At 43.1% G+C, this 60,792-nt stretch overlaps 1 protein-coding gene across 4 annotated transcripts; it reads right to left on the bottom strand.

Moving 5' to 3' along the window:
• Positions 1-13,139: 13,139 nt before the first annotated feature.
• On the bottom strand, positions 13,140-55,436 carry CRBN (cereblon). 4 transcript variants are annotated; one of them, XM_029051860.1, is made up of 11 exons: positions 55,345-55,436; positions 45,447-45,559; positions 44,606-44,808; positions 42,481-42,630; positions 38,509-38,668; positions 27,305-27,367; positions 25,698-25,782; positions 23,481-23,596; positions 22,068-22,132; positions 19,634-19,765; positions 13,140-16,489 (listed from the first exon to the last, which is right to left on the bottom strand). In XM_029051860.1, exons 1-11 carry the CDS (start codon positions 55,409-55,411, stop codon positions 16,306-16,308), a joined length of 1,338 nt encoding a protein of 445 aa, XP_028907693.1. In that variant the 5' UTR covers positions 55,412-55,436; the 3' UTR covers positions 13,140-16,305. The 4 variants fall into 4 exon arrangements, with proteins under 4 accessions (XP_028907693.1, XP_039766114.1, XP_028907694.1 ...); XM_039910180.1 differs by having other exon boundaries at positions 42,481-42,615; XM_029051861.1 differs by having other exon boundaries at positions 45,447-45,556.
• Positions 55,437-60,792: the final 5,356 nt, after the last annotated feature.

Genomic DNA, 60,792 nt, shown 5'->3' with positions numbered 1-60,792 from the left:
TGAGGAGCGTGTGGTCTGAGAGTGGAATTTTAGAGTTGGTATGGGTAGAGATTGTATAGTGAGACAGTGGGCAAGGTAGGGTGGAGCAGGAAGTCGGTGGAGTTGAAGGGTGAGGAAGCCAGCAGTGAGAAAGTTGTCAGGAACATCCACCTGGATATTAAAGTCCCGAGTATCATTTTAGGGACAGCGGAGAGAAGGAATGTGAGAAAGGGATCAAAATGGTTCAGAAAATTGGAGGTGGGGCCTGGGGAGGGGGCCAGTGAATAACTATGGGTAGAGAACGTGTCTTTTTACTGTTATATAACAATAAGAATAATGGTATTTATTAAGCACTTACTGAGTGCCAAGCACTGTTCTAAGCCCTGAGGTAGATACAAGGTAATAAGGTTGTCCCCCGTGGGGCTCACAGTCTTAATCCCCATTTTCCAGATGAGGGAACTGGGACACAGAGTAGTTAAGTGACTTGCCCAAGGTCACACAGCAGACAGTGGCGGAGTGGGATTAGAAGCCATGACTTCTGACTCCCAAGCCTGGGCTCTTTCCACCAAGCCACGCTGCTTCTCCTATCGTATTATATTGTAGTTCTTCATTCAATCGTATTAAGTGCTTACTGTGTGTGGACCACCACGCTAAGTGCTTGGGAAAGTATGATACAACAGTAAAGGGACAATCCCTGCCCACAACGAGCTCACAGTCTCTTGTACTCTCCCAAGTGCTTAGTACAGTGCTTTGCACGCAATAAATACTGTTGAATGAATGGTAGAGGCAGGTGATATGGGCTTCAGTGGATGGGAAAGAGAAAACTGGGGCAGGGCTGATGCAAAGACAGCAACTGTGGGACAAGAAGCAAACCAACTCTCCTTACTTCTTAGGTGATATGTGTAGCTTTCTGGGAGCCCGTTATTGGGCAGGGATTGTCTCTGTTGCCGAATTGTACATTCCAAGCACTTAGTAAAAAAAAAAAAAATGTTTGTATTTGTTAAGCGCTTACTTTGTGCAGAGCACTGTTCTAAGTGCTGGGGTAGATACAGGGTAATCAGGTTGTCCCACTTGAGGCTCACAATTAATCTGTTTTACAGATGAGGTAACTGAGGCACAGAGAAGCTAAGTGACTTGCCCAAAGTCACACAGCTGACAAGTGGCAGAGCCAGAATTCGAACTCATGACCTCTTACTCCCAAGCCCAGGCTCTTTTCACTGAGCCACGCTGCTCTGCACATAGTAAGCGCTCAATAAATACTATTGAATGAATGAAAGACCTCTAGCTTTTTAGTGAGATGCTTCAGGTACGTCTCCTCTAGATTGTAAACTCATTCTGGGGCAGAGAATATGTCTACTGTTGCATTGAACTCTCACAAGCGCTTAGCACAGTGCTCCGCACACAGTAAGTGCTCAATAACTACAATTGACTAAGTATAACAATGAAATCCATTAGGGATTTCCACATTCCTACCTAGCTAGGAATGATGTCAAAGCTATTAGAAAAGGGTCGTATAATAAAAGGCATTTCTTTAAACGTCAGCTTCTAGAAATATAATTTTGGAACACCAGGTGGCAGTAAACTGAGGACTGTACTGAGGTTTATAGAAAGATATTTTGCTCTGATTTTATTTTGATTCCTTTTAGTCCTCAAAGTATTTGGCTGAGTAGATTATGCTTTTAATGCACCCAGTCTAAAAAGTTACTAAGCTGATAAACATACTAAGGACAATAAGGTAAACCATTGACTGGAGTTTAAAACCAATGTAGTTCCTACTGAAATTGAAACTAATCTGAAATTCATTCATTCATTCAGTAGTATTTATTGAGCGCTTACTATGTGCAGAGCACTGTACTAAGCGCTTGGAATGTACAATTCATTCATGCAATTGATTAGCTCTGTCTGGTGCCTGACTATCCTTCACACCTGGTTAATATAAATTTCAGTTAAAAAAATTAAGAGTACGGCAGTTGTAGTATTTCATACTTTTGCTCCAGTGTAAGAAAAAATATTTGCCTTTCCTTGCTGCAGTTATGCTCACGGTCATATTACCTCCACACTCAGAGCAAGGGTTCTTGGGCATTAGCTATTTTCTTGCTCTAGACAGTGGCCCTACTAGAAGGTAGAATTACCTTAGCACACTTTATCCTAGAGGAAATGGACCTTGAGAGCAGGGATTATATCTACCCGGTCCATTTCACTCTCCCAAGGGTTTAGTACGGTGCTCTCCATAATTAGTCCCTCTGGCTTGGAACTCCCTTCCCCTCCATATCTGACAGACCACCACTCACCCTGACTTCAAAACCCTTCTAAAATCCCATCTCTTCCAAGACGCCTTTTCTAACTCATTTCCACTTTCACCCTCTCCTATATACTTGGATCTGCACCCTTTAAGCGTTTAATATATACCCCAGCTTCAGCACTTAATAATAATAATGTTGGTATTTAAGTGCTTACTATGTGCAGAGCACTGTTCCAAGCGCTGGGATAAATACAGGGTAATCAGGTTGTCCCACGTGAGGCTCACAGTCTTAATAATCCTCATTATACAGATGAGGGAACTGAGGCACAGAGAAGCTAAGTGACTTGCTCACAGTCACACAGCTGACAAGGGGCAGAGCCGGAATTCGAACCGGTGACCGGTGACTTACGTACACAGCTGTAATTTCTTTTAAGGTCTGTCTCCCCCTCTAGAGCAGCGTGGCTCAGTGGAAAGAACCCGGGCTTGGGAGTCAGAGGTCATGGGTTTGAATCCTGGCTCCGCCACTTAGCTGTGTGACTGTGGGCAAGTCACTTCACTTCTCTGGGCCTTAGTTCCCTCACCTGTAAAATGGGGATGAAGACTGTGAGCCTCACGTGGGACAACCTGATTACCCTGTATCTATCCCAGTGCTTAGAACAGTGCTCTGCACATAGTAAGCGCTTAACAAATACCAACTTATTACTATTATTGGAGAGTAAGTGCCTCGTGGGCAGGGATCATGTCTGCCAAATATGTTGTAGACTTACCTGAGTGCTTAGTACAGTGCTCTGCACACAGTAGGCACTGACTACCATCGATCAGTTGATTGATATTTTCCCTCCACCAGCTTATGGCTGGGTTTCTAGAAGCTGAAAGTGGGTAAACTTATTTGGGTTTTAAGCACCTAAAACACTTCTGATCTTGAGAAACAACAAACCTACACTTAAGCTGCTTATCTCAAGAGCCATTAACAATAAAATTGATACCAGTGAGCATTAATCAACGAATATCAAATAGGTCGGGGGACTCTGTTTTTAATAACATTTCAAATCAGCTGGAAACATAAATGATGAGCATTCTACATAATGTGCATGAACAGGAGTTAGTTTTTCATCATGCGATTCTAGGAATTATTCCGTGGGACCCTGGGGTATTCATTAAGAGTAATTTTCAGGAAGGAATGAGCTTTAAAGATGCATATCGAAATTCAAGAGATGAAGCCCTGACTGTAATCATACTTTACGATTTTGGTGCCTCTTTTTTTTTTTAACTGATTGATCTGGAATGGGTTCGAGAAGAGCAAAGAAAATTATTAAGGGTTTACCAAATAGGTCCCAGTAGGAAAGAACTGCTTCTACTTAGCCTGAATAATCATCATTTTATTTGTAGCTAAGTGCTTACTCTGTGTCAAGCACTGTTCTAAGCGCTGGGGTAGATACAAGACATCTGAAGAAAAAAATTTACCAGTCCGTCAATATAGGAAGGGGTATTTGTAATAGGACCAGAGCAAAAGATCCGGAACAGAAGTTCTGGAATGTAGTCAGTCTCCTATCATCGAGCTACGCTCACCTTAACGCAGTCCTCTGGGTGGTACATGTGAGGAGAATGAGCACCAGCCAAGACTCACCCACGCTGAAGGGAGAGCTGAAATTGGGAAAGCAAAAGTAAGGCAGGCAGAGGAAGTGCTTTAAAGAAACTGTAAAACAAAGCTTCAGGCGATGTCGCGGCCCAGTGCTCGATCAACTGCTTGCTCATACTTTCCCCTACTTGAAACCCCCTCCCACAAGTAAATCCACCAGACCCCGGCTTTCTGCATCTTCAAAACCGGCCTGTAATCCCACCTACTCCAAGGAGCTTTCCCTGATTAAGGAGCATTGAGGAGTCATTTGCTGAGGACAGACTGCAGGGTGTGCTACCGTCTAGACGGGAGTACTTCTCTTCAAACCAAAGCTTCATAGAGAAAGAGCCAAAAGAGAAAACAGCTCCAGGAGGGAAGACCTCTTGGAGGAAATGTGCCTTCAATAAGGCTTCAATCACATATGGAGGTAAGGAATGGCACTTTTGGAGGCCAAGGAAAAGAGTGGATCAAGCCTGGGCCTGGACATTAGAAGGACCTGGGTTCTAATCCCTGCTCTGACACTTGTCTATGGGACCTTGGGCAAGTCACTTCACTTCTCTGGGCCCCAGTTACCTCATCTGAAAAATGGGGATCGAGACTGTGAGCCCCATGGGGGATATGGGGAATGTCCAACCTGATTACCTCATATCTACCCCGGCACTTAGAACAGTGCCTGGCACATAAGTGCTTAACAGATACCATGAAAAAAAGTATGCAGTGTGACAGCTGAAGGTTGGGAGATAATTGCAGCAGACAAGCCAGACTGATACACCTGCTTGCTCCCACTGTCCCCTACTTGAAACTCCCTCCCTCCCTGTTTACTTGTTTTGATGTCCATCTCCCCGCTTCTAGACTGTGAGCCCACTGTTGGGGAGGGATTGTCTCTATTTGTTGCTCAATTGTACTTTCCAAGCACTTAGTACAGTGTTCTGCACACGGAAAGCGCTCAATAAATACGATTGAATTCCACAAGTAAATCCACCAGACCACGACTTTCTGCACCGTCAAAGCCCGCCTGTAATCCCACCTACTCCAAGAAGCTTTCCCTGATTAAGTAATCTCCAACCTTGCCCTTAGGCACCCTTAGCCTTTATGTGTTCATGCCCATATTTTCTTATGTCTATATCAATACTTAGGTGGTATATATCCATCAATGCAGGCTATTTATTCCCTTATTTGTCTACTTCCTCCTACTATACTTGTGCTACCATCACTTGTATTTTCATTCTTCCTCCTGTTCTCACCATTTGCATTTGTTTGATTCCACTATTAGAGTGAAAGGCTTTTGAAGACATGGAATGTGTATTTTGCTACTGTTGTACTCCCCCGAGCATTTAGTACAGTGTGCTGCATATGGGAATAATTATAATAATAATAATGGTATTTGTTAAGCACTTTCTCTGTACCAAGCACTATACAGCGTGGCTCAGTGGAAAGAGCACAGGCTTGGGAGTCAGAGGTTGTGGGTTCTCCACTTGTCTTCAGTGTGACCTAGGGCAAGTCACTTAACTTCTCTGTGACTCAGTTACCTTATCTGTAAAATGGGGATTATGACTGTGAGCCCCATGTGGGACAACTTGATTAGTTTGTATCTACCCCAGTGCTTAGAACAGTACTTGGCACATAGTAAGCGCTTAACAAATACCACAATTATTATTATTATTATTATACAAAGTGTGGGGTGGATACAAGGTAATTAGATTGGAAACGGTTCCTTTCCCCTCTGGGGCTCACATTCTAAGTAGGAGGGAGACCAGGAGATCAGTAGGTGCAGAGGGGCCTGGTGGAAAGAGCAGGGGTCTGGGAATCAGAGGAACTGGGTTTTAATCCCAGTCCTGCCACTTGTCTGCTGTGTGACCTTGGGCAAGTCTCTTAACTTCTCTGTGCTTCAATCACCTTATTTGTCAAATGGGGATGAAGACTGCGAGCCCTATGTGGGACAGGGACTGTGTCTGACCCGATTATCTTGTTTCTACCCCAGCACTTAATAGAGTGCCTGGCACAAAGTAAGAGCGTAACAAATGCCATTAAGAAAAAAAAAATTCAACTCTGATCTACACTAACCTGCATCAGGGAAGTCCTGCACATGTCCACAGAACCTGTGCTGTCATGAAATTCTCAGTTTTCTGCAATCAATGATATTATTGAGAGCTTATTGTGTGCAGAGCAATGTACTAAGCAAGTAGGAGACTCTAGAAGGCTCTACTGTAGTAATAATAATAATAATTGAAGCAGTATGGCATAGTGGACAGAGCATGGGCCTGGGAGTCAGAAGGTCACGGGTCCTAATCTCAGCTTGGCCACTTGTCTGCTGTGTGACCTTGGGCAAGTCACTTTACTTCTCCATGCCTCAGTTACCTCAGCTGTAAAATGGGGATTGAAACTGGGAGACTGTGAGCCCCACGGGGGAAAGGGACTGTGTGCAACCCGCTTTGACTGTATCTACTCCAGCGCTTAATACAGTTTCCGGCACATAGCAAGCCTTAACAGATACTATAATTATTAATTGTGGTATTCGTTACTATGTGCCAAGCACTGTATTAAGCACTGGGGGGTGGATACAAGCAAATCGGGGTGGATACAGTCCCTGTCCCACGTGGGGCTCACAGTATGCTCCAAAAGTGCTCTGACAGACTAAGAACAGTAGTAGCAATAGCCAAAAGAGCGCTCGTTGAGCATCCTTCGAATGCACTGTACTGCACTTGGGAAGCATAAAACCCAGCATTGACCCATTCCCTGTCCACAGAGAGCTCACACTCTACTGGGGGAAACAGACATTAAAATATTTGCAACTAGAGGGATCAAAACAAATAATCACATTTATAATTGCATAAAAATATATACATAAGTTCTGAAGTTGGCTAGAAATCGGGGCATGAGTGCTAGAGAGTTTGGGTTTATATAATTGATCCACTTATTATTATTGTTTTTAGTTATAATTATGTTATAATGGAAAAATTAGAATTATATGATCGGCCCATTTATTATTAATGAAAATTAGAATTACATCAGTATCTACAAAGATGTTCCTGACAACCCTTCCGCTGCCCCACTTTTCTATCACCCCTCAACTCTACTGACGTCCCGCTCCACTTCAGCTCGCCCACTCATCAACTTGGACACACACTCGATCTCATCATCTTAAGTCACTGTACAATCTCTACCCTCACCAACCTCTTTCCGACCAAAACATCCTCACCTCTCTTCTCTCTCTCACACACCTGTAGAAATGGGACGATAAGTGCGGCTAGATAATGGTGACTAGTAGTGTATGGGGATCAGGTCTATTGCTCTTATTGTACTCTCCCCAAGCACTCAGTAAAATAACCTGTAATGCATCAGGGTTGTTAACTGAGTACTTACCGTGTGCAGAACACCGTACTAAGCACTTGGGAAAGTATGATACAATAGAAATGGCCAACGTGATCCCTGGCTTGTACTAAGTGCTTGGTGACAGCAGGTGGGGAAGATGGCTGTGGTGGGATTCGCTTTGTACAGTGCTCTGCACGCCGTAAGCGCTCAATAAATACGATTTGAACGAATGAATCATTCTAGACTGTGAGCCCGTTGTTGGGTAGAGATTGTCTCTATCTGTTGCTGAATTGTACTTTCCAAGCACCCTCTGCACACAGTAAGCGTTCAATAAATACGATTGAATGAATGAACAAAAAGAGGTGGTGAGAAGGGAGCAAACGAAGCATCAGCAACATTGGAGGATGAGGAGGTTGAATCCTCCCACTTTCCCTGTGAAAAGGGGGAAAGAAGGAGAAAATGAGCCCCCTCCCTACAGAGAGGCAGGGCAACAGGGGAGATAGTCCTTAGGAACAGGTCATGGGTGAAAGGGAATTGTCTCATGATATGGCAAGGATTCCACAGATCACAGGGAATGGAGTTGTGAGAAGGGAGGCGTGTAGTGGGGAGGGGGAATAAAGGGATAGGCGTGTGGTGGCAGATGGTGTTTTGGGGGGTGGGAGGGAAGAACAGGGATATAGAGAAAGGAAGGAAAAGAAAGGGGATGGAGGATAGACAGGTACAAAACTCTCTTTCCCTTGGGCAGTTCTCTCCAGCCACCCCACATTCTAAATTCTAAGAAAGAGAGGTACAGGTGGTGATGGGGAGTAGAAAAGTGAATCAAGGAGACCCGCATGGCAACTAAACTCCACTCTTCAGCAAAGCTATGGTGGTTGTACAGGACCACAACATTTTTTTTTTAGCAATACGCAGGAGTTTTTGTTTTCAAAGATGCGAGCCCCATGTGGGACAGGGGCAATGTCTGACCTGAATATATTCTATCTACCTCAGCGCTTACTACAGTGCTTGGCACATAGAAAGGGTCTAACAAATGCCATTAAAAAATAGGAAATACTTCTAGCTTTCTTTGAAGGTCTTCCAGTTCAACAGGCTACAAGCCTCCTCCAAACCCTTTTATCATTAATCACACAGAGGCTGCCGGATGCGGATGACTGTGCTCTAGTCTAAGGGAAACTAAAGTTATATACCAGCCTGCAGTCAGAAAACTCTAACACATAACCAATAATTTTCATTGTTAACCCAGAGTTTAATATATATTGCTTGTACCCAGGGGTTGACACTACCAGATATGTGAGTTGTGGTTTTTTTTTTTTAACACCTTCCTGTATCAAATTATTTTTCAAAAGGAATGTAAATCCAAGAAGATAATATTTCTCCTAAAGCCCTCGTTGACAATGGTACGTAGAGGTGATTTGCGGGAACATAGACAATTCATTTCTCCCATGGAAAATATTCTCACTTTATCTTTATTTGTGCCTAAATAAGTCTTTTACGACAGAACTGCTTTAAAGAGGATTAGGGCTCTACTCCGGTTGAGCTTCAAGAGCATGTATTAATTTGACATGGAAACACAATTCACAGTAATGGGTTTCTTCAAATTTCCATTTCACCCTTTTCCGGTTCCTGGTTAAAATTGGAACAGCCATAGAAGCAGCGTGGTCTAGAGGAAAGAGACTGGGAGTCTGAGGACCTGGGTTCTAATCCCCGATCCTCCACTTGCCTGCTGTGTGACCTTGGGTGCTAGAGGAGAGGAGTGTGCAAGCTGGGCCATAGTAGGAGAATAGTGAGGTGAGGTAAGATGGGGCAAGCTGATTGAGTGCTTTGAAGTCAGTGGCAAGGAGTTTCTGTTTGATGCGGAAGTGAAAGGGCAGCCACTGGAGGTTCTTGAGGAGTGGCGGGAAATGGATTGAACGTTTTTGTTGCAGCAGAGGGAAGTATGGATTGGAGAGGGGAGAGACAGGAACCTGGGAGGTCAGCGAGGAGGCAGATTCAGTAGTCAAGGCAGGATAGGATAAGTGCTTGGATCATCATGGTAGCAGTTTGGATGGAGAGGAAAGGGTGAATTTAAGCCATGCTGTGAAAGTAGAACCAGCAGGATTTAATAATAATAATAATAATAATGGTATTTGTTAAGCGCTTACTATGTGCAGAGGACTGTACTAAGCGCTGGGGCAGATACAGGGTAATCAGGTTGCCCCACATGAGGCTCACAGTCTTCATTCCCATTTTCCAGATGAGGGAACTGAGGCCCAGAGAAGTTAAGTGACTTGCCCACAGTCACACAGCTGACAAGTGGCAGAGCTGGGATTCAAACCCATGACCTCTGACTCCCCAAGCCTGTGCTCTTTCCACTGAGCTACACTGAGTATGTGGGTGGAATGAGAGATATGACTTGAGGACAAAGCCTTCTAAGTGTCTGCTAACTCTGTTGTACTCTCCCAAGCATTTAGTATGGTGCTCTGCACATAATAAGTGCTCAATAAATACGATTGCTTTGATGAACTTCTAATGACTCCCAGAGTGTTGGAAGGATCCCCACGCAATTGACCACTAAGTACTGTAAGATGAGCGTATCCCATGATATCTGTATGCAAAAGAAGAATGGTTTGAAAATAAATTACACTTAAGGGAACCCAAATCAAAACCAGACTTCATTTTACAGCTTGAAGATTTTTGATTAGAAGCTAACAGAAGTCCAACGATGACTGAAAGTGTCCTCACGATCAAAAACATTTTTTTTTTTTATCTTTTTCAAAGAAAAGGTCATACTTTTATTTTAGTTAATTTTTTATAATAAAGTTTCTTTGTAGTTCCTTTACCTTCCTTATGAACTGAATAAAGCCTTTACTATCTTTTGATATCTGATATTTTATTATTGATTTTATTCAGATGGTTGACCTTTCTTATGAGCTTCAATAAACCAGCAAATCCCTTCCCCTCCCCTCAGCACTGTGCTCATTTGTACATATTTTTATTACCCTATTTATTTTGTTAATGAGGTGTCCATCCCCTTGATTCTATTTACGGTGATTATGTTGTCTAGTTTTTGTCCGTCTGTCTCCCCTGATTAGACTGTAAGCCCGTCATTAGGCAGGGATTGTCTCTGTTGCCGAATTGTACATTCGAAGTGCTTAGTACAGTGCTCTGCACATAGTAAGCGCTCAATAAATACTATTGAATTGAATAGTCTATTGTGAGCTCAACTGGATATGGTCCCATAATTCTTTTCAAAAACCTTGGTTTCTGGCTAGTCAAGATTTTCTCAAAATGAATACTACCAGTTAAAATTTGTATGCGTGTGTGTGGAGAGGGGGAGGGGATGGAGAGGGGTAATAATAATAATAATGGTGGTATTTGTTAAGCGCTTACTATGTGCAAAGCACTGTTCTAAGCGCTGGGGGGGGGGGAATAAAAGGTGATCAGGTTGTCCCACGTGGGGTTCACAGTCCTATTCCCCATTTTACAGATGAGGTAACTGAGGCACAGAGAAGCCTAAGTGGTTTGCCCAAGTTCACACAGCAGACAAGTGGTGGAGCTGGGATTAGAACCCACGTCCTCTGATTTCCAAGCCCATGTTCTTTCCACTAAACCATGCTGCAACTACCTCACTACAAACAATACATGCACAAATCTTCACACAGGACCTATAAAGTCTTCTACCCATACACAGTATAATAGCTGTAATTTTATTGAAAAATCCCGGCGTGAATATAATGCTGCCAAGGGAGGTATAAATCTAAGACAGATCGGTGTCAACCCTAAATGCTCACTGCGACAGAGATCCGGCATGCTAATCAGTACGAACTTATTTATGACCAAATCCCGCTAAGTGTTGTTTTCCAACATTAGATGCCCGTTCTTTGAAGAAACAGAACCGTTGAAACTGCTGAGAGTTGAGGTTCCACCAATCCACTATTCAGTTTAATGGTTAAATCTCCATGGTCAAATGAACGTAGTTAAGAGACAAAGGGTGAAAATTTTCACCTAATTTTCAAGTAGAAGACCATACACCCATTATCTTGAGCTCAGGCACCGGGCCTTCTAGAATTATTTCACGGTCTTTCAGGGGGGTGAGGGAGGGCTATGTGTGTGTAAAATATGAATTACATCATCCTTCCTGTTGTGTCTTTCGCCAAACTTCTTTCCATCGTATTCTTCGACCGAGAGTCCCTGGAGAATCAGGGACCCTATTTGACTATTAACCATGTCTTTACTTCCCCACAACAACTACATGTCCAAAACTGAGCTCCTTATCTTCCCTCCCAAGCCCTGTCCTCTTCCTGATTTCCCTGTCACTGTGGATGGTACGAACATCCTTCCTGTCTCTCAGGCCCACAACCTTGGTGTCATCCTTGACTCAGCTCTCTCATTGAACCCACACATCCCATCCGTCACCAAAACCTGCCGTTCTGACTTTCACAACATCGCCAAGATCCACCCCTTTCTCTCCATCCAAAAGGCTATCATACTGGTACAAGCTCTCATTATATCCTGGCTGGATTATTGTGTCAGCCTTCTCTCTGATCTCCCTTCCTCCTGTCTTTCCCCAATCCAGTCTATTCTTCATTCCGCTGCCCAGCTCATCTTCCTGCAGAAACGCTCTGGGCATGTCACTCCCCTCCTTAAAATCCTCCAGTGGTTGCCTATCAACCTCCGCACGAAACAAAAACTTCTCACTCTGGGCTTCAAGGCTCTCCATCACCTTGCCCCCTCCTACTTCTCCTCCCTTCTCTCTTTCTACTGCCCACCCTACACGCTCCGCTCCTCTGCCGCCCACCTCCTCACCGTCCCCCATTCTCACCTACCCTGCCGTCGACCCCTGGCCCACGTCCTCCCTTTGTCCCGGAATGCCCTCCCTCCTCACCTCTGCCAAAATAACTCTTCCCCTCTTCAAAGCCCTACTGAGAGCTCACCTCCTCCAAGAGGTCTTCCCAGACTGAGCTTCCCCATTTCCCTCTGCTCCCTCTCTGACCCCCTTCACCTCCCCTCAGCTAAGCCCCCTTTCCCCCTGCTCCTCCCCCGCCCAGCACTGGGCTCATTTGTATATATTTTTAGTACCCTATTTATTTTGTTAATGAGGTGTACATCCCCTTGATTCTACTTATTGTGATTAAGTTGTCTTGTTTTTGTCTGTCTCCCCCGATGAGACTGTAAGCCCGTCAATGGGCAGGGATTGTCTCTGTTGCCGAATTGTACATTCCAAGCACTTAGTACAGTGCTCTGCACATAGTAAGTGCTCAATAAATACTACTGAATGAATGAATGATGGGACTTCTTCATCAAAGGTGGGCGAAACTAAGTGCAGAAAGTTAGGAAACCTATCTGTAATCCCCAGGTTTGTGTTGCTGGCCACTTACTAGGCATTTTGGATAACTTAGGCCCTTGTGCATTTTGTTCTAACCCCTTCTTTCTCACCTGAAGCTCATTCTGCGTGCATACCTGTGAAGTGAGCATACGCTTTTCGTGCCTGGGAGACGATCAAGACAGCTTTATATAGGCTCGGACGTGTAGCTCCTGCTCATGGTGCAGAGAGAAGCATAGAGAAGCAGCGTGGCTCAGTGGAAAGAGCATGGGCTTTGGAGTCAGGGCTCATGAGTTCGAATCCCAGCTCTGCCACTTGTCGGCTGTGTGACTGTGGGCAAGTCACTTAACTTCTCTGTGCCTCAGTTCCCTCATCTGTAAAATGGGGATTAAGACTGTGAGCCCCACGTGGGACAACCTAATTCCCCTATGTCTACCCCAGTGCTTAGAACAGTGCTCGGCACATAGTAAGCGCTTAACAAATACCAACATTATTATTATTATTATTATGGTGACAGGTGGCTTATTTCATTTAAACCTTTCTCTATGACCACCCTTCTCTATCTCCCAGTGATGACCCTGGAGAAGCAGGTTAAAGGTGGTAGAGGCAAACAGAGTATTGGCAGATATTGTGTTGAAAGATAGAGAACTTTTCAAAGCAATAAAAATAACTTCACCCCACTTCTGTACATCATAAGTCACAGACGTGATGTTAGGGCTTTATTTAAGAGTTGAAATCGATCTGAAAGAGATATATTCTTTGCAGATGTGTGCAAGCAACAAGACATTCTGAGATTGATTTCAAAAGGCAAAGTTAAATCAGTGTGTTTCCTAACTGCAGCTTTGCAAAGTTTACAGAGCCTGATGAAATCTAGTAACTGAATAAACTTGAAACATTAAATGTATAAAACATCGTTATAAAAAAACCCAAAAGACAATGCAGAATAAAACCACCTAAAAACAAATTCACTACATACTCCAAAAAAACCACACAAGCTTTTCAAGGGTTTTGCCCCGTCACCAAATCTAACAAGAAGACACTTCCAAACTACATAATTCTGTTACTACTACAAAAAGTGAGCTCAGGTTGGGCGGGGATTGGTGGGATACTATTGTACTACTGATAGAAGCATCCAATAAATATCAGTGACTGATCGATTGATAAAATGAAATTTAGAGAGTAAAGGCTCTCAACATCTCCAATTAAAATATTTTCATCTTGCTGAATCTAGTGATGACCGGCCTAGATGACTTTTCAGTGTGAGATGGTTTGTTTTCATTTGACATCGTGGTTTTAATATTCAACTACTTTCCTCTTCCCGATAATTAAAGGCTGCTTTTCAAATCATTAAAAAAAATCATCACAGACAGAAGTACCCCAACGAATTCTATAAAATAATACATACATATTAAGGGTTTTTACAAGTGCAATTCACTTATTCTTGAACCACAAAAGAATTTGCAAATTCATTTCTTTAATTATAGAAAAGTCATGAGCCTTGTATTTGCAAACACACCACAAAAGAGATTTAGACCCATGGGACAGCGCAATTATAATCTTGAACTGATCTCACTTGAATAGACTGTATATACCAACACACAATACCAAAAATATGCATATTTCATGCTCAAAGAATGCCACACATTATGAGCGTGACATTTTAGTTGTGTCGATCCCCTAGAAACCTAACAAAACAACCCACTAAAACCAACACTGTGTTTGGTAAGAACCAAAGACAACATCCATCTTGCAACATCCCTCATCCCAAAAAGGTGACTGTTACAAACTACACTTTTCTCTAAGCCTGGAAAATAAACTTGCCCTTGCTCTCATTCTCACTACGATGCTGAACAACTTTTGATTTTCAAGACTGGTTCTTGAAATAACACCAGAGTTTAGAAAACCTTTTAAGAAAGAACAATTTCATTCTCTATTCGGAATCACTCTTCTAAACTCATTTCTGCCACAGCACAGGTTCGCAATGCTCGCTTTGGCTAACGTGATGAGAGGAAATAGGGAACGTTCTTCCGAAGCGCGAGCCTGTTTGGTCTCGGAGCGCCACACCACGGAGAAACTGCTTGCATGGAGCGACGGGACAGGAGAGCACTAAAGTGCGGGGTTTCTCAAGAACACAACTCGCACTCTATTAGAAAGTTAAAGAGTTGGGACAGTTCGAATGAACTTGTGTGCATGAAAAACAAAACGTTCATAAGCACAGAGGTAGAAGGGGCCAAAAATGAAACCTCTGCCATTATGTCACTAGTATTCTAAAGACTCCTTTACGGGCTGGATGTTCCAAGAATACTTACCTTACTTTCATTTATCAATTTCAAAATATTTCATTTAAAGTCATAATTTCAAAATTACTACTTCACAGTGTTGCCACTAGTGACCTATCATAAATACGTTTTTTTACATTTTATTAGGATAACCTATCAGTAATTAGTTTGTAAGCTCCTTGCGGGCAGGGATCGTGTCTACCAACTCTGTGGTATTATAGCCTCCCAAGCGCTTAGTACAGTGCTCTGTACACAGTGAGCGTTCAATAAATAGCACTGAATTACACTACCTAAACATGATGGATTAAAGGGGGTGCAGAAGACTACAACACTCAATACATTTTTTTCGTTGTTTAAAAATGCCAGGAAATAGATCTAGAGGCATTTTATAAAATACTTGGAATAAAGAGTGAACCACACCGTTCTGAAAGAAGTAATGGACAGCTCCGTCACTTTTGGATTCTACCATCAAAGTGCATTCGAAAAAATCTGATATCTTTTTGGCACCCAAATCTAAGGTCTACTTTCACAGTGTCTCAAAAAAAAAAAAAAAAAAAAAAAGCTGCCTTTGAGGCCTGCTTATTTATAGAACTCATTCCTCTCTCCAAATAATAGAGTAAATGAAGGTAATGTTAAGTATGGAAGGACAAATGAGCAACTGGATTTCTCCTACTCCCCGCCCTTCCCGAAACATCATTAAAAGCGCTAAAATCATTTTACTGAAAACAGTACACATATAAAGCAAATTAACTGAAGATAGAGTTAGAGTTCACCAAATACTAAATGTATTTCATAGTATTCTTCAAAATTCACTAATATATCGTAGAAAACGAGAAAAGTTATTGTGGATGGGGGTGTGGGGTGGGTGTATGGGCAGGGGGGCGAGGGGGGAGAGAGCGATTCCGAGCTGTACATTCAGCATTAATACTTAAAAATGCAAGAGATTTATAAATCAACATGTTCAATAACTGAAATGTAGACTGCAAAGGGAAAAAGGCCTTTTCCTTTATATGATCCAATCTCCCTGGCGAGGGGAACACTGTACCATACTCGTTTCAGCGGCCAGAACCATACATAGGTGATTCGTTTCTGCCACTTCAGCACTGCAACTACAATACCGTTGCCACCATCCGAAACAACAACGTGATCTCACATTGTTAAGCGAGATGGGAATTCAGTAGTCGTTCACATACTCGGAAACATCAGTGACACCTGCGAGATGTCTTTACCAGGCATCGCTGGCAAGCATCCAGCATCTCCTTACCCTAACTGGGCAAAACGGATTTTTTTTAAACTATACAGAGCAGTAGCAGGTTTACCAAGTTTCTCGGTATTCCTGAATTTTAAACTATTTGCCATATTGCTTCTTTTCCTCGCCCTGATGGCATTTTAATTTAAATCTTCAGTTACTGGTGTTCCTGGAAATCACAATTCCACATCCGTCATGTCTCAATGCAACGATGCCTTTTATTCCATTATATACCTGAAGAAACATTAATTTTCAAAACAGATCTGATTTAGAGACAATAAGGTTCAAATGACTTCTGCTCCTTAGGCTCAAAGCAAATCAGAGTCACAGGCAAAGTAAAGGTGCTATTTCTTGACCAGTTTCATCCTCCGTTTCTGGAATCCTAGGCAGGAGAGCCGATCGTGTCAATCCCCAGAATTTCTGAGGAGACATATCCTTCTTGGTAGCTGTAAATTTCCAACCGATATGACTCCCGCAATATCTACATTGGGCTATAGTCCACGCATACCTACGACAAAGTAAATGGCTCGGCGTTAGATCATTTTGCCCTTTCCTTTTATTGGGGGAACAAAAACCCTAACCTACCTATATTTTTTTTTTTAGTGGAAATTTCTACATCAGTAACCCATTAATTCAATTGGCTCACATGACATCAACTCATACGGCTTTTACGAGGACTGTCCATTGGAAGTGAGTGAATCCTGAACTGCGTACTTATACAGAAATGGACATCGCTCAAGGAAATTCTTTTAGGAATTTCATGCTAGAGAATCACACTGAGTGTTTTTAATAGCATGATCCATTTTAAAGGTGAATATTAAAACGAAGTGATCTGACGCTGATTCCACTTACTTTGTATATCCTATAAACACATACTCTGTCCAATTGATCTAAGTGCCAAATTTTTAATCAGAAAGACAGACTCGCCGCCTTTTCTCATGAAAAGGATCAGATTCACCATTTCCTTAATCTACACTAGCTTTTACTGAGCCCCAAATGCTTCTGCCTTTTGAAAATTCATATTCACTTTGCATGTATCCTTTGAATTTTACAAGGACCACATTTTCCTCTTGCACCTACATTTTTTGCCATTTTGCATTTCATTCAAGTGAGAGAACAGAAGGTTTTGTTTTTGTACATCATCCTAAAAGCATGCACTTTTTTGCTGTTGTTTATTAATGTTCGGGACATTTAATTTATAATCATCACAGTAGGGAATCAATGTCGTTTAGAGTGATATTTCTCAACTGGTTATAGAACTAACGAGCCTGCTCCTGAATGAGGATAAAGTATTTTCTACAGTCATAAATCACACACGGTTATTTTTTTTTACTGAAAAATGAAACCAATATTTTAGTTAAAAGTGCTAATGTTCCCTTAAAGTAATGGGATTTTTATTCATTAGCATAATAATCAGATCATAAAAGTTCGGTCTTTAAATAATCTATTTTAGGGGGTGGAAGCCCGTACTTACTCTGTGTGTGGTCTAACAACAATAGTAATAATAATGATACCACCTTATTTTAGGGGGCACTGCATTTGTATAGCGATTTTATTTTTCCAAAGACCTGTCACATCCATGATTTCATTTTTATCCTCACCACATCCCTGAGAGATAGGGAGAAAGGGTATAGAAAAGTTCTTCCAAAAAAACCAGTCAACTAATGGTAATTTTTTTTCTAAAACCCTTGAAAATTTCCAATTACAGAAGAAGAGAGAGTTAATGGACCAGTTCACATCCAGAACAAAAGTTTCTGATGACAGAACTTGGAGGGTTTGCGCTCCCCGTCTTTTAACAGAAAAGATGAGTATTTATAATTGCAAAGAGAAAGATTTGGGTAGTTTTCCCATATGGTCTCCGGCATTAACCCACGCATTCTTTTCTTCACCTGTATTTATTTCTATTAATGTCTGTCTCCCTCTCTGGACTATAAGCTCTTGTGGGCAGGGAACGCGTCTGCCAACTCCATTGTACCGTACTCTCTCCCAAGTGCTTAGTACAGTGCTCTGCACACAGGAAGCCTTCCGGAAATACCACTGATTGATTTTCTTGTTAGCCAAATAATATACTATTATCAACTGATGAAACTCCATAGGGGAGGAAGCAAGGACGGGTTTGCTCTCCACTCCCCAGTATTATCACCATGATCAGCACTAAGCATCAAACTGCCAGAGGTGTGGGTCCACATTCCTGCGAATCCTAAATCTGTCAAGATGAAAGAGGCAGGGACAGTGAACACTAGGAAAAAAGGGTTGCCCACTGAAAACTAATTCCCCGGGAAGTGCCTCGAAACCTGAAGAATCCATCAGTGTCAGCCCCAGTGGCATTTTTCAGCACTTTTGGTTTTTCTGTTACCTGCTCTTTCTTCCCCTTAACCCTCTAATATGGCCATCCACCCCCTTCTAGTTCTCTATGGTCTCCTAAATGTTCAGTACCAAATCAACATTTGGATGAGAGAGGAAGTGAGGAACTCCTGGATCCCCTTTCTAATCCAGCCAGAATGGACTGTCATGGTGCCTTTCTAGAATGTACCTCAAGGAATGAAATAGGACCCAGGTATCCTCTCCTTCCCCAGCACTGTGAACTCAGAGTAGGAGAGGCCTTGATCCTCCTGTTTCTGAACTAGGTATGACCTTTCATCTCCCAGTAGATCAAAAAGCATCCAAGGATTCTCTTGCTGGCCTATAGGTTCAGACTTGGGACGGGGGGGAAAATGCTAGGAAACATTTGTAATCTACCCCCAGGGGATAAGAAACCCTGAATATCAATTACTCAAATATCCACTTCTTGGGGGGAAAAAAAATGGATAACTGAAAATTGGAGTAGCAGATACTGGAATATGCCAAAGTTTGTGGAAAATAAGCATACAAAAGGTGATAATGAATTAAAAAATCAGGTATAAAATAAAAATAAAAATCATGAATAAAATCATAAATAATGAATTAAAAAATCAGGTATAAAATCACTTAGTACATATCTGTTCCAACTACTCTATGGAATACTTGCCTTAGTTTTGCTCAGGTTATCATTTCAAACTTAGGTTAATAATATTCTAGGTGATTGTACTTAGGGGTCAGTCACTATGAAGGGGTATATCAAGAACAGTAACTATAGATTTTACAATAAATACTACAGTTAAACTGAAAATAATGCCAATCGGTGTTAGAAAATCATCTCAATGGATAGGGTTATTCAAATGTTAGTGGAATTAGTTCTTCTGATATTGTCCCAATGTATATGATTCTACTGTGTATATTAACTAACTGGTGAAAATGCATCTCAATAGCTTTTCCTCATTAAAGAACAGAAGTACTTTTTCCATGGTGTAAATGATAAAGCAAATTTTATTTTGTTTCAATGCTTCAAATTTCTTGGGTATTAACCTAAGAAATTAGAATCCTAGTTGCCAGCCTTTCTTCCAATTAGTCATTCAGAGGCCATTTACATATGTTAAAAGTACAAAAATAATTCAGCATCCACACCTCGGCATTCTCAGGCTAGAGAACACTTCAACATTACTATTATTCATTTTATAGTTATGAACACAATTTTGGGAGTTGTGTCTGAACCTCTTGGCTTCCATGTCTGATTAAAGAAAAGAAATGGTGTGGAATCTGTTCAATTCTAGAAAGTTAAAATTCACCAAATTACCCAGGAAACCAGCTGTGGTCTGTAGAAGAATGGTCACTCAGACTCAAATTGCAAGCCTTGTATACCGTCAGGGTCTCGTGCACATATCCATGAGGATTTACATACGCAGCCATCGGTCCGCACAAGGATAAACTACAACAGATAATCAAGAATATGTATTTTTTCAGTTTCGAGGAAAACCTCAAGAAGGCAAAATAACACAAAGCAAAAATGAAAACATTCAGTAACTGAATTAACCTATTGTAACCCAATGACCCCAGCTATTTTGGAATAGCAAAACTAAAGTTTTAAAAAATTTTTGGAATTCAGAGTATAAATGAATAACAAGTACAACTACTTCTGCTGCAACAGGAGAAATGCAGTTCCGTAATATCTAGTCATAAAGAAAGCTAGCAGAGTACTCGCTGTCTGGGTCTGATGCCATGTAGTGCCTACACACAGACCATTTCCTCCAACACCACATCCCACTTGAATCAAACAGGTTCATGTTGTTGGAAAAACATTTCCTAATTGCCTAATGCCATTTTAGCCAGAAGTGGGTGTAATGCAAAACAAGACTACAAAGCCTTCATTTTTAAAGTTCTCTATAACCTTTAATTTTGAATGTCATCCTTTAGATATAGCAAGTTAATTCTGAAACAGAACGCTGTGCTGGTTACAATCCTGAGAATTTCACAAACACAACAAAACTTCACCACTGGTTCATTTTTGTTCTCATTAAGAAGGGCATCGATGGCACCTCAACTGTCCTTTTCTTCTGTCCCCTTTTAACATTAACCAAAAAGAATTAATACTGACATTCCTGCCAAGACATACTCTTTTACAAAACCATCTGGATAGAGTGCACTCAAAGAATAGGGAAATATGGTTACCACAGCGTGACTGTGAATTGGCTATAACATGGCGGGACTTTGCCCAGAAAGCCTTCTTAAACTTGTTTCAAGGTGAATGATCTGAATACACAGGAATATTTACCAGTATTTCAGAAGAACCCAATGCACCTATTTAAAATTCACTGTTTATCAGAAATTGACTTTAAGCACTTGCAAATTAGCTCCCCAGGAAGGGACCTCTGATACATGTCAGAAGAGGGTTAGAAAAAAATGTCAGACAATGCAGGGTGCTTGAAACAAGCTTTAGAAGGCTATTTTTTTGTCTTCCACAATCTTCGGGAATTTCACCTAGTGTGACACCATTTCGGCGGCTTTTGAACCATTTTCCTACTAGCCTTGTATTTGCCATTGAAGCATGACACGATTTTTTGATAATACGACGGTTTTCAAGAACACGACTGCTGTGTTGTTGCAAGAATCCCTGCACCAATCCTTTAAAAGCCAGGTCGAAACAACTCTCCAATTAATCAGTCAAGTATTTATTGATCACTATCAGGCTGCAAAGAGTACACAGTGATTCAGGCATATGCTAGAGAACCGAGACATTATCTGCCAACAAACTGCCTGCAAGCTGATGTATTTTGGGTCTCACTAGCGTGAAAGGACCAAAAAAAATGCCCCCAATCATTCAAGTCTCTCTTATCTTTGTCAAGTCAATGAATGTTCCCATTATTTATGCCTTCTTGCATTTTACAAGATTACTGGGACGTATCGCTGGTTTCCTATTACAACCCAATCTGCACGCTTGGCTCCTCTAACGCCAACCTACTCCCTGTACCTAAGCATAGCAGAGTGGCCTAGCGGGTAGAGCGTAGGCCCAGGGGTCAAAAGGTCATGGGTTCTAATCCCGGCTCTGCCACTTGTCCGCTGCGTGATCTCGGGCAAGTCACTTCACTTATCTGGGTCTCAGTTACCTCATCTGGAAAATGGGGACTGAGACCGTGAGCCCCACATGGGACAAGGACTGTGTCCAACCCGATTTGCTGGTATTCACCTCAGCGCTTAGTACAGTGCCTAGCACAGAGTAAGTGCTTAACAAATACCATCATCACTACTATTATTATTTTAGCTCCACCTCATTTATCTCGCCGCCGACCCCTTGCCCACATCCTCCCTCTGGCTTGGAACTCCCTCCCACTTAACATGACAGACCACCACTCTCCTCACCTTCAAAGCCTTATTCAAATCACAACTCCTCCAAGAGGCCTTCCCTGACTAAGCCCTCATTTCTCTCCCTTTTGTGTCACCTCTGCACTTGGATTTCACCCTTTAATCACTTGATAGTCAACCACTCTCAGCCCTACAGCACCATAATTAACCTTATTGCCTGTCTCTCGCCTCTAGATTGTAAGCGCCTTTTAGTAAAGAGCATGTCTATCGACTGTGTCATTTTAGACTCTCTGAAGTACAGAGTAAGTGCTTAATAAATACCACTGGATTGACAAAGATAATATGAAGATAAATCAGTGTAAACAAGATTAGTCAATTTCCTATGTTGCTTCCTTCTTCGAAAGGAAGGAGTAAACTAATCAAAGACTCACCTGAATATTTCATTTTTGGTTGTTATTTCTGTATCTTGACATTGTTTACAACAAAGAGAAGTACACTTAAAAAGAGCATAAAAATCATTGTTAACACACAAAGGTAAAAATGGACTCATGAATTTCTGGGATAAAAGTAGAATTATAAACTATAACAACACAGTGGTCATATCTATGTGTATGCCCCATAAAGAGCTGATTTTACACACAGCATATAGCTAAAATGCGCACGTGCACACACATACACACACACAATCCGAGACTGTGATATCCTGCTGGATTTAAATGCTAACAAAATCAAGTTAAACCACAGGCATTTCTAGAACCAAATCAACCTCAGAAACCCACTATACAGAAATAATGAAATTAAAATGGAAATACTGTACTAAGTGCAGGTACTCAATTACCAAAAATCAAAAACATTTTGAAAACTAGAATGCAGTGACAAAGCATCCTGTGTATTTCCTCCCCTCCGCTCCCCCGCTCCTTCCCCTTCCCCTCCCCTCAGCACTGTGCTCATTTGTATATATTATTTATTACCCTATTTATTTTGTTAATGAGGTGTACATCCCCTTGATTCTATTTATCTTGATAACGTTGTCTTGTTTTTGTTTTGTTCTGTTTTACTCTGCTGTCTGTCTCCCCCGATTAGACTGTGAGCCCGTCATTCGGCAGGAACTGCACCTGTTGCCGAATTGTACATTCCAAGTGCTTAGTACGGTGCTCTGCACATAGTAAGTGCTCAGTAAATACTATTGAACGAATGAATAAAATAATTCTGGTATTTGATAAGTGCTTAATGTGTGCCAGGCACTATACTATGCGCTGGATAAATAATCCACCATTTCCATGAAATATGAATTCGACAGACCGATTAACCACTGGCATTGTCCAGAAAAAATACATTTACAGTGAATTTATTAAAACATTCTATTTTAATATAAGCCCCTGGGATGTAATACCTCATTTCCTTTCTATCTCTCTATTTAATTTGAAGTTCGGTCAAGGAAACTGCGTGGCATGATAATTCAGTGTTGGAACCAAATATTTCAATTATCTTCACACAGGAGGGTAAAAATCTGTCTTTGAATATGTGGAGTCTGTTTAAGACCTACTGCCAAACCTCCTAAGTAATTCTGTGAGGCAAACAGAGGTCTCTAAAACTGATAAACAGAATTTGGGAGCTTAGTAAAAATAACTTCTATTTTGAAGACAGCTTGAATTTGATAAAATGTTAAGGACCTATCTTTTAAAGACCTTTTTAAAATCTGCATTTTTATATATGAAGGCTTAATCCTGCTTGAAAGGAGATTAGCAACTTGCCTTAATTGTACCTAGGAAGAGGGAGCCATGACTTGAATAAGATTTCACATACTCTGAGCAGAGTTGGTGATAAACCACTAGGGTACTCACTTTATTCATAATATCCAATTCACAACGCAGTCGTTGGATTGCACTACCAATTTTAAGGAGTTGAATCCGTAAGGCATCATCAATTGGAAGACAAGCAGCTACTCTGTAAGAAAAATCTTGAAAACAGCATGAGGGCTTCAATTTAAGAAGTGTTGAAATAAAACTGGTATGTGTCTGAATAAGCACAGAATAACCACCTTTCTTTTAGATATTCTGGGCTCTCAAAATATATATTTTAACATCAAAATGTTGTAGCAGATACTTTAAATTCATAAATGGCATTAATGCAATGTTCAAATATCAAAAATCTGTTTTGGGAATTATAAATGTGTAACTGCACCCACCCTCACCCTGACTTCAACACCACCACCACCTGTCTTTTTTTTTTTACTGAAGTACAGGATTCTAGAAAAATTCAGCAATACTTCTTTCACAACATAGTTGCCTGAAAGGTACTTTTCCCCAACGGGAGAATACTTTTAGTCTTCACTAAAATGTTAACCAATGCAACCAATTAATACCATTTAGAGAGCAAGTATTCCTCTTTGAACAAAGATCATGTAACAATGTAATACAGGGAAAAATTTTCCAGACATTAGTCAAAACTGCTTTTTCAGATAAGTATTACTACATTAATTAGAGTTTGCTTTGACTCTCTAGTTTCAGGGTTATTTACACTTTCACTCGTATTTTCAAACAAAATGTACCTGTCTGCACATAAAACAGTACTAATTTTGAGCCACAAGTGTTCCATTTCTTAAATTTTAAGATGGGGGAGGGGGGTAACCCAAAAAACTTACCACACATTTAATCTGAACTTTTGATCAGAGAATAATAATAAATATGGGCAGTACTCAATGTAAGACTCTGAGTTATGACAAATGGCATTAAATTTGGAAGCAGCATGGCTCAGTGGAAAGAGCCCGGGTTTGGGAGTCAGGGGTCATGGGTTCGAATCCCAGCTCTGCCACTTGTCAGCTGTGTGATTGTGGGCAAGTCACTTCACTTCTCTGTGCCTCAGTTACCTCATCTGTAAAATGGCGATTAACTGTGAGCCTCAGGTGGGACAACCTGATTGCCCTGTATCTACCCCAGCGATTAGACCAGTGCTCTGCACATAGTAAGCGCTTAACAAATACCAACATTATTATTATTATTATTATACTTCATTTCAGCTTTCAACTTTACAATACTAGCCTCTTTTATGGCAGTAGTTTGGAGAGTGGTAGGAGATGCTGCACTGAGCCTTGGGGAAATGGGAAAACAATTTTAAGAGACATAGTTTTGTGTGTGTGTGTGTTGGGGGGGAATTTAGGGGAGGCAGGGCACTTTACCACCAGGCGGTGTCATCATTCAGTCATTCAATCATATTTGTTGAGTGCTTACTGTGTGCAGAGCACTGTACTAAGTTTTCAGAAAGTACAATTCATCAGGGAGGGTCAATAGATATTTTACTTCTGATGAAGTACAAGTTGGCTACCTTTCATGGAACTTCATCCATTCTATATTTATTGAGAGCTTATCGTGTGCAGAGCACTGTACTAAGCGGTTGGGAGAGTACAATATAAAAATAAGCAGATGCACAACGAGCTTACAGTCTAGACTAGAGAAGTAGTGTAGCCTAATGGATAGAGCACGGTACTGGGAGTCAGAAGGACCTGGGTCTAATACCAGCTCTGCCACTTGTCTCCTGTGTGACCTCAGGCAAGTTACTTAACTTCTCTGTGTTTCAGTTACTCTATCTGCAATATAAGAATTAAAACCGTGAGCCCTGCGTGGGAGATGGACTGTGTGCAACCTGATTATTTTGTATCTACCCCAGCGTTTAGTACAGTGCCTGGCAGAGAGTAAGTGCCTAACAAATACCGTTTAAAAAGTCAGTAAAATATATTAGTGTAGCTATATTATTTATCTAAAATTAATTGAGATACAGAATTCTGGATAATTTTGGTAAAGATGTGGTATCTGATTCAGGACTCAATCCTCCATTTATAATGTTGTTCCTATGAGAAACTTGGTTCTGATTTACGTTTCCATTTAAGATGTGGTTTTCACCAATTGAGTCATAAATCTAAGGACTTCTTGTATTCCCATGTATAATACACGATTCTAGTTTTCACAGAAGTACAAATCAGACAGATGAAATGCTATAGTTCCTTTTAACATAGTAACATATGACAGGAGAAAAAGTCAATTGAAAAAAATTGCTTTCTGTACCTATTGGATTTGAAGGAAGAGATTCATCTTTGAGATTTTCATCCCATTCATGTAGTTGCTTTTTGACTCTTTCCATCAAAGTTTCCTTTAATTGAAATAATGTCTATTTTAAGTACACAGATTTTCCTTTTCGTACATGAAAAATGGTGAGTTACTACTTCTACCTTAAAAAACTACTTATAAAAGATTCAACCTCTTTGGCATTAGCCTCTATCCTTAGAGCCCCTACAAAACAATGACTTCAACAGAGGTCAGGGCAGCAGTGGGCCAAAATAAGTTGCCATTTATATATATATTTGGAAAATTATTCACATTTGTCTGTTTCTCAGAAACCAAGATATGACCACAAAAGTGTTACCGTGTTTGACGTTTTCAAGAGACTTTTAATTTCACAAGGACACAAATCACTTCCTGATTTTAACAGCTGAAGACAAGCATTCCTACATTTTTACAATCCCAAACCTGGTTACCTTGAACAATGATTCACTGAAATTTTAACGCGCAGAACGCTGTGCCAAGGAAAACTCTCCAAGTAGAGTATATAAATTGCTATGTACCAAAGCGCGAGGTGTGGCTGAAAAGTTGAAAGTGTGGAGGCAGTGCTAAATGGCTGATCTGAGAGTTGGGAGGATGAGAACTAGGGAGTAGAAAAATGAATCGGGGAAAGCCTCCTAAAGGAGACAGGATCGCAGGAAATCTTTAAAGACAGGTAGAGCTGTGGTCTGGAAGATCTGAAAAGGGAGGGATTGCCAAGCAGGGGTAAGGGTGTGAGCAAAGGGTCGAGAGGTGAGAGAGTCAAGAATAAGGCATAGTGAGAAGGCAGCTAGCTTGGAAGGAACAAAGAATGTGAGTTGGGATGGACAAGAGGATAAGAGGAGAGCCTATGGAGTGTTTAAAACCCAATGGTCAGGAGATTCTGCCTGATGTGGAGAAGTATGGGGAACTATTGAAGGATTTTGAGGAGTCTGGATATGAGTGCTGAGCAACATTTTAGAAAAATCATCAGGGCATCAAAGAACTATAAACTGGAGGGGGGAGAGGCTGGAGGCAGGAGGCCTTATTTAGTAAGTTCCCGGTTGTGCATAACATTAAGTTCTGGGGAAATTTCAAAGAAGGGGGAAAATACAGCAATTAAACAATTCAAATTCACTTCCTCACATCAATAATAATAAAGAAACTGGGAAATCCAATGCCCATCAGGAAACAATACAGCCAGGACTCTGTGTACACTCCATGGCACACTGAACGTTTGAAATATATTTCAAAGTGTTACTGCATTTTGTATTTTTTTCCCCATCATCAGATTGTTTTCTCCATCTAAGCACTTTGATTGAAAATTCAAACATACAAAAAGGGACGAAGTTAGGAAAACATGATCCCTTAGTAGAAAGCATAAGCAAATCCACAAATGAGTTCAACCAGACTTCTGGTGCTTCATTTACACTGAGCCATTCAGCACACCCATTGCAAGATCATAAAAATACCATATTTGAGAAAATAAAGTTCCCAGCACACAATTCTAGGACCTTTATGCCACACAACTCAATTATGAAATTCAATGCCCTAATAAAAGTAGAAATTCAAGGAGAAGTGAAATGATTACTTACAGCATCATATAAGGAATACAGCCATGGAGGCCAAGAAGTCAGACTAGCACAGTGAAACTTCCTCTGAAATTAGAAAATATGTGATTAATGAAACAGAGACTTTTCATTTTCAGAATAAACAGCAATAGACTTTAAGAAGTTATCTGGGTTTATCTTGTTTGTGAGTTTTAAACACAGCTATTTTGAGAGTGCTGCTGAAAAATCATTTTCTGTATCTTTTTCATTCTGCTAATATTTTGTGGCAAACCTTTGAAACATGTATTCCAACTGCATCACTCCTATTTTATGGCATGTGCAGGAACTGCTGAAATGGTGAGAACTGCCAAAATAAGTCAAAATAATTAAGCTACCAAGAAAGGACAAAATGATAAAGACTGCCAAGCTGGTACAAACACAATTGCCTTTTATCAGGAAATGTAATTTGCATTTTAAATAAATAACAGGGTTTATGTGTAAACTTCAGAATATAACTCAGGGTGGAGAAGAACTTTGGGGATTACGTAACTGCAAATGATTGTGTTGAAAACCAAATTCAACTCTAATAGCAAAATGCTCCTGCATATTTATTTACAACTCCAGTTGCATAATACCAGAGGAAGTAGAAGAAAATTTTGATGAAGGTGTCATTATCATATATAGTACTCTATTAACAAAGCGTACTATCATTATCAACAGGTTCAAGAAAGGTTCAGATCAAATTCGGGGAAGATGAGGTTATTAGATGGGAAGATTGCAAGTATTATTTTAAAGAGGAGCATAGGATCTGAAGGACAACCACTACACTCTTCCTCCAAATTTCTTCTGTTGACAGTGTTGCCTAAGAAATGCCAACCAGCCTAGATGGAATAGAACATTTTTAAACTCCTAATTTTTTAAAAAAATATCAGAACTAAGCAAAAGCATTATGTCTTACAGGTTTTGATTTTTTTCATGTTTATCTGTTCACTCATCTACAGAATCTTGACTAGGTCCCACTAATCTGTTGAAGACTAATGCACCACACGTATGTGGAACATGACTGCATTCAGAAAATGGTAAAATGGGGCTATTAGCAATAGCGACCAATACAATAATGACTAAAAGAGAACTTTTAAAAGGCAGTAAATGTAGTAAGCATACCCACACATAATGCACAGGTTAACTCCCGGTTCTAAGCAACCACAAGCCACCAAATCCGGAGATACTTCATTTACTAATTGTGGAAATGGCCTAGATATGTTAAAGCCTGCCCAGCATTATTTCCATTTGCTGAAGAGAAAGCAGGTCTCTCCCCTACAGAGTCCTGCCCCTTCCAAGGCTTCCCAATCCAGTGACTTGTGCAGGCCAAGTTCTCTTCTTCACGGGGCTGCCAGAGGGAGATGCTACAGATGGGGTGGGAATACAAGGGAAGGTTCTCCTCTCTCCAGCCTTAAAATCTGGGCTGTTGTAGGTTTTTCTCCTTTCAGCCTATTCAACTGCTCCCTCCTCTCATTCTCCTCATTCATCCAACGATCTCTATTCCATCCTAATCCCCCTCAACCTCTCAGCTGCCTTTGACACTATCGACCACCCCCTCCTCCTGGAAACATCATCCAACCTTAGCTTCACTGACATTGTCCTTTCCTGGTTCTCCTCATCTCTCTGGCTGTTCGTTCTCAGTCTCCTTCAAGGGTTCCCCCTCTGCCTCCCACCCCCTGACTGTGGGAGTCTCTCAAGGTTCAGTTCTGGGTCCCCTTTTATTCTCCATCTACACCCACTCCCTTGGAGAACTCATTCGCTCCCATGGCTTCAACCACCACCTTTATGGGGATGATACACAAATCTACATCTCCAACCCTGATGTCTCTCCCTCTCTGCAGTCTTGCAAGTCCTCCTGCCTTCAAGACATCTCTACTTGGATGTCCTCCCATCACCTCAAAATTAACATGTCCAAAACAGAGCTCCTTATCTTCCCAACCAAGCCCTGTCCTCCCTCTGACTTTCCCATCACTGTAGACAGCACTACCATCCTTCCTGTCTCACAAGTCCGTAACCTAGGCGTTATCCTTAACTCCTCTCTCTCATTCAACTCACATATTCAATTCATCACTAAATCCTGTCAGTCCCGCCGTCACAACATCACTAAAATCCACCCTTTCCTCTCCATCCAAACTACTATCCCGTTAATACAATCACATCCTATCCTGCCTGGACTACTGCATCAGCCTCCTTGTTGACCTCTCAGCTTCCAGCTTCTACCCAGGGCAGGGAATGCATCCGTTTATTGTTGTATTGCACTCTCCCAAGCGCTTCGTACAGTGCTCTGCACACAGTAAGGACTCAATAAATACAACTGAATGAATGAATGAACCCAAGAATATTACCTCTGGAGACACAAATCTAGATCTTGAAAACTAAAACCAATCATCACCGAGATATTTAACAAGATTTATTATAGTGATCATTAAATCCCTTTGTTCTTTCCAGAAGAGCCACTGGAAATCTCTAAGAATGGACCCCTAATATAATCCAAGATCAGTTGTGATATACTTATAAAATGTTTTTAAAAAGCTACATGGCTATTTTCTTTCAAATAGCAAATGCAAATTATAATCCCTATTCCATGATGAAGTCTTTGATCAGAAATTAAAATTAAACATTAAAGTTGATACTGTGCACAAGTAGTGGTAAACCTTTCAAAAACAAAATATTTGATTTACATTTTAAAATCCAGTAGCAATTGAAAGATTTGATTGTTCTTCTATAGTCCCATTATACTAGCTTCTGTTCAAAAGCTGAAATGAATTCTCAGGAAATTTAGAAAGCTACAGGTAAATATCTGAGTATACAAGTTTGTTGTTCATATTTTATGCAAGTTCCAAACACAAAGTAGTTGTGGTTTATCTACCACCAGCTAAAATTGGGAGATTAACAAGTCTTGCATAGATATTTAAATGATGATGATTACAAAAATACCACTTGAAACAATAAAGTTTCAAAGTCCTACATATAAAAGGCAGCAGAGGCACAGGGTTAGCCAAGCTGACTTCTCCTGGCTTGTTGCTCCTATGCACAACGTTGAGTGCTAACTGCCTATCTGGGCAGGAATGTGTGTGCCAGTGTAGAAAATTATGCATTTCATGCTGAATATATTGAAAAATGTTGGGAGAGTGAAATTTGGCTATGACATATAAGGACAAAAGCAGTACATCCTCATTAGTTATCCTTTTCAGATGTTTAACCAAACCAGGTCAATGCCTTCTGCGTTAATCCCCTTAATCCTACATATTAGCGGCAAGAGAAATTTCCTCCCAACAAATGATTAAACTCTCTCCTTCAAAACCCTGGATGTAACGAAAAACATATGACTTCACTGAACCCACTCAAAAACTTGTTTTCCATATGAATCGATGGGAAAGAACAACGTTCCACAATACGGCTAACTTATTTTAAAAGACAAAGATGGAGCCTATTTACACAATATATTCAGCCCCTAAAGTTAGCTCTGCTTTCATACAAAAAGGGTCCCAGTGGCATGCATTATTATTATTTAAATATTCAGAAAATGTAAGCATGAAGCTTGCATTTTGGAATCTTTTAGGTGACTAGTCGGTCAATTTACATGGCATCATTTGTGTGAGAAATTTGAGAAGCTTGACATTATATGCATTACGCACCATTCTTTAAAATGGTATTTGTTAAGCACGTCCTACATGTCAAGCACTGTTCTAAACGCTAGCGAGGGTAGATACAAATTAATCAGACTGGACACAGTCCCTGACCCACAAAAGGCTCATTAGGATGCAATTATTATGGCTACTTTGCCCAATGGTAAAACCGCCACAGCATATCCTGCAGTGCTTTTGCACTGCAAAAAAAGAGTTCTTCACATGCTGGACATCTAGCCAGGTATGAGCAGAGAGCGGCCATAAACTTGGCCCCAAGTAATCCATCCATCAATGAATCATATTTATTGAGTGCTTCCTGTATGCAGAGCACTGTACTAAGCATTTGGGGGAGTAGAGTACAACAGAGTTGGTAGACCTAGTCCCTGCCCACGAGCTTACAGTCTGGGGGGAGTCGGACATTAATAGAAATAAATTATAGCTATGTACATATGCGCTGTGGGGTTGTGACGGTGTAAACTGGGGACTGAAGCTTGTTGTAGGCAGGAAATGTGTCTACCAACTCTGTTCTTTTGTTATATTATACCCTCCCAGGCATCTGGTACAGTGCTCTGCACACAGTAAGTGCTCTATAAATACGACTTGATTGGGCAGGGAGAAGATGAGGGATTTAATATTACCTTTAACTGTTCCTGATTTTGCTTTTGATTCTTGTCTGTTTTGTTTGTCCTCCCCTTTTTAGACTGTGAACCCCATGTGGGTTAGGGGCCATGTCTGAATGACTTCATATATTCTTCCCAACAGTTTGTCCAGTGTTCTTAATATAGTAATAAATGTTAGTGCTGATCCGATACACACCCCATCTTCCCTGGGTGCATAACAATTGTTACCAAGGGAAAAAAAAGAAGAAGAGAAAAGAAAAGAAAAAAAGAGGAGAAAAGAGAAGAGTGTTTGCCAAGTCACAGGGGGCCACCAGATTGGTGGAGTCATCTACCTCTACCCTTTCAGGGGATCTCTCTCCCTCTCTGCAGTCTTGCATCTCCTCCTGCCTTCAAGACATCTCTACTTGCATGTCCTCCCGTCACTTCAAACTTAACATGTCCAAAACAGAGCTCCCTATTTTCCCAACCAAAGCCTGTCCTCCCTCTGACTGTAGACGGCTCCACCATCTTTCCTGTCTCACAAGCCCGTAAACTTGGCATTATCCTTGACTCCTCTCTCTCATTCAACCCACATATTTAATCCAAACCTTCTCACTGTATCTCGATCTCGCCTTGCTGCCAACCTCTCACCCACATCCTACCTCTGGCCTGGAATGCCCTCCCTCCTCATATCAGATAATTGCTCCCCCCCCTTCAAAACCTTATTGAAGGCACATCTCCTCCAAGAAGCCTTCCCTGACTAAGCCTTCCTCTCCCCTTCTGCGCCACTCTTACTTGCTCCTTCATTCATCTTCCCGCCCTTCCCCACAGCACATATGCATATATCTGTATATATCTGTAATTCATTTATTTATATTAATGTCTATCTCGCCCTCTAGACTGTGAGCTCGCCATGGGCAGGAATGTGTCTATTTGTTATGTTGTACTCTCCCAAGCGCTCAGTACAGTGCTCTGTACACAGTAAGCATTCAATAATGAATGAATGAATCCATCACTAAATCCTTTTGGTCCCCATCTTCACAACATCGCTAAAATCTGTCCTTTCCTCTCCATCTCAACTGCTACCAAGTTAATACAATCACTCATCCTATCCTGCCTGGTTTACTGCATCAGCATCCTTTCTCTTCCCACTCCAGTCATTCACTCATTCATATTTACTGAGCACTTACTGTGCACAGAGCACTGTACTAAGCACTTGGAAAGTACAATTCGGCAACAGATAGAGACAATCCCTACCCAATAATGGGCAGTCCATACTTCACTCAGCTGCCCGGACCATTTTTCTACAGCAATGTTCAGAACATGTCATCCCGTTTCTCAAAAAACTCCAGTGGTTGCTCATCCACCACCACATCAAACAAACACTCCTTACCATTAGCTTTAAATCACTCCACCACCTTGCCCCTTCCTACCTCACCTCGCTTCTCTCCTTCTACAACCCAGCCCACACACCTCGCTCTTCTAGTACTAACCTTATCACCGTGCCTCAATCTTGCCCATCTCGCCACCGACCCCAGTCTCACATCCTGCCTCGGGCCTGCAACTCCCTCCCTCCTCAAATCCCACGGACAATTATTCTCCCCCTCTTCAAAGTCTTATTAAAGGCACATTTCCTCCAAGAGGCCTTCCCAGACTAAGCCTCACTTTTCCTCATCTCCCACTCCCTTCTGCGTCACCCTGCCTCGCTCCCTTTGCTCTTTCCCTCAGCTCCCAGCCCCACAGCACTAATGTATATATCTGTAATTTTATTTGTATTGGTGTCTGTCTCCCCCCCGTCTAGACTGTGAGTTCGTTGTGAGCAGGGTATGTGTCTGTTTATTGCTGTATCGCACTCTCCCAAGCACTTTGTACAGGGCTCTGCACACAGTAAGCGCTCAATAAATATAATTGAATGAATGAATGATTTGGAATGATCTGGGGAGGAAATAACTTTTGGACCAATAGGGAAAAAAACTTCCCCTGCCAAGGAATGGAGTCGAGCTCTGTCCTGAGATAACCAAGGCCCGATCTAATGCCTGTGGTTGTTATTTCTCTCTCCTGGCACATGCTAAGTGCTTAACAAATTCCACTATTATTATTATTAACATGATAATAGTAAGAAAAAGAAAAGTTAATCAATCAATGGTATGTATTGAGCACTTACTGTGTACAGAGCACTGTACTAAGCACTTGGGAGAGTAGAATACAATAGTTGGTAGACATGATCCCTACCCACAGGGAGGTTACAGTCTACAGTCATTAAAATACATTACAGATAGGAGAAAGGGCAGAGTATAAGGATATTCATTCATTCATTCACCCATATTTATTGAGCGCTTATAGTGTGCAAAGCACTGAACTAAGCACTTGGGAGAGTACAACATAATAATAAACTGAAACATTCCCTGCCCACAAGAAGCTTAAATTCTAGAGGGGGAGTCGGACATTGGTATAAATATATTAGAGGATCCTTTAAATTATAAAGGATATGTACGTAAGTGCTGTGGGGCTGGGGTGAGTATTAAAGCGCTTAAGGGGTAGCCAGCCAAATGCACCGGTGACATAGAGGGGAGGGAAGGTAATGGAAATGGAGGCTTCTTCAGGGAAGGTCTCTTGGAGGATATGGGGTTGGAGGAGGGTTTTGAAGGTGGGGAGTGGGGTAGACTTTCTGATAAGAAGAGGGAGGGAGCTCCAGGCCAGAGGAAGGATGTGAATGAGGGTTTGGAGGTGAGACAGACAAGATTAGGTTACCGAGAGTAGGTCTGTACTACACGAGAGTGAGTTTTAGTTCGAGATCAGCGGTGTGAGATAGGAGAGAGAGAGCTGATTGATTGCCTTAAAGCCACTGGTAAAGAGTTTCTGTTTGATGTGAAAGTGGATGGGCCACCTTTGGAGGTTTTGGTTAACTTGGTTACCCGTGTCCTTGATAATTTCAGTTTAAACTCGGGTTTTCAGGATCTGTCGGGGAGTTTAAGGCCTGAGACCATGTATCCAGTTGATTTAGACTGATTTCTAGGAGAAAGGTCTGTTGATCAGCCCTAAAGACCATCAGGAACTGTAGACAATTACCTTGAGAACCCCTCCCTCAACTTCCCATGTATGTTTCTTTCTTTTTAGGTCACTAATTAAATTCTGTTGTTGTTTTTTCCCCCCTTGCCTCTCTGTGGATGCGGCTCTGTCGTGGCCTCTTGAGGTTTCTATAGCCTTACCTAGGGAGTGGCTGTTGGGAGGCCTTAACCCCATACCTCCCCTGGATGTTGTTGACTTTGGGATGGGCAATGTTTGAGCCCTAGTTTGATGGTATATAGCCAAGCAGTACAATCCCCTCTATACTGTAAGCTCGCCGTGGGCAGGGAATGTGTCTACCGACTCTGTTACAGTGTACTCTCCCAAGAGCTCAGTACAGTGCTCTGCACACAATAAGTACTCAATATGATTGGACTGATTGATTACAGCCCCAAATTTGGTCCAGGAGGAACCCAGATTCTCCTTTGGTCCTTAGCAGTAATAACTGACTAAAGATAGAGATTCAGGAGCGCAATCAGAGTACCGCTTCTCCAAGGAAATAAATTAACCAATAGCATTTATTGAGCACCAACTGCATGCTAGCCACTCTAATAAGAGCTTGGGACAGAACAACAGTGGCGAGACACACGTTCTTGCTTATCAGGGGCTTACAGGTTTCTTTTGTTGTCTGACACTCAGAGTGTACTGGACTGAATGACCAGTATTAATAGGACAGCAAGCCCTCAATAAATACCACTGATTGATTGACTGTGATCTTTCTTTTACATTGCTTCTCTCTCTCCACATATTCTGGAAGTTCTACTCAGTCACAGAAAACAGAATAACTCATGCTCTCAAGTAGCAAGTGAAGTATCCTGACAAACAAAGAATCAGATATAGATTTAATGAAAAGTAAGTTTTGCAGCTTCCAGACCTCCAGCTGGGATCACATCTCTCAGGAACATAGGCCTGGACTGTGTGTTCTCTGAGATCCTGCTAAGTTGCACCTCCTTTTTCTAACTAAAAAAAGATAACTTTTATGAAGATGTATTTCCAGGGAGCCTTGGTATTTCATTTTGAAATGACTATTCCTTTTGGCTTTAACCGCGAATGGTCCACATTCCATCGGCACCTAGAAAGAAGTATAAAATGCCTCCCAAAAGAGGAACGGGGGGGTGAGCGAAGAGGGAGGTGAGATGAGGCTGGGCCCCACATCGTGAGGGGCGGGGGTGGGGGGGTTCTTGCACCAGGCCAAGGCCACCAACCTTGTCCACTTAGAGCTGGCAGCTCGAGCAGGAATCCTAGGAGAAAGCAAGGGAGTTGGAGACTGCTCGCTCGCCACTGCTGTGATCTTGCCCCCAGCCCCACCACACTCTAACCAAATGTAAAAATGCTAGAAGACGATTCACCCCGCCTCCTGCTCTCTCTCACATCTGCTGCGAGGCCGAGGTTGGAAAGATGACACGGGTGGTCAGGTGGAGGGAGGTGGGGAGATCAGGGGGACAGGCCCAGCATTCTGAGAGAAGCAGAAAGAAGCTCAAGCTGCAGTCATATATGCCTCTTTCTACCAAGAGAAGCAGTACCCAATCGACTGCCGGATGAAGCAACTTCTTATTTTATGAGTACTCAATCACAATCTGAAGTAACATTCAGAGTCTGAACCATGCTGTGGAGAGTCAATTGGAAAACTGGTCTCTCAGCAGTGTTCCAAAGGAACAATTGAGTTAGCCTTTTTCAATTTCACCTCCTGCTTACTTCTTCCTTCTTCTTGTTTTTTCTAATGACACCTTTGGGCATATGCATAAAACTCTGGAACCTAGATTCTGTCCCATGTTACGTCTGAATAAAAGGCTCGATACCTAATCAGGTTTAAACTTGTAGGCTGCCCTGATGGAGTATGGGTTTGTGAATATGTATGTATGCACATCTGAGGGAGCAGACTGCCCTTTGTCCAATGGATGATAGGAATGACGTGGTAGACAACGTCAAGCCAGCTGATACCTGGGAAACTGATGAAGAAGTGTGCCTGGAGCCAGGAGAAGCAGGATCCAGGGGATGTGAGCCAACATGGAGCGGATGGACCAGCTTCCATCCCTAAAGGTGCAAGGCGGAGAGGACCTCTCATCAAGAGTCAGCCCTGGGAGATGGGCAGAAAGGCCCAGGATGGCTGCCCTGGGTGAAGACGAGGGGAGCCGAATGCAGGAAGCTGGTGTGGTGCTCGGAGGCTACTCAGCCAACAAGGAGCTTCCCTGGATCAGAGAGACCTTACTTGGAACACTGAGTAGGAAAAAGGATTGATGGGATCAAGTCCACGGAGGGATGGATGTGTCTGATTATGGCTCTGGTCTGCTGGCACTGAGTGAGGAGTTTAGCTGGCTTGGGGCTTCTCAAGCTGGCTGTTACTTTAGGAGCTCAGGGATGTTGGTTCAAGAGGATGCTCTGAATGGCAAATAAAGCTTAACTGAATCCCATCCGGGACAACTCCCTATCGAATTGGAGCGTTCGCAATCGCCGCTTGTCAAGAAGTCCTTTAAGGCTATAAAATGGAGAACCCGATTCTCCTTCACAAAGAGGGGATCAACGCGCTGCTGTAGCCCTTAGGGGCCTACTGCAGAATTACTGCAAGTGAATGAAAGTATTTCTTCACCCTGTGCTGGGAGAGTGTGGCACTCAGAGTGGGCCGTGTGCTACCAACTTGGCAATAGCACAGAGGGCTATTTAGGGTAAAATACACCTGCCCAACAATATCACTTGGCTGCTTTGGGTTGGAGTTTGCAAAACAGAGCTAAATGTCATCCCGCAATTCTGCTACCGAGGCAGACCACTGACCAGTGACTAAACGATAGATGAGGAAGTACAAAACAAACTCTTGTCCTTTGGTAGATGGAGTATGGTGACAGGATAATATCAGACTCCGAATCAAACTGATGGGTCTACAGGAAAGAAGTGCCGCCAAACGTTATCTACAGCTGCGAGACCCGGTCCCTCGAACGGTTCCAGAAGCATCGCTTATGGGCTCTGCTGAACATCAAGCGGCAAGATAGGATCATGAGCAATGAACTTCTAGAATGAAGTCTACCTCCTAGCAGTGGAGCCACGCTCCCCTCAGTGCAGTTACGCTGGATAAGACATGTGAGAAGTACCCAAACAGCTGCTGTATGGCAAGCTGAAATTGGGAAACTGAAAGCGAGGAGAGGAAGTGTTTCAAGGAGATAAAAGAGCTGCCAACAATGCTGCATCCTAGCTGAAAATTGGTTGATAATTGCTGTGGACAGACAAGTTGCGTGTCCTACAAACAAGAAAGTGATGGCTCTTTTGAGAAGTTTCAAGAGGAACAAGAGACAAGGAGGCAAAGTGAAAACGGGACCAGGCGCTGCAAACATCAAACGTTACTACACAATAGCCTTTTTGTGTGCACAGCGGGGCCAGGACTGTGGGTGCCTTGTTGGTCTTTTCAGCACGCGCACACAAACACACACACACACACACACACACACACACAAATTCAACATCGGTGGTGTCTTCTTTGAGTACAGAGGACAACTACATATCTTTGAGCTGCAAGGATTGCTACCCCTCTCGCCACGACAACTGAACATTTCAGAGAGGTGCACTCTGAAGAAAGATGGAGGGGAGGGAGGGGACCGAGGACAGCTTCACCTTGGGAGAATAAAAGAGGGGCAGAAGGAGGTTATTCCCTCCTTCTAGCACTCCAGAGTACGTTGCAACGAGGAAGCTCAATTGGGAAAAACAGAAAGCAACGTGGGTGTATCAGATATGAAAAAAATCTATTCTGCCACTAAGGACAGAGAGTCGCCCATTTGCCGGAAGGTCCTCACAATCTAACCTACCTCAAAATGCGTCAGTTGACTGATTCTTCATATATTACTGGATGCAACCTTTATAAAAAAAACCACCACCACAGGTGGAGGCTGCAATGCTTTGTAAACACTATAAACATTCAAGAAGTTACCTTTTGATATTTCTGCCAACATTTAAGCGCATACTGATCTTCCCATGCTATAGGTTTTGAAGGAAAGAGCTGGCATCTGTTGAGAGATTCCAACTGAACTGCAGACATGGTTGAAGGCAACACACATTCAGGAAGAATTTGCACTTTAGCCTGTTGAATTCTATAATAAAGAGAACCAGCAATATTATTGGGGGAAAAAAAATGGATAACCAAACCAGTTTAGATTACATATGTTCTAATACACCAGAAGAAAGTATCCTAGGGAGACTTCCAAGTCTTGATCACATTGACAGAGGCAGATGGAGTTTCTGGCCCTAATGGGGCTCCTTCATTATTGTCGTGAAGTTTCCCACGTGTCTTCCTCTTCCAGGAGCTTGACTTCCAGTCACCTTGGTGGTTTAGATGGCACGTTGCGATACCTTGGCTTTACTGTTTCTGACTTTTGGGAACAGATTAGGCCATCGTGTTGGCATTCAATGGCACGCATAGGAGCTGCCACACATCATCTTTCAGATTTCACTGTTAAACAATGATACAAGCACTAAGGTACCATTATTTAGATTCTGGGTTCATCCAAGAGGTCTCTTTCTCATTCAGTAAGTGAAAAACTGTGATCACGACCCGATGCTTCTCACAGTCCCTCTAATTTACCAGTTTTGTGTTGGCCAATGATTCGTCTTCTTAACATCACTGTCCACGCCCGCACTGATCTCTCCAATAAGAATCAGTTATCAGGTATCGGTACTGCCGGGACGAGTCTATCAAGATCTTTTAAGAACTGTTCCTTCTCACCGGTGTCAGTCAAGACCGAGGCATATGCACCAATGAGTGTTTCAGAGTCATTGTTTTAGGAGGAGAAAAGTATACAGTCCTAATCTCTTTCAAAAGGTCCATCTATAATGCTGCTCTAAAGAGCAAATGGCATACTATCATTTTAAAATACTATAATTTTCAAGGAGTATGAGAGATCACTATATATGGCATATGGTGGGCATTCACGTAGCATAGCCTTGCACTTGGACGGCAGAGTATAAGACTTGGAAGTACCGCTATCTGCGGGGGAGATAATAAAATGTTTAAAAATCATAACTGGGAAGGCATAGAAGGGTGTAAGAGTCCTAGGACTCATCCTGCTCCCCTCAGGAACGAGCTGGATGGCTTGCTATAATGGCATTCTGATGAAGGTCCTTCCGGCAAGCGTGAGCAGTAAGGAGATTACGGACCCATCACTAACCTTTGGCGAAACAGGATTCAGACAAGTTAAAAATAACCGGCCCCTCCTTCTGCAGACCCCTGTTGGGATTTTTTGCCAATCTGGTAGTCTCGCTCGTGGCTACAAATGCATTCCTGAGAGCTCATTCCCCAAACTGCTATTTGTGAACTCTTTCAATGGGAATCGAGGAGATGCACTCCAACCACCCCACTTCACCAAGTCCCCTATTGGCTTCAAACATAGGTGCTTAGGATCAATGCACACTTTCTTAATTCCATAAGGCTTTAGGATGAAATTCAGTACTATACTGAAAGCCAAAACAATCACTTCGACATCTCCTCACGATTCTAACACCACATATTTACTGTTGCGTTCGCATTTTACCATGATGGAACGTCCTCTGGAGAAAAAAATACGACCGTCGCTTAAGGCTACTAGCATCAGTGAACAGACTGTCACCCGACCGAAACGAAACCTACTCTATTAATGCGGAAAGGATGTGGTAAGTTACCAAGTCCTCTCAAAGCTCACCAGAATCCCGAGGTCAACAGGCCTTCTTCTAAAGAATTTCTGACCAATCATCTTGCATTTTGCTCCCGAGAAGCAAAGGGAGGGCTGAGGAGAGTGCTGGTACGGGGGAAACTTGCAGGTAAAGGAGTCAGGGAAGGACCGGGGAGAGCCTGTGCCAGAGTTTGGCTCCTTCCAGAGAGGTCTCTCACCAGTCCAGTCTTCCCACTTCTCCCCCGATCCCCCGTGAGCAGGTGCTTCCGGCAACCTCTTCTGCTTCCCCAGGATATGACAGGGCCCTTAGGCTAGTATACAATTTTTCAAAAAGTTATTTGAGCTGCAGGCAGTTAGTTTTAAGGTTTTCTTAATTTCAGTATGAACAGGCACATTTTATGAAATTTTAATAATCCACTAAGACTCAATACTAAATCATTTCCTAGTGTGAATTGCCTGAAGTTTATATGGAGCGATAATTCATTTTTTAAATTATTTGGGAGATATATAATTCCTTTAGGCGCCATTCCAAGCAGGCTCCACTTTTGAAGATAGATGTGGAGAATTCAGCCGGTTCACAAAGATCATTCATGGATTGGAAAATAAAATCTGAGCCTCGAACTACTTAGAGAAAAGAAGATATATAAATCTACTCTTCATATATTATGTTCTTCATGTAGCTTAATGAGAAGATAAGGACAACCACAAGATAAGGATAAGGTATGGGATGACCAAAAAGAAATGGGCCTAATCCATCAATCAGTGGTATTTATCGAGCGCTTACTGCGTGCAGAGCACCATACTAAGCACTTGGGAGAAAGTACAATACCAAAGAGTTGGCAGATACGATCCCGGCTCCCAAGGAGCTTAAATCTAGCCTAAACTACAGCATGAGGGATTTAGGGTAGACATCAGGAGGATCTGGGGGTGAAAGTATGGCGTGGCTAATCACTGCAATGGGCGAAAGAAAGAGCTGGTGGAATTATCTCTTTAGAGGCCTTCAAAATCAGTACAGAGTCCTCTCTGTTTAGGAACGGTCCTGTCTAGGGTCGCTGACCTCTCCAAGTCCTGTGATTCTACTGCTTCTAGTACTTTCAGCATTTTCTTGCCCTTAAAGGACCTGACGTCTGTGAGGTTTTTAATTGCACTGCCATCTTGTGTTCACATAGCAACTCGTCAGCTACCAAGAGCGATAAGAAAAAAACATAAAACATTATCCCTTTTATTCCTGCCCTTTAGGAAAATTCTCCTTTGGACTTTTTCAGAAGCGTAAAACACTTCATTTTTCAATTAAAGTTTTAAGTTCTATGTACACGACACCTGCGCTGCCTTTTCTAGGTTATGAAAGAGTATTATTAATACTGTTTTTCTATATTTGCCAGGTAAATGGCATCAGAGTAGTAGTGATTGGAGAGTACTTCTTAAATGTTTACTGTGTGCCAGTCACTGGACTAAGTGCTAGGAGAGAATGTACAACAGGGAATTAGACATGGTCTCTGTCCCTCAGGTGGCTCACCGACTAAGAGTATCTGCAAAAAACTCTACAAATCTCCAGGGCATTTTAAAAATGATGATTTGTGGGTCTAAAGCATCGCATTCTCCAGAAACTTATGGAGCATACCTCTCAACATGCCTTTCACCTCTAGGATTCTGATTCACTTGGGCAATACAGAAATGGCCCCAAAGAGTGCTTTAAAATTAGAATTCATTTATGCAACAATTGAAACTTGACCTGACCCAGATGATGCATAAATGACACCAGGGAAATGCCAAAGCCCAAGTTCCCCAGGACCTGTTTTATTATAGATTCACTCAGAGTACACATTTAAGTTGGCCAATTTTTTTTTTTTAAAGTAACTCAGCCAAACCATCTTGCAAATTACAAAAGACTTTAAAGCCTAAAATGGATCCTACTGGCTTGCACCCACCAGCCCGACTTTTGTGGAAGCCAAATGGAAGCAACATCAGTATTCCTTTCTGGAGAGATTTTCGGCCGCAGCTCGACTGCCGTGGGTGCTTCAAAACACTTGACGATGATAGTTTCGAGTCATTTTTAAATTTCACATTATTCATATCAGCGCTTTTATACAATAAAGGCACAATTGAAGAGGAGTCTTAAGCACTGGAAAAGTCCAGAAAGAGGACTAAATCACATTCCTTTATATTTTAAGGTAATTTTCAGCCCACTGCCAGAGGACCTGAATTTCCATTATCAAGTCAGGTCATTAAGCTTCAAAATCCACAATGTGTTTTCTTACCCGTCAGACTGTGTTCTTATTTCAAGGACCTTGAACCTCTGCCTTCCTACTGCTTTCACTTTCACTATTTCAATTCCATTATTTTGCTCTTCCCGGTATGCGTATATTTCTGCTGTTGTCCCAAAACGTGCTTCCCTGTCAAGAATATTACTGAGAAGATAAAAAAAGGGTGCATATGTATATATATATATATATATATATATGTATATATATGCACATATATATATATGCACACATACACACACACACACACACGTGTATATCTCTTTCTCGTTCTCTCTTTAGGACATTCAATCAACTGACATTTACATTCTAAAAGTCTGCAGGATGGTATACGAATCTTTTTAAAAGCGAAATACATTGAAAAATTAAGCCCACCACCCCTCCCCCTCTAAGTTAAAACACATTTTTTGGTACCCGCGGAAAGGCAAACAACAACATTAAGCCACTAGAGCAGCAAACAACTAGGGTCAGTCTTTGCGTAGGCACAATGGGGCCGGGATCGTGGATCCCTCATTGACCTTTTTGGTCGCACCCACAGGGGAATTCACAGTCAGTGGCGTCTTCTTTAAGAACGAGAAACAGCTATATCTCAGAACTCTAACACAGCATGGCTTCCTGGTGCAACAGCATTTCAGACGCTCCCATTTTCCACCACACGGTACCTTCCACGTGGCCTAGTGGACAGAATGCGGGCCTGGGAGTCAGAAGGAGGTGGGTTCTAACCCCGGCTCCTCCATGTGACTGCTTTGTGACCTTGGGCACATCCCTTCACTTCTCTGGGCCTCAGGTGCCTCACCGGCAAAATGGGGATCAAGAATGTGAGCCCCTCGTGGGACACAGTCTGTGTCCCAACCTATCTTGTATTTACCCAAGGGCTTAGAACAGTGCCTGGCACATAGTAAGCACTTAAAAAACAAACAAACGAACAAAACAGATTGGCAGATGACAGAGCACCATCCCAAATCCTTGACAGGGCTGGGTATGTTCACTGCCTTCCACTTTTCCACCAATTCTCTATTTGACCAATGCAATCTGCTTTACACCTCCTTCAAGCTCCAGAAACTCTACTCGGGCTCTGCTTAACCCTAATCCTCCTCTGACTATCCTCTCTTTCACTATTAGAAGCCAGGCTGGCAGTGAAATGAGCCTGGCGGTGCTGGGCGACAACACTCACAGATCCATTCCTTCAGTCGTATTTATCGAGCGCTTTCTGTGTGCAGAGCACTGTACTAAGCGCTTATGTACAAGACTCACAGATACCATCTGCCACCGATCAGGTGGACGCCCAGATTAGTGAGGGGCCCCACATGAGAACACAATCCAAGAGCAAAGATTCCCAGTCTGCATCAGGGAAACTGGCCACTCTTGAGCTCTCCCATGCTTAACTGTGACAAAGTACTAGCATCAAGTCCCCCTACCGTGATCTGGCTAGTGAATCTGAAAGTAACAGCTCTGCTAGCTGTCGTGCTCGGGGAACTAGACACATCAGCTAGGCCAGTATCTGGCTTCTCTTAGAGCCGGAGCTACCCAGTCGGTGATTCTGCGTATCACCAGGATGCTTGAATAAAATCCCTTTGGAAGCCCCAGAAAGGTCTGCAGCAAGGGTTAGGGAGGGAGAAGACTGTGGGCTCACAGTGAACTCTGGCCATGTTCGAGTCCAAGGACTAGAGCAGGGGACTGTTCGCTGATTAGATTAGGACATAAAACTGATGCTGAAACTCCTACGAGGGGCAAGTCCTATTATCAGGGCAACAAATCAGAGGGCACACAGCATGAAGCAGGAGAAACAGACACTTTTGGGAGAGAGGGTGCTCACTAACTGGTGGCTGAGCCGAAGCTCCTTGCAAACCAGATCAGCAGATTTTCTCCAAGTACCCCAGAAGGAAAACTTTATCCACAGAGAACCAACTGAATGTTTGCTCAGGTATGGGGTGGGGGGTGGGGGTGGGGGGGGGAGGTGTCTTCCAAGGTGCCCAACAAAGTTTTCATTGTGTACTGTTCATCTCAGATGTAGCAGATGTCAAAATCTTTTTCCACCTTAAAATAGGGTTGCCATATGCAAGCCAAGGTCAGCAATATACATGTGCTCACTGTATCAATTAAATCCATTGAAGTACTTTACCTGTATGCAAGGACTGCAAATGTTCTATCTTTCTGAATTAAATTGCGCACCATGCTAACCTCTTGAGGGTGAAAAAGCTGAAGTGGTAATGTTTGTCCGGGAATCAACATCACCATCACCTGTGGCAACACCGGAATCACCTGACAACTGTCATCATCATGTAAAGTCCTGCCATGAAATTCTTCCATATCAGACCCCAGATACTATTTAAGAAAGAACACATAAACACAGCAGACCTATGAATACGAAAGCCAAATGTTTACAGTGCAAACATCTGTGACTAGGACCTTTTACAGATGAATCAATGGGGAAAAAAATGCTTATTTCCAGAACATTACTAGAATGGTCATTTAAGTCTCTGCTTCCTTATACCATCAGTTCCAGCGACTGCAGTGTTCTCTCTCTGCTTAAAACCCAACTGAGATCATAAATTCTCACCCTCTGTATTTCTAAAGTTATTCATAAAAGACTCAACATGTTAATATGCTGGGGGGGGGGGACCCTAAATATTTTGGGTGGGGAAATGTTTATCCCTCGACCAAGTTACTCGAGAAAGAGAAAAATTTAGTTCAAACAGTAGTGCAAAAATATTATTCACAGGTGGTGAACACCACTCCAAATATCACTCTGATTTATGAATTTCAGTTCTCCTCAAGGGCTTGTATGTTTTTACCTACACCTGCTTCCAAATTCCATTTTAAGAACGTTCATGCTCGCTGGTATTTCCTAAGCTTCCCCATATATGTGGGGGTCATGCATTCTTCACAACTGCTCAAAACATAGTCAATGGCCCTCTTTAGTTTCCTTGGCTATCAATAGATCTAAGGTTAAAAATATATACCACGTGAGAAGTCGGCAAGCTGGTGTCAAAATTTATGACGGATGGTTTTCTGGCTTCCTTTCTGTCCTGTTCTTCAACTTCCATCTCATTTTCATCCTCTTCCTCGCTTTCTACTAAAAAAATGGAAAGAGAGTATTATGAAAAACCTGGGAACTAGACAGGCCCAAATGAAACGGAATGAAAATGCAGAATGACAGCTAAGCATCTTTCACCAAAGTGTCCGTGGTAGGATCATTAAAACATAAGGGACAGAAGGTCTGGCCACTTAGACATATTACTGAAGTCACGGCCACTCCATGGCTTATGAGTAAATGCCAGGGGATTAGGAGACAGATGAAACAAGTAGTATGTGCTGCCTATATAAAACACTTTAGATAGCTTAGCACCATTTTCGGCCCCATGGTTTATAGTGTAATTATTGGTCCTATCCCCCTGTCGCTCTGAGTCAGACTGGGGATAAACGCCTACTAGAGAAGCAGCGTGGCCTAGCGGAAAGAGCACGGGGCCGGGAGTCTGAGGACCTGAGTTCTATTCCTGGCTCGGCCAACTGCTTGCTGTGTGACCTCGGGCAAGTCGCTTAACTTCTCCGAGCCTCAGTTTTATCAACTGTAAAACAGGGATTAAATGCCTGTTCTCCCTCCTATTAGACTGTGAGTCCCGTACGGGATGGGGACTGTGTTCATTCATTCAATCGTATTTATTGAGCGCTCTGTGCAGAGCACTATACTAAGCGCTTGGGGGAGTACAATATAACAACTACCAGACACATTCCTGCCCACAACGAGCTCAAAGTCTAGAGGGGGAGACAGACATTAATATAAATAGGTAAATAAATTACAGCTATATACAGATATCTACATATGTGCTGTGGGGACTGTGTCCGACCTAATTAACTAGTACCTACCCCAGCGCTTAGAACAGAGTTTGACACACATTTTTTAACAAATGCCATAAAAAACTCTCAAAACAAACAAAAAAACTAGATGGTTCGTTAAGTGGACAGTTAGAATTTATATGAATTATTCAGCTAACATGTAGACTGTAAGCTCCTTGTGGGCAGGGATCTCATCTACCAACTCTGCTGTACTGTCCTCTCCCAAATGTCTAACACAGTACTCTGGCACACAGTACTCAATAAATACCGTTGACTCTATCACCCACAAGATTCAAAGTGTAAATAAGGGGCTCCAGAAGAGGGTGCTTGAGGCTCTTGTTTTAGGATTCAAGTTATCTTCTCATGTGTGGGCAGGGAACATGTCCACCAACGTCACTGTACTCTCCCAAGCTCTGCACACAGTAAGTGCTCAATAAATACAATTGATTGACCTCTCGGGCTCTTTATTTACTACGTTTATATTTAATATTTCTGGCCATATCCTACAAGAAAAAAAGCTTTTTGATACTTTCACTATAGCAATCACAATTGATTTTAAGGAACGACAACAGAATAGACTACAACCTCCATAGAATGGAAGTTTTGTTCATCCAGGCAACAGGGTAACTAAGTTCTTATAGTTCTTTCTCAAAGAGATCCATATATAGTAGCTCCGCAAAACTGGTCTCTCGAATTTTCGTAAAACAACTTTACTGTTCAACAGAAGCTCTCATGGCAAGGTTTTGCATAGGATAATTTGGACACTTTTTGAATACGGGGAGTCCCTTACTTAGAAAACGCCGCTGACTCAATGGTGATGGAAACACACAAATACGGGCAATTTCACAAAGCCATGTTTCTTTTTCCCTATAGTATCACGTGATGGGGCGTCTCGTTGATTGACTTTTCTTGATGCCTGACAATACTGTACTAGACATTGAAGCAGCAAACTGAAAAATGTAGGATAGTGAGCTGAGGCAGGAGCTAGCCAGCGGGTATACGGAAGCGTCTTTACAATATGGTCAAGTGAAAAGAGCACAGAATGGGGAGTCAGAAGCACTGGATTGCCTGCTGCGTGATTTTGGGTGAGTCATTTCACTTCTCTGTGCCTCAGTTTCCTCATCTGTAAAATGGGGATTAAAATACCTGTCCTTATCTCCCTTAGAGACGATGATTGTGTCATACCTGACTGCATAATGATGATGATAATAATAATAATAATAATAATAATAATAATAATGGTATTTGTTAAGTGCTTACTATGTGCCAAGCACTGTGGTAGACACAGAATAATCAGGTTGTCCCATGTGGGAATCAGAGTTTTAATCTCCATTTTACAGATGAGGTAACTGAGGCACGGAAAAGTTAAGCGGCTTGCCCAAGGTCCCACTGCAGACAAGTGGTGGAGCCGGGATTAGAACCCACATCTTCTGACTCCCAAGCCTGTGGTCTTTCCATTAAGCCACGCTATATCTACCCCAAAGCTCAACACATAGTACACACTTAACGAATGCCACTTTTTATAGTCTTAAACCACAACTTACAGCAAGGTGTTGGAGGTAAGAGGTCCTTCAAATGGAATCGTAGGCAATTAAGTACTAAATCCACAAAAAGTGTTTGGTGGTTATTAAATAAATATCATTAGTAGGTATTAGAGAAGTCCATATTTGGTTATTAAGGTTCATAACTTTTTTAAATTTTTACTATTTTAAATTGTGAAGTGAACTGAGAGTTTATTATAAAATACTAGCTTTTTGCCAAAGCTCACGTTAAAGAAAACTGGTGCTGTAATACTTATCCATTCTGACACCATGCACACACGCATAAATAGTTTCTTTCGATAACGTGGCATGGCGAACCCAAGCAGGTTGGTGTTTTTGGAAGAACGTTCCCCAACTCCCTAATCGTGCCCTAGTCAAAATGCATAGGGAAAGCACACATTATGTCAGAACTGAGTGTACGTACTGTTCTTAATTGGCAGAATTTTTTTCAAAATAGAAGGCCTCAACAACCTAACCGCCCAATTTCCATCGAATAATGTAACATGGCTGTAAATAACAGTGTTTTCCAAGAGCACACTTATACTTTCGTATATGACGTGCACTTCAAACTTTTTTAATTAAAAAAAAGGACCTCTCTACTTCCCTAAGTGAAATAAACACATCCTAAATTGAAATTTTTTTAAATAGATCTTGATCGGATAATGACTCGATCTACAGCATTTACTGAGTGTTTACTATGTCCAGAGTACCATACTACAGAATTAGAAGACATGATTGTTGCTCTCAAGAAGTTTACAATCTAGTCAGGGAGATTGACACTAAAATCGGTTACAGATGGGAGGAAGAAGGAATGGGACTATATACAGGAGTTAGAGCTTCAATAAGGTATGTGAGGACTGAAAGCTCCTCCCGGGCTATCAATTCTGTAGTACTCTACCCTCCCAAGCGCTTAGTACAGCTCTCTGCAGAGAGTAAGTTTTCAATAAACACACTGATATAAATGCATAAATTCATTCATTCAATAGTATTTATTGAGCACTTACTATGTGCAGAGCACTGTACTAAGCGCTTGGAATGTACAAATCAGTAACAGATAGAGACAGTCCCTGCCCTTTGACGGGCTTACAGTCTAATCGGGGGAGATGGACAGACAAGAACAAAAGCAGTAAATAGAATACAACTCTCATAGCACAAAAGTGCTTGGGGGCAAAGAGGAGCAGAAGTGGCAGTTGAGGATTTAACTGGGGACAAAATAAATTAATCAAGAAAGACTTCCTGGAGATGAAGTTTCAGGAGGGCTTTAAAAATTGGGGAGGGCTACCGTCGGAAAATTTGAAAGGAGAGGGAGTCTCGGGCAAAGGGGAGAGTGTGGGCAATAAGTCGAGATGGGGAGAAATGAGACTAAGGTAACGTGAGTAGGTTAGTGGGGGGGGGGGGGTGAAGAGTGTGAGCTGGAGCACAGTGGGAGAAGAGAGTAGATAAGTAATGGGGAAATGACTGATCGAGTATCTTAAAGCCAATGGTTAAGTATCTGCTCGTTGCGGAGAGGAATGGGCAACCATTTGAGGTTTTTGAGGAGTGGAGAAACACATACCAAATGATGTTTTAGAAGAATGACCCAGGCAGCTGCATGAATCAATCAAAGGTATTTGTTGGGTACTTCCCGTGCGCAGAGCAATGTACTAAGCGCTTGGAAAAGTACAACAGATGGTAGATGTTATCCCTTATCACAGGGAATTTAGTCTAAGGGGGAGACAGACATCAAAATAAATTACATATAGGGGAAACAGGAGAATATAAGGATGTGTACATAAATGCTGTACAGCCGGGCTGAGTATCAAAGTGCTCAAGGAGTAAACGGCCGAGTGCATACATGACACCGAGGGGAGAGGAGATAGGGGAATGCGGCTTTAGTCAGCGAAGGGCTCTTGGTGATGTGTTTCCAGGAGGGTTTTAAGGTGGGGAGAGTGGTGGACTCTCGGATGTCAAGGGTGATCTATCCAGGGCAAGTTCTACTAGTATACTTACGAGCTGACTACAATTAATTCTTTACAAGTCATCAGTGGATGGTTTGTGGATTACAGTTTCACCCCCTGGAAGGTATCTAGCATATTCGCTCCAGGATATCAGAGTGCTTCAACAAAGACCTCTTATGTCTCCTCAGTTTGCAGTGGGTTGGAACCAGGGAGAAGTCCTTTACCACGACCCCTGATTGCCTGGGGCCTCTCAATTATCAACCCTATTTTCAGGGGTGGAATGCAATGGTTTAAAGCCCGTCAAGACCTCAGAAACAGGAAACTCTTCGTGACAGGGTGCAGAGTTCTTGTGTGTCTTGAAGGAAGGAATGAAGTCTGGACTGGAGAAGGGTAAGACGAGTGAGGAGGCCGATGCCGATGGTTAAAAGTCAAACCAAGAAATATTAGCAAGGAGAAGCAGCGTGGCCTAAGAGAAACGGCACAGGCTGGGAGAGGGAAGGGGAGGGGGGTGTCATCAGAGGACTTGTCTGCTGTGTGACCTTGGGCAAGTCACTTCGCTTCTCTTTGTCCCTCAGTTACCTCATCTGTAAAATGGGGATTAAGACTGTGAGCACTATGTGAGACAGGGACTGTGTCTGACCCAATTATCTTGTATCTACCCCAGCGCATAGTACAGTGCCTGGCACATAATAAGCAGCTAACAACAACGACAAAAAAGCACCCACAAAGCATGGTAGCCATTTGGATGGAGAGAAAGGGGTGGCTCCTAGAACTACTGTGGAAGAAAAACTGACATGATTTGGCTACAAAGTATGTGAGCCTGTTGTGGGCGGGGACTGTCTCTCTGTTGCTGAACTGTACTTTTCATTCATTCATTCATTCATTCAATAGTATTTATTGAGCGCTTACTATGTGCAGAGCACTGTACTAAGCGCTTGGAATGTACATATCGGTAACAGATAGAGACAGTCCCTGCCCTTTGACAGGCTTACAGTCTAATCGGGGAAGATGGACAGACAAGAACAATAGCAATAAATAGAATACAATTCTCATAGCACAAAAGTGCTTGGGGGCAAAGAGGAGCAGAAGTGGCAGTTGAGGATATAAACTGGGGACAAAATAAATTAATCAAGAAAGATTTCCTGGAGGTGAAGTTTCAGGAGGGCTTTAAAAATTGGGGAGAGCTACCGTCGGTAAATTTGAAAGGAGAGGGAGTCTCAGGCACAGGGGAGAGTGTGGGCAATAAGTCAAGATGGGGAGAAATGAGACTGAGGTACCGTGAGTAGGTTAGTTTGGAGGGGGGGGGTGAAGAGTGTGAGCTGGAGCACAGTGGGAGAAGAGAGTAGATAAGTATTGGGGAAATGACTGATCGAGTATCTTAAAGCCAATGGTTAAGTATCTGCTCATTGCGGATAGTAAGCAGCTAACAACAACGACAAAAAAGCGCCCACAAAGCATGGTAGCCATTTGGATGGAGAGAAATGGGTGGCTCCTTGAACTACTGTGGAAGAAAAACTGACATGATTTGGCTACAAAGTATGTGCGCCTGTTGTGGGCGGGGACTGTCTCTCTGTTGCTGAACTGTACTTTTCAAGCACTTAGTACAATGCCCTGCACAGTAAGCGCTCAATAAATATGACTGAATGAATGAAAGTATGGGGGGGGGGGGGTGAAAGAGAGGGAGGAGGCAAGGAAAATGCCAAGATAGGATCTTAAGAAATCAGGAAAATGGTGAGGGAAATAATCTGGGAGGGGAGATGAGGAACTAAGTTTTGGTCACCCTGAGCTTGAGCTGTCAGTGGTACCTCCATGAGGAGATATCCTGGAGGCAGGAACGCAGAGGACTGTGAGAAGTCAAAGCTAGTGAGGTAGTGGAAGTAATTGAAGACATGGGACGAGACGAGCTCCTCAAAGGATTAAGCGTAACAGGGAATGTGTCTACCAAATCTGTTATACTGCGCTCTCCCAATCATTCAGTACAGCGCTATGCACACGTTACGCATACAATACCACTGAATGATTAATTGATTGATTGAGGAGGAGACCTAGGACAAAGCCTTGAGGTCTGCCCACGGTTAGGGAGCAGGAGGCAAGGAAGGGTTGGCAAAAGAGACAGAGAAAGAACCAGGAATAGACTGGGCAAGAAAATCCAAGGTTAGATAGGGAGCAGCCCACACTGTTGAAGGCGGCCGAGAAGTTGAGAAGATTTAGGATAGAGTGACCTCGAAGACAGCAGTTTCGGTGGCCTGAAGAGGGTTGAACCAGATTATAGCATGGTAACAAGGGAGTCGGAGAAGTGGAGGCAGTGGTGGGATATGGTTCTTTCTAGGAGTCTGGGTAGGAATGAGACATGGGAGATGGGGTAACAGCTGGAGGGTGAAATGGGATGCAGAGAAGGTATTTTTAGGGAGTGGGGAGAAGTGAACGCTTTTAAAGGCAGAGGGGAAATGTGCCCTCAGAGAGCCAGTGTTCGAAGATGGCGGTCAGATAGGGAGTGGGAGTAAGGGTTTTTTTGGAGGTGAGAAGGAATGGGGTTGGAGGCACATTTGGAAGGCGTAGATTTTGAAAGCAGGTGGGAGATTTCTCGAGAGACAGCAAAGGAGGAGAGTGGATGTGGGGATGAGAGTTAAGGATCTGAGAGAGGGGCTTTGGACACTTGTCAGCCACATTCATTCTTAGTTAATACCCTACTTAATATGCTTGAAAGACATATCTACAACGTCCATTTCTTAAGATTAAAAATGGCACTCTTTGTGAAAATCTAATCCTCAAAACGTAAAATGGTTTTCAAGTAAAATTATTGAGAAAATTCTGTATTCGAGAAAAGGAAAAATTCTGTCATCCACAGAATACATGCCTATAATCCCAAGGATACAGCCGTTTTACCAACAACTGAATACTGATTTGGATAATTTCTGAATTCCGCTCTCTCCCATTCTCTCATTTATACCAGTGTTGCCGGTGAATCATCAATACATTTTCTTAGTTCACTAAAACAGATACAACAGGTACAAAAATACTACTGAAACTGAAGCAAGTCACTGTATACAGATGCTGATTTGCTCAAGGTTTGCGTATACAGGGAGGAATTAAATAATTTATAAAAAAGACTTGGGCTCCCCGTCCCCCCATTTTGGGTCATATCTGGGTTCATTTACTGACCTTCCAGATACTCACAAACAAGATACACAAGAACTACTTCTGCCCAAAGTGCAATATTTGAAATTTCAAAGTGTGGAATACACTTTTTCAAATGGAAAGAAAATGTACTGGATATTTTCCCCAACCTTCCATATTTAAATCGGTGTGGTTCTCTAATACTGCCCAAGGTATCTTTTGGATGGATTTGCTGGCACATAACCCAATGCTTCTCAGTGACTATTTTGGATTCCTAGAGACTAATGGATTTCTTTCTCAACTGAAAATTATTAATAGGGATGAGAATGAGTAATGAGGTAATATTCTTGCCTCCTCATCCTAGAAAAAGGAACCATATGATTTCATCTTGTGGCAAGATGGCCTATCACGTCATATTAATGTTCCCTTAAAATATAAAAAATGTTCATGAAGCTAAATGGTTCCTAAATCCAAGGCAATCAAAACCCGAAATAACTGTAAAAAGGAAAAATCCATATGCTATCCCTCCTCTTTTTTTTTTTCTCCCACCAAATCTGGGAGCTCTCGATTTGAATTCTAAAGACACAAAATGGTAGTTCTACTTTGTCTTAATAAGAGGAGTTTAAAAGATCATTTTAATGGTAAGAATGAAACTGCATAATAATTATATTCTATCTTTTATTAATGGTATTTGTTAGGTGCTTACTACGTGTCAAGCGCTGCGGTTGATACAAGTTAATTAGGCTGGGTACAGTCCCTGTCCCATATGGAGCGCACAGTCTAAATAAAAGTCTTCCACCGTCTCTAAACGGGTACTTTCAAGATGGTGGTTTCTTCCCAGAAGAATCTAGCTAAAAATCCATCTGCCAATACTAAATTCTGCTTATCAGATCGTAGTTTACCAGATCAGGAGAGGGCTCTCTTGTAATATGGAGAATAGGTTCTTTTTTACTCAATGGATTTTCAATCCTGCAAGAAAAAACTCCCAAATCTACGGCCGCTTTAAAAACCAAAGTCAGCACTATTTCAAAAGCATTATTAGCAGATTAACATAATTGGATGCTCCGATCTTGGGTTACCGTTGCCAAAATACATATACCAACTGTTCAAAGTATTACTTAGATGCAACTGGAAGCCAGCGATGGAGAATGACTCATTTTATTGCAGAAGTGCGATGTAATTGTCAAACGAGCACCAGTGTCTTTACGTTTTCTAAACTTTATCCCCCAAACCCTGAAATTACTTTACTTTTTTTTTTTCTTTAAGTCATCCCACCGGGTGAGTGGAAACTCCAAACGGCCTAGTGCGCAACTGACACTTAACGTGAACTTGGTAGCTCGGGATTTATGAACAACAACCTAAAAGAAAGTCAAATCTGTCCATCGCCTTAAAAGTACTCGAAACTATGTATTCCACCGATTATCTCTTTTTTCCGGGGAAGGTGGTGTTCTATTCTACCATGAAAGTAAACGAGCTGTGCCTTCTGTTCGGCAGACCTAAAGAATTCAAAGATCACTTCCTGGTTTTCTGGGGGATGTCCACAGAAAACCGATACCTAGAGACTACGGAAGCGATTAAAAATCAAAACAAACACACGCACACGTTTTTTTAAAATCGAGAGAAAGGATTCATTTGACGTTCCCTACCGCTTGCTTGGGTGCCACCCCGCAGGGCCTGGCGAGGAAAGCATCAGATCCTCAAATATACTATAGTCTTAGTTTTGCCTTACTAGAAATTAACAGTAGCATCGAGGTGGGAGTGAAAGAGAAAGTGGTGATCGCTCATCGGACACTGCAACAGATCTGAACACCAAGCAGTAAGGCCGGGCATGCAGTTCTGCCTATTTTAATTTATATTTTGGGGGGGGGGGGGGTTGTCCCAGAACTTAAACTTTGGCAAACCGCCCGGAGTGATGCAAATCTTTTTCGCAAAAGAGTGGGTACAAAAACACGAGAGGCTCCATGCATCAACGCTTCTGGAAAAAAAGAAAATCCCGAAGGCTTTTTGAGACAGAGAAAGCCACCCCCGCACCCCCCCACCCCGAGACGCTAGGGGAAGGTCACGGTGCGGGGAAGAGGGCCCCCATCTTTCTTACCCGCGTCCGACTCCTCCTTCACGGGGCGGCACCATCCCCGTCCTCATGGGAACCTCGGCTCTTCCCAGATTCCGCCTCCAACCTGGCCCTCCTTTCTTCCCTAGCTGCCGCCCGCGGCCCGTCTCCTCGCCTCTCGGCCTCCCCTTTCCAAGTCTTAGTCCCCCCGCCCCGACCGGGCCACACCACCACACACGGCGTCGGGGTCGGTCGGTCGGTCTGCCTGCCTGCCTGCCCGCCCGGGGGCCTGAGGCGGGCGGGCGGACGGATGGATGGGCGGGCGGGCCGCCTCTCTCCCTCCCCCAGCCCTGGGCCCCCGGGAGCCGGCGGGGATTACCAGAGACGAGCTGCATCCGATTGCCCATGTTGTCCCCAGGCCGCCCTCCGCCTCGTTCGTCGGCCATGTCTGTTTACCCGCAGAGGAGGCTGGGAAGTGGGCGGCCGCCTCCCCCCCCAGCCGCCCGCCCGGGCCAGGCCCTGCCCCTGCCCCCGCCCCCGCCAACAGCGCTCTCCCCCGAACGGGAGGTCTGCTCCCGCCACCTTCACTCATTCGATCGTATTTACTGAGCGCTTACTGTGTGCGGAGCACCGTACTGAGCGCTTGGAAGGAACCATTCGGCAACACATAGGGACAATCCCTACCCGACCCGCCTCGGGCCTCGGACCGCTGCTCCCTTAGGCCTCAGTGGCAAGAGCCCGGGCTCGGGAGGCAGAGGGCATTCATTCATTCACTCAATAGTATTTATTGAGCGTTCACTACGTGCAGAGCACTGTCCTAAGCGCTTGGAAAGGACCATTCGGCAACACATAGAGACGATCCTTACCCGACCCACTTCGGGCCTCAGGCCTCAGACGGCATCTCCCCTGGCTCAGTGGCAAGATCCCAGGCTTGGGAGGCAGAGGTCATTCATTCATTCATTCACTCAACAGTATTTATTGAGCGTTTACTATGTGCAGAGCACTGTACTAAGCGCTTGGAATGTACCATTCGGCAACAGATAGAGACAGTCCCTGCCCAATGATGGGCTCACAGTCACAGTCTAAACGGGGGAGACAGCAAAGCAAAACAAAACAACATCAAGATGAACAGAATCAAGGAGACATACACCTCATTAACAAAATAAATAGGCTAATAAATATATACAAATGAGCACAGTGCTGAAGGGAGGGGAAGGGGGAAGAGCAGAGGGTGGGAGAGGAGGGGGAGCAGAGGGTGCCTCAGTGACCTCATCTGTAAAATGTGGATGGTATTTGTTGGTATTTGTTAAGCACTTACTATGTGCAGAGCACTGTTCTAAGCACTGTAGTAGACACAGGGTAATCAGGTTGTCCCACGTGAGGCTCACAGTCTTCATCCCCATTATACAGATGAGGTAACTGAGGCACAGAGAAGTGAAGTGGCTTGCCCACAGTCACACAGCTGACAAGTGGCAGAGCCGGAATTCGAACCCATGATCTCTGACTCCCAAGCCCAGGCTCTTTCCACTGAGCCATGCTGTGAGCCCTACATGGGACAACCTGATCACCTTGTATCTACCGCCAGCGCTTAGAACAGTGCTTGGCACATAGTAAGGGCTTAAATACCAACATTATTATCTCCCTCAAGCCTCGGGCGGCGCCTCCTGGCCCACTGGCTCCACCGAGGCCTATGTGGCCATATCCCTACCGTGGGTTGATTCACTTTCTGGGAAGCAGGGTGGCTCAGTGGAAAGAGCCTCGGCTTCGGAGTCAGAGGTCATGGGTTCTAATCCCAGCTCTGCCACTTGTCAGTTGTGTGACTGTGGGCAAGTCACTTCACTTCTCTGTGCCTCAGTTACCTCATCTGTAAAATGGGGATGAAGACTGTGAGCCTCACGTGGGACAACGTGATTACCCTGTATCTACCCCAGTGCAGCAGAGAGATCAAGGAGGATTAGAATGGAGTAGGAGCCATTGGATTCGGCAATGAGGAGGTCATGGGTGCCTTTGACACTGTCGACCATCCCCTCCTCCTCCATACCTTATCTCACCTTGGCTTCACGGACTCCATCCTCTCCTGGTTCTCCTCTTATCTCTCTGGCCAGTCATTCTCGGTTTCCTTCGCAGGCGCCTCCTCCCCCTCCCATCCTTTAACTGTTGGAGTTCCTCAAGGGTCAGTTCTTGGCCCTCTTCTGTTCTCCATTTACACTCACTCCCTTGGTGAACTCATTCGCTCTCACAGCTTTGACTACCATCTCTACGCAGATGACACACAGATCTACATCTCCCCCCCGTCCTCTCCCCCTCCCTTCAGGCTCGCATCTCCTCCTGCCTCCAGGATGTCTCCACCTGGATGTCGGCCCACCACCTAAAACTCAACGTGAGCAAGACTGAGCTCTTCATCTTCCCTCCCAAGCCTGGTCCTCTCCCAGACTTCCCTATCATCATGGATGGCACGACCATCCTCAGTGGGTGTCTCTCAGGCCCGCAATCTCGGTGTCATCCTTGACTCGTCTCTCTCGTTCACCCCACACATCGGTCTGTTACCGAGACCTGCCGGTTTCACCTTTACAGTATCGCCAAGATCCACCCTTTCCTCTCCACCCTAACGGTTACCTTACTGCTACAGGCTCTTGTTGTATCCTGGCTAGACTACTGTGTCAGCCTTCTCTCTGAACTCCCTTCCTCCTCTCTCGCCCCGCTCCAGTCTATTCTTCACTCTGCTGCCCGGCTCATCTTCCTGCAGAAACGATCTGGGCAGGTCACTCCCCTTCTTAAACACCTCCAGTGGTTACCTATCAACCTTATGAGAAGCAGCGTGGCTCAGTGGAAAGAGCACGGGCTTTGGAGTCAGGGCTCATGAGTTCGAATCCCAGCTCTGCCACTTGTCGGCTGTGTGACTGTGGGCAAGTCACTTAACTTCTCTGGGCCTCAGTTCCCTCATCTGTAAAATGGGGATTAAGATTGTGAGCCCCACGTGGGACAACCTGATTCCCCTATGTCTACCCCAGCGCTTAGAACAGTGCTCGGCACATAGTAAGCGCTTAACAAATACCAACATTATTAACCTCCGCTCCAAACAAAAACTCCTCACTCTAGGCTTCAAGGCTCTCCATCACCTTGCCCCTTCCTACCTCTCCTCCCTTCTCTCTTTCGACCGCCCACCCCGCACGCTCCGCTCCTCTGCCGCCCACCTCCTCACTGTCCCTCGGTCTCGCCTATCCCGCCGTCGACCCCTGGGCCACGTCCTCCCGCGGTCCTGGAATGCCCTCCCTCCTCACCTCCGCCAAACTAATTCTCTTCCCCTCTTCAAAACCCTACTGAAAACTCACCTCCTCCAAGAGGCCTTCCCAGACTCAGCTCCCCTTCTCCCTCTACTCCCTCTACTGCCCCCCCTTCACCTCTCCACAGCTCCCCATTTCCCTCTGCTCCTCCCCCTCTCCCTTCCCATCCCCTCAGCACTGTACTCGTCTGCTCAACTGTATATATTTTCATTACCCTATTTATTTTGTTAATGAAATGTACATCGCCTCGATTCTATTTAGTTGCCATTGTTTTTACGAGATGTTCTTCCCCTCGACTGTATTTATTGCCATTGTTCTTGTCTGTCTGTCTCCCCCGATTAGACTGTAAGCCCGTCAAACGGTAGGGACTGTCTCTATCTGTTGCCGACTTGTTCATTCCAAGCGCTTAGTACAGTGCTCTGCACATAGTAAGTGCTCAATAAATACTATTGAATGAATGAATGAATAGTAAGCACTTAACAAATACCAACATTATTATTTCTGTGACCTCTCACCCCAACGGTGTAGTCCAAAGGTTTGCCATCAAGACAGTTTCTTTCTTTCATTAATAATGTTTGTATTTGTTAAGTGCTTACTATGTGCAGAGCACTGTTCTAAGCGCTGGGGGTGATACAGGGTAATCAGGTTGTCCCACGTGAGGCTCACAGTTAACCCCCATTTTACAGATGAGGTAACTGAAGCCCAGAGAAGTTAAGTGACTTGCCCAAGGTCACACAGCTGACAAGTGGCAGAGCCGGGAGTCGAACCCATGACCTCTGACTCCGAAGCCCAGGCTCTTTCCACTGAGTCACGCTGTTTCATTCATTCACATGTCAGGGCAACGCATGATGAGAGCCAGCGGTTCTCCATCATAGGCTGGGGGACAGTGGGCGAGGGTGACATAATCAGGAGGGTCTGCTGCATTCACTGGCAAAGGGACTGAAAACCTCAATTATTCCCAATTATCCGCTCTGCACACAGTAAGCACTCAATACGGTTGTTGAATGAATGAATAAATAGTGGGCTGGGCTATAAACCCCTTTGCCCTTCAACTCCCTCCCCCAACTCCCACAGCACTTATGTATATATCTGTAATTTTATTTATTCGTATTGATGTCTGTCTCCCCCGACCCCAGATTGTAACATCGTCGTGGGCAGGGAATGTCACTGTTTATTGTTGCATCGTACTTTCCCAAGTGCTTAATGCAGTGCTTTGCACACAGTAAGCACTCAATAAATACAATTGAATGAATGAATAAACGAATGAGTGAATAAACCACAGGGACTCTGGTTCAAGTTTGACCTCTGCTGTTAAATCAGCATGTGACAGTGGCCAGATGACATCACTTCCCTGGTACTTTATGGGGCTGCTGTGATCATGGGATTTGAGGCTTGTGCTTTCCGAATTAAAGCATCATCAAAACAGCAATGTATGATTTTTGCTTTTTTCCCCTCCCCCTTTAAACAGGGATGGTGATTACTACCTCTCTTGTAGTGTAACTCTCAAGCTCTTAGTACGGTACTCTGCACACAGGAAGTGCTCAAGAAATACCATGGATTGATGGTTAGATCCTCTAGGCTGTTGGATTATACTCTCCCAAGCCACTAGTACAGTGCTCTGCACACAGTAAGTGCTCAACAATGAATCAATCATATTTCTTGACCACTTACTATGGGTGCAGAGCACTGTACTAAGCAGTTGGGAGAGTACAACAGAATAAATATAATTGATTGATTAGATCCTTTAGACTGTTGTACTCTCTCAAACCCTTATACAGTGCTCTGCACACAGGAAGTGCTCAATAATGAATCAATCATTTATTGAGCACTTACTCTGTGCAGAGCACTGTACTGAGGGCTTGGAAGAGTACAACAGAATAAATACAATTGATTGATTAGATCCTCTAGACTGTTGTGTTGTACTCTCCCAAGCCCTTAGTGCGGTGCTCTGCACAGAGTAAGCATTCAATAAATACCATTGATTGATTAATCAGTTGCAGGGGGAGGCGGGAGGGGAAGGAGAAAGGTAACAGTCTTTGATCTTCCACACACCCTCAGGCTCCCCGGACTGTTTCACTAAATCTGCCCCACCCCCCCACCCCAACTTGGCTGTGCGGTCCCCCGCCCCTGCCTGCCTTGAGGTCTATAGCATAATTACTTCCCCACCAGGCTGCAGGGCTGAGGAAAAGTGGGAGGGAAAAGAGAGTTGAAGGGAGGGAAACTGAGGATCCCATGGCTCTCAGCACTTACATAAATAAACAAACATTTATAGAGGTGGTTTCATTTCAGGGGACAGTGTTAGGGATGTATGGAATGAAAGGAGCTTATATAAATTCAGGACAAAAATCAATCAATGGTATTTATTGAGCTCTTTCCACGTGCAGAGAACTATACTAAGCACTTGGGAGGATGCAATATAACAGAGTTGGTAGATACGTTCCCTACCCCCAGGGAACTCACTAGAGGGGGACACAGACATAACAGAGGCAGAGAAACAGTGTGGTCCAGTGGATAGAGCACAGGCCCGGTAGTCAGCGGACCTG

Source organism: Ornithorhynchus anatinus, chromosome X1 (genome assembly GCF_004115215.2).
Source record: "Ornithorhynchus anatinus isolate Pmale09 chromosome X1, mOrnAna1.pri.v4, whole genome shotgun sequence".
Lineage (NCBI taxonomy): Eukaryota > Metazoa > Chordata > Mammalia > Monotremata > Ornithorhynchidae > Ornithorhynchus > Ornithorhynchus anatinus.
This window is presented reverse-complemented; position numbering and strand designations above follow the sequence as displayed.

Coding starts and splice junctions, on each gene's coding strand:
- CRBN (XM_029051860.1), bottom strand. CDS start 55,411: ATGGCCGACGAACGAGGCGGAGGGCGGCCTGGGGACAACATGGGCAAT. Junction 23,597..25,697: donor TCTTCCTTCAAATCCAATAG/GTACAGAAAGCA, acceptor GCTGTTTTCAAG/ATTTTTCTTACAGAGTAGCT. Junction 16,490..19,633: donor GACCACAGCTGGTTTCCTGG/GTAATTTGGTGA, acceptor ACTTTGTCGTAG/GTATGCGTGGACTATAGCCC.